The sequence below is a fragment of the Phascolarctos cinereus genome, unplaced genomic scaffold (genome assembly GCF_003287225.1).
Source record: "Phascolarctos cinereus isolate Bilbo 61053 unplaced genomic scaffold, phaCin_HiC Scaffold_5;HRSCAF=322, whole genome shotgun sequence".
In the NCBI taxonomy this organism is placed as follows: domain Eukaryota; kingdom Metazoa; phylum Chordata; class Mammalia; order Diprotodontia; family Phascolarctidae; genus Phascolarctos; species Phascolarctos cinereus.
In genome coordinates, this window is record NW_027555958.1 from 462,939,258 (window position 1) to 463,011,180 (window position 71,923).

At 45.4% G+C, this 71,923-nt stretch overlaps 1 protein-coding gene and 1 long non-coding RNA gene across 3 annotated transcripts in view; both read right to left on the reverse strand.

Annotated features, from left to right (window-relative positions):
- Positions 1-10,776: 10,776 nt before the first annotated feature.
- Positions 10,777-55,241, reverse strand: TM2D1 (TM2 domain containing 1). 2 transcript variants are annotated; one of them, XM_078156675.1, is made up of 7 exons: positions 55,049-55,241; positions 50,860-50,929; positions 39,400-39,508; positions 33,568-33,659; positions 18,071-18,144; positions 12,178-12,310; positions 10,777-11,071 (listed from the first exon to the last, which is right to left on the reverse strand). In XM_078156675.1, the coding sequence occupies exons 1-6, from the start codon at positions 55,205-55,207 to the stop codon at positions 12,200-12,202; spliced, it is 615 nt and encodes a 204-aa protein (XP_078012801.1). In that variant the 5' UTR covers positions 55,208-55,241; the 3' UTR covers positions 10,777-11,071; positions 12,178-12,199. The 2 variants fall into 2 exon arrangements, with proteins under 2 accessions (XP_078012801.1, XP_078012800.1); XM_078156674.1 differs by lacking the exon at positions 55,049-55,241 and adding an exon at positions 51,197-51,401 and having other exon boundaries at positions 50,860-50,933.
- Positions 55,242-70,464: 15,223 nt separating this feature from the next.
- Positions 70,465-71,923, reverse strand: part of LOC144457868 (uncharacterized) — a 3,927-nt gene continuing 2,468 nt past the window's right edge. The window contains exon 2 of the long non-coding RNA XR_013487454.1: positions 70,465-71,308. This is a non-coding gene — a long non-coding RNA (uncharacterized LOC144457868). The remainder of the gene's footprint in view (positions 71,309-71,923) is intronic.

Here is a 71,923-nt window from a genome sequence, read left to right on the forward strand (position 1 = left end):
GGATCTTATAGGATCCTAATGTATGCAACAAATCAAGAAACACTTATTAAGCACCTACTATGTGGCAGGTATATTTGAGATACTGAGAATACCAAGACAACAACAGACACTTAAGTCTGGCGCTTCTAGAAGCTTACATTCAAATGGGGACTCAACATGCACATATACAGGGGATGTACTCAGTAAGCACTTAATAAATGCCTGTTGGATTGAAGCACTGGCTTTTGCCAAAGGATGTGGGTTCAAATCCTACCTTTGATGCTTACTGCCTGTGCGATCTTGAAACAATCATGGAAGCACTATGGGCCTCACTCACTCTTCTCCTTCGTAAAATGAGTGTCCCTCGAACTCTAGCTCAAGGATCTCACTAATTGAATTGATGGGCATAAGAATAGGCTTATGGTACGGTGTTAAAAAAAAAAAAGAAAATTTAATTATCAATTTTCCAGAATGAAGTAGGTCTAAACTTCACTCCATTACTATATGTCAAACACGAGGGGACACGTGTTTTAACTTGGTACAGTAGAAAACACACTAACTTTGGAGTCAAAGGACCTGGGTTCAAATCCAACCCTGACATTTAGTACCTGTGTGACATCAGGTAAGTCACTTCACGTCACCTAAAAGGAAAGCATTAGGCTGGACTGGCTCATAGGCCCGCTCTAGACTTCTTAAACCTCGAAGTGCTGACTGCGTGAAAATTAACACAGCTTTATGCTATAACATCCATTGTGTTTGTTTTGACGAGAAACAAACGTTATTCACTCAATTAAAATAACGTTCAAACTTTCAGAATTCCCAAAAGTTAAGAGGGATAAAGCACCGATTTTTCAGAGCAGCCATCTCCTGTTTGAATAGAGAAATGAGCTCCTAGCTTGAAAAGTGCCAAAGCCCACATACTTTTGCAAAGTGTTCTGGTAAGACTGTGCTTTCCCTTGGCTAATGCGGCCCCAGCAGCTCCGACTTGAATCATTTTTCCACATTTTAATCTCCCCATGCTTGGCAGCCCACTGATAACCTTGACAGGTTAAAAGCAACATCTCGTCGTATGGGTGAGGACGCTCGCAATTAACCTTAATTCGGGCCCAAAGCAGACGGCTCAGCTGCCATCACAGCAACATTTCTGAAGCTGTTAAGTGATGAACTCCAGAGAAGTTTGGATTGAAGGAAACAAATGTTGGTGCCACATTTCCTGCGCGACTTGTACAAGAAGAGTCCTAAGGTGGAGGACTCAGAAAGCCGTCTGAAAGACCCAAGATGAGTACTGTCTTTGGAGAAGAGGGCACAGTTTTATTCTTTATCCTACTGTTATCAATGAAGCAATCTAGAAGCCCTACTGAGCACCTACTATGTACAAAAGGTAGCTAAATGGTGCAGCGGATAGAACACGGAGCCTGGAGTCAGGAAGACTCGTCTTCCTGACTTCAAATCCAGCCTCAGATGCTTACTAGCTGGGTGACCCCGGGCAAGTTTAAGTCAACCCTGTTGGCCTCAGCTTCTGCATCTGTAAAATGAAAAGCAAATGGCAAACCCCTCCAGTATCCTTGCCAAGAAAACCCCAAACAGGGTCACAAACACGGGACTGAAACAACTGAACAACAAACAAAACATGCACAAGGCACTGTGCTAAGTTCTAGGAATACAAAGACAAAAATAAAAATGTTCCTGCCCTCAAGGATCTTACATTCTACCAGCAGGCACAGACACAATAGCTGCCAGGCAATTTGGGGTGGGCGGCAATGAGGGCAGGCTTCATGAAATATGTGATACTTGGAGCTGAGCTTGGAAGGAAGCTGAGGAGCCTCCAGGAATGGGAAACAACTGAGGCAGAGGCAGAGAGATGGGAAATGGGGCTCTGTATGTTTCTTAATAGAGACTAGATTGACTAGAACTTCAAGGGTATGAAGGAAAGTAATATGTATGCAATAAGGCTGACAGGGCAGGTTGGGGCCAGGTTGTAAAGAGCTTTAAAGACCAAACAGAAAAGTTTATCTTTATTCCTACAGGTAATAGGGAGCCACTGATGTTTATAGAGGAGGATACCACCAAGATCAGACCTGCACTTTAAGAAAATTACTTTGCAAACTTATGAATTATGCTCCAAAGAATACTATGCATGCTTTCTTAAAATGCAAATAAGAAAGTTCACAATAGACCACACTTAAATGTTTCTTCAACTTAAGACTGATTCTCCCCAAATGGGGGTTTCACTTGCAGATTCAATATATAATAGGCAATCAAAATTATACTGACGGTGATGGCTTGATCCACCATGCGACCTCATTCTGTCCATTGAAATTTATACATCAATGAGTACTTCCTGGAATCATGAATGGGTTCCAATTGTCAAAAGAAGGTACTGGCCGACTAAATAAGGACACCCAGGACACAGACGCCAGGCCTGATGTCAGTCACTGATGCTGAAACTGTGCCTGCCCTCAAGGAGCTTTCATTCTGCTCCAAAGAACATAATGTGTCCAGAGTTGATGGTCTGTTATCTCTCCCATTAGAGGTGAGTTCCTTGAGGGCAGGGTCTGCCTCTGGCCTTTCTTTATATCTCTAGCACTTAGCACAGTGCCTGGCACAAAGAAGGTTTTAAGAAATGCTCATGGATAAGTAGAAAATAATACAACAATAGCATCTTTTTGACACTTTAAGGTTTGCAAAGCACTTCACAAATATCACCTCATTTTATCCTCACAGCAACTGTGGGAGGCAGGAGCCCTCATGTAAATTCCAAGCACGAATAAAATTATTTGAAGAGGGGCAGAGGGTTAATAACTGGGGAGTCAGGAAAGGCCTCCCCAGGAGGTAGCCCCTGAGAGGCATTTTGAAAGAATGTGAGGCGGTGGAGGTGAGAAGGCAGCCCGTTGTAGGCATGAGGAATCGTTTTTGTAGTGGGTCAGAGACAGGAGAAGGAATGGCCCTGAAGGGAATGATTAAATAAGTGCTTAGGTTACATTTTCATTTTAGAATTTTTCCAGGAAAACATCTGGAAAGTAAAAGTAGAAGCACATAATTCAATTTTTACTGACAAACAAAAGATCCCTATTGGAAACAACCTTAAGGGTATAGGCACTTTTTGGGGAATTCAATTAGAGGCCCAAGAAAGGGCCTTTTCATCAATAGCAAGGCTGCATAGAAAATGTAAGGTACTAAAAATCAAACCCATAAAAGTCCTTTAGAAGGATTTTTTTTTGAGGATAGAATATTTTATCCTAAAATTTGAATTTGCCTTTTCTCTTTCTTCCTTCCTTCCTTCCTTCCTTCCTTCCTTCCTTCCTTCCTTCCTTCCTTCCTTCCTTCCTTCCTTCCTTCCTTCCTTCCTTTCTTCTTTCTTTCTTTCTTTCTTTCTTTCTTTCTTTCTTTCTTTCTTTCTTTCTTTCTTTCTTTCTTTCTTTCTTTCTTTCTTTCTTTCCTTCTTCTTCCTCTGCTCCAGGCAGTGAAGTTACATTTCTCCCCCACAAAACAATGATTTTGCTTTGGGCTTGATTCTAATTTCAGCCCAACTTCAGCAATCATCAGCATATCCAGAGTGGAATGCTACATTCTTAAGAGTTGACAGTCCTACCCCTCAGTTTCTTGCTACTGGAAGAAGCTTCAATCTGTACCTACTTCCTATCTACTAATTAACAACATTATATTTATCACCATATGCTCTGCATCTACATTAGAAGAAGGAAGAAAAAAGCATCATGTGTTAATGGAAAGTTATAAGCAACTTGGTGTCTCGTTGGAGAAGAGAGGTAGGGGCAGAGGTCCTCAGTTCCACTGGCTCCATCTCAGGGGTAGGGAACTTGTGGCCTTCTAGGTCCTTAAGTGAGGCCTGTTGACTGCATCCAAATTTTGCCAGCAAATCGTGGCCTTAAGGCTGCAGGTTCCCCACCCTGAAGCTTGATTCACTCTTGTTCTCAAGTTCATTTGCAAGACAATCAGGAGCATCCTGGGTGCTGAAAGGAATCTCATCACCACATTTCCACCCAGCAATTTTACCAAACACAGTTTGCTAAGTGGAGTCCCTGGGATGGTTAGAAGGATCCCAGGAGTCTGGACAGAACAGAAGTTTAGAAGAATTTATGGACCATAACTCAGATAAGAGTTTAAATTAAGTCTGAGCAGCATAAGGAGGGCAAGGAGTTACAACTGAGAATCTGAATCTGAGTCTGAGTTAGCCACTGAGCTATATATAGCCGTAGTAGCCCCTGGGGCATAGAAGAAAAAACTGAATCTTCCCCTTACAAGTACAGAGACGGCACAGAGGATGAAAGCCAGGAGAGAGCAGCAGCAGACACTGGGCAGAGAAGTCAGCACACTGGAGGTATAAGTTGCTCTGACCACATTTGTGTCCCTTCCACACACCATGACCACTCTTGGTATGGGAGAGTCTAACTATGTGTGTTCAAGGAGAAATCTTTCTTCTCCCTTAGACCTGATGACTGATTGATGCCTTTCATTTTGAACTAATGTGTCCCCTGGTTACCTAGTAAAAGAAGCACATTGGTGGGGGCTCACAAGCTATTGCTTTTAAGTGGATGCTCACCCTAACAGCTTGCAGAGGAACCATGACTGAAGATAGTCCTAGGGCTAGAGTATTCTCTTCACTCATTCAAAACAAAGACTGCGTAATACTGCTAGTGTGGTACTATTCCAGGGTGTTTGGTTTAGTTTCTTGGCCCAGAATGTGATATTATTGGTGTGGGGAGCTTGCAGTGTGAAAATTCTTTCCTCTACTGCAGATCAGAAACTGATTTTGTGACTAATTTGCCTGGGGGTCCTGAGATAGAAGCAATTTGCCCAAGGCCACACAGCTGTCACACAGTATCAGAAGCAGTACTTAGATCAAGGCTTTCCAGATTCCAGGACCAGCCCTCACAAAAGGCTAGTCCTTGAACTGGCCACAATCCCTGATGTTTTACAAAGTCCAGCAGTTTAATAGATGAGCATCCTGTTTAAGTCTGGGACAGATGACTTCCAGGTGGGCCCAGAAAGTGCTTGCTTTTCATTTGGGTAACAACTGTAATGCTTCCATACCCTTCTGGATTCTATTCAATTTAATAAGACTATTAAGTGACGCCTGTATGCCTGGCATTGTGCTAGATATTGGGATTCTAAGACAAAAAAAATTGAAATAGTTCTTGCCCTCAAGAAGCTTACACTCTGTTGGGGGAATATAGCATTTCATTCCATTCAACAAGTATTTATTAAGCATCCATTATGCCCATGCTAGCCATCAGAGGGAAAAAGACAAAAATACAAACAGCCTAGCCCTGAAGAAGTTTACATTCTACTGGGGAAGTGGGGAAGGGGAGAGTAACATAGACATGGATAAGTTAAAGTAAAAAATAGACTTCCGATAATAAAAAATGCTGCTGAGCCCATCGGAACTGCCCCCTCTTTCTCTCCAGCAAGGGGCTCCTTTTAGTTCTGAAGCCAGGCACGTGGACTAGTTTAAAACCCGAGTTAGCCTGACCTCCAAAAAGGGACATGAGGCCATTTTGTCTCATTGTCTTTTGATGTCTCAATGTCAGAGCCCTAAACCTGAGATCTGAGCTCATATCTAGGGTCAAGGAGTATAAAGGTGTTCAATATGTAGTTTAGGACGTGACCCTGCAGGGCAAGGAAGGAGGGGCAGAAACATGGGCAGGAGGTGGGGGGAACTGGCCCAGGCGTGGGGGTGACCCCACTTCCTCAGCAGAGCCCCTCTTCCCCTCATTCTCCGCAGAGAACTACTGGACCCAGCTAGGTGACCATCCTGGTCCTGGGCACGATCGTGGAAGTAAAAGACTCGGAAGACAAGTTTATTATTCCCGGGAGAGGCAGATTCACTTTCACTTCTCACACTCCTGGGGAGCACCAGATCTGCCTCCACTCCAATTCCACCAGGTTTCCCTCTTTGCTGGAGGCATGCTAAGGGTTCACCTGGACGTTCGGGACATGCTAACAACTCTGCAGAGATCGCTGCCAAAGCCAAGCTGCAGCTTCAAGTTGGGCAGCTAGCAGACCAAGTAAAACAGATCCAGAAGGAGCAGAATTACCAGAGGTGCCACATCAGTGAAAGCACGAATCAGTGAGTTCTGTGGTGATCCATCATCCAGACTCATGCTTGTGGCCATTGGTGTCTGGCAGATGAGACACCTCAAGAGTGTCTTTGTAGCCAACAAGCTGGTGTGAAGGGCCCAAGACACAGGGACGAGTGAGTTTCTTTACTTTTTCTTTTTCTTTTTTTTTTTGCTTTTTTGGTGAGGCAATCAGGGTTAAGTGACTTGTCCAGGCTCACACAGCTAGTGTCATGTGTCTGATACGAATTTGAACTCACATCCTCCTGACTCCAAAGCTGGAGCTCTATCCACTGCACCACCTAGCTGCCCACCGACAAGTGATTTTCTTTCCAGGACTCGTGGAACTGTCTTTGGCTTACCCTGCCCCAACATCCAGCCCCTCTGTTGGCTCTGATGGGAAGTGGAAAGCCAGGGACATTTTCCTGCCTCCCAGAGCAGGCTCCCTTGCTCCCATACAAAGTGGAGATTGGTTTCTTTCTGTCAATGCAAGGAAGAGGACGGATTTCCAACCAAAGGGAAACCCACTCTCCTCCCCTGGCTAACTTTGCCTCTGGCTTTCAGTGACTCTTTGGAGACAGAGTCAGAAGGCAGCTGGTATCCCCCCCCCCCCATAGAGGATGCTTGCAAGTACCTTTCTTGTCTAGCTCCCCACTTGGGTTCAGTGCAACCCCCATCACATACAAATTTAAAGTCCCCTCCCCTCTGACATTACTCCCTGTTTACACTGTGTGTCTCTTGCGTGTATGTATTTCTTTACATGTTGACTCTCCCATGTTGAACTCCTTGAAGGTGGGAACCATGTGTGTGCCCTTCGTACTTAGCAGCTCCTGGAGCATAGTAAGGTCTAAATAAATGCTTGTTGACTAACATAAGGAAATGTGAAGTCCATACAAAGTCATTTTGGTGGAGGAAAATCACTGACGACACTGGGAGATCAGAAAAGGTCTCATGAGTTCGATGGAGCACTGATGTAGAGCGAGGGAGGTCCTTAGAGGCCACTCTCTCCAATTTCCTCATTTGTACAAAGCAACAGAAATACCGGTACCTCCCGATTGTGCCCAGCGTCCTGGTCAACCCCAGCACATTCTGAGCATGTGTTTCTGACCCTCTTCTTATGGGACAGTGCCCAACTTCCGCATTCTGTCACCTGCCCTTGCTCCCACCTTCTGCACATATCTGCCCGAGGCCCCTCTGCACCCGCATGGATCTCTAGTCAACTCCTCTCTTTGGTCTTATTGGCCTTCTATGCTTTAAGCTCCATGAGGGCAGGAACCCTGTCTGAGCTACACTTTTTATCTCCCGCAGTACCCAGGATGATGCTGTGTGTATAGTCGAGCATCTATTAAGCATCTACTTTGTGCCTGGTACTGCGAAGAGTTCCTGCCTTCAAGAAGCTTATGTTCTATCCCCATATCATCTATCAACAGAGGCAACATGTAAACATGTAAATATATACGACACATATAAAGCAGACCCAAGACAACTTTGGATGGGAAGGCATGAGCAGGAGCCAGCACTGAAGGGCCAGCAATGACCCTGGGGAGAAAGAGGAGTTCGAATTGAGTCTTAAAGGAAGTCATGGACTCCAAGAGGTCAAGGCGAGGAGGGGAGTGCACGTCAGGAATGGGGTTCAGCCAGCGCTAAGGTCGTGAGAGGGAGTTGGGATACCACGGATGAAGAACAGTACAAGCATTTATTAAACACTTCCTGTGTGTAAAAGGGCACCTCTAGACCAAAGGGGGGAAATGGAGATGGCATTTTGGGTTTGGTTATAAGTACGCACGGGCAGGACATCTTAATTTAGTCATATAATTAGAATGCTCTTACAAGCCTGCTGGGAACTATTAGTTAGACACACAATAGTAGCGGTGAGCATGCATTAGCTAATTCTGCGCATCCAATGAATTTTTAACCTCATGAATGCGAGCATTTCCTTCCAGGGGACCCACGGTGGGCACCCGTCATTGTCCATGCCCTTCCATGATCTGTCCCCGGGGGTTTCACCCAGACCATTGGGAGTCCTCCCGCAGCTCTCTTGCCTTGGCCTGGTTACCGCTGGTGCATGTGGGCTTTTCCATCCCTGGCCCCTTTCTCCTTCTCTTGCAAAATTCCTTATCTGCAACATGCTGAGCCATTTCACACCCACCAGACACCTCCTTATTGCCCTCGGATTGAACCTCAGTTTCAATTTTTCAGGGACAGTGGGATTCCATGACTTATCACCATATAACATCTAAAAAAAACCCCTCTTACATGTTATTATAAGGAAAAAAAGAAACTGGGAGAACAGCCACCCATACATGTACTTACCCAACTATCCACACCGATTAGTTAGGAAGACTTCCTTAAGACACTTACCAGCTGTGTGACCCTGGGCAAGTCACCTCATCTGAAAAATGGGGATAATAATAACACCCACCTCCCAGGGTTGTTGTGAGGATCAAATGAGATCATATATGGAAGGCGTCTTGCAAACCTCAATGCCTCGTAAAAATGCTAACATTATTATACAAAATGTTAAGGGAATACTTTTCACATGCTTCGAAGGCAATCCTTGATGAAGGCAGAGGACACGAAAACATTATTTCACAGTAAATTGCATCCTTACCATCACAAAAGTGAAAGGCTAGTTAAAGACCCCAAAAGCTCTCGGTGCTCATAGGCTCTAAGAAAGCGTTTGAGTGGAGAGAGGTGCTGCCTGGGAAACCCTCCTCCAACAAGACATTGCCACGTCCATCTCCAGGATCTGGCATCGCTCCTGAACCCAGTGGGCCCCGATGGCTTGGGAGGGAATGAAGGCAGAGGCGACCCTCTGTCTGGATGGGCTGGACCCATTCTCCTTGGACCCCAGGGTGCTGGAAGAGTGGAGCTGTCCAAATCTGTGATGGGCTGCCTTCAGTGGGAACTCTGCAGAGTGAGTGAGAGGTGGGAAGAACTCTACAAAGTCAAAGGAGTTCAAGCCCTCGTTTTACAGATAAGGGAAGAGAGCATCAGGTGGGTAAAGGTCACTCACCCAAGTGGCAGAACAGATTTGGGAGGTAGAGTCAGCAGTACCTGGGTTCAAGCCCTGCCTCCTCCTAGCTGTGCGACTCTGGACCTCTTTAGTGCCCCCAGGCCATTCTCTACCACCTAAGTCACCTTACACAGGATGTGCAAACCTGCAATGTTCGGGGAGTTTCCTCAATGCGAACGGGAATTCCCACTGATGAAAACAGAGGTCCAGACAAAAAACACAATATAACTCCCCTCCTTGCTTTTTTTTTTGGTGAGGCAATCAAAGTTAAGTGACTTGCCCAGGGTCACACAGCTAGTAAATGTCAAGTTGCCTAAGGCCAGATTTGAACTCAGGTCCTCCTGACTCCAAGGTTGGAGCTTACCCACTGTGCCACCTAGCTGCCCTAATGTAATTCTTATTCCTATTATTAATTTTAGAGGCACCTAGGTGGTACAGTGGATAAAAGGGCTAGAGTCAGGAGATGTGACCTGAGTTCAAATCTTACCTCAGTTAATAGCTGTATGACTCTGGGCAAATCACTAGGCCTACCTGGGCCTCAGTTTCCTGAAAAATCTGTAAAATGAGATAAAAATTGCACCAGAGGGTGGTTGTGAGGACCAAATGAGGTAAGTAGAGCACGTTAGAAATCTTAGCGCTAGCTACATACACGCTAGCTACAATGATGAGAATAATAAAAATAATAATAATAGCCACCAGCCCTTGTCTACTGTCCAGGTACCCAGACTCCTAGATCTCTTGGCCCTGAAATGCACACATGCCCTTCTTTTCCTTAGGTCATTGAAGATAACAATGACTTTTAAAGGACTTTAGTGTGCTAAGGTAAACCAGCTAGCTGTGGTCAGAACCTGTGAGGGTCAGAGGACCGATGCTCCTTATCCTCACCTCTTTGATCGGTGGGCGGCAGCCAGGGCCAGCCCCTTCCTGAAGCCACCACCACGCTCCTTCCAGAGGCGACCCTGGCCACCCCTCCAGGGCCTAGGAGAGGAACAGAATTCCTGGACCTGTTCAGGACCGAGGACGGGGAGGCTCCAGGGGCTGCCACGGCCGTGGGGGCACTCATTATCTGTTCCATGCCCCTCTCTTGCCCACCTCCAGACATCCTGCACAGGCAGGGCTGAATCGGTAGCTGGCGCCACCAGAAGCACAGAGGGCGAGGTTTCAGCCTTCACAAGCACAAATCCATGACAGACAGAGCCAGGCTGCCTCAGCCCTCCCAGGCGAGCCAAAGTACTTGAATATCCCTCCTCAGGTAGGTCCGAATGCTGCAGAAAAGGGGCTACACCCCAAACCACAGAAGTGAAATTTGGTCAAATAAGACATGAAGCAATTAGACTTAAGAGTCAGGGAGAATCCCAACTCAGAAACTTACTAGCTGAGTCATCCTGGGCAAGTCACTTAACTTTGTTCAGCCTCAGTTTCCCCATCTATTTTTAGAAAAACCTCCCTCTAGACACACCAGTTGCTTTTATTAAGAGTTGGAGGGGAACTTAGTGGTCACTTCACCCAAGCTCCTCATTATAAAGAAAACTGAGGCCCAGAGAAATGAAGTCACTTGTCCAAGGACAGAGAGAGAGTGAGGAGCAAAATAACCATCATTCGAACCCAGACCCCAGAATCAGAAGACGGCTCCATTCAGACTTCTAAGGATTTTCTTTCAAAAAGAAAGCCCAGAAATGGTGTGAATGAATTATACTCAGCAAAGAAGTTATTCTATTACTTTATTTTGAAGAAGGAAAAATGACAAGCCACAACTTGCCTATGGAAAAGGTATTTGGGGTGGGACAGGAAGGCGGGCAGGTGGGTGAGAAAGCCCTCCAAGGGAGACAAGAGGCCTCAGAGAAAGTCTCGAGTGAACCAAATCTCAGAATAAAACATCTAAAAAAATCTCCAGTAAAAATCACATGGAAGCAAATGAAGTGAGCTGTGCGGACAGGGACGATGAGAAAGCCTGGGATGCATGTTCTGGAGCGCTCTTAAAATCAACGAGGCACAAAACCTACAAGAAAAAACAGAATCAAGTTAAAACGGCTTTTTGAAGTCCACAAAGTTACTGCAGACACCTCCTTGAGCACTGATGGGCTCTGCTGCCCCCAGCCCCACCCTCCTCCTCCTCTTTCCCTGTCCTCCTCCTCCTCCCCCCCTCCTTTTCCTCTTCCCCCTCCCACTTCCCTTCCTCCCCCCCTTCCTCCTCCTCCTCCTCCCTTTCCCCCTCATCATCCTGTGGCCATTCCTCAATTCTATTCTTGCCAGTTTGATGGGAACGAGCCACCTCAAAGTTCTCACTTCTCTGACAATCAGTGAGGCTGGGCATTTTTCAAGTGATGATAAACAATCTGAGATTCCTTTTCTGAAAACTGTTTACTGTATCTTTAGACCACCTGACCATGGTGGACTGGGAATTGCCACTGGGACTTCTAAATATTTCCTTATATAGTTTAGATGTCAAGTTTCAAATGTCATAGGTGCCACAAACATTTTCTGTTTTTTTCCTTTTAATTATGTTAATTATGCAGAATGTTTTTAAATTTTTCACAAAGTCGAGGACATGTATCTTGCCCTTAATAAATCTTTCCATTTCTTGAATTTTAAAAATATCTTCCTTCCATAATTTACACACAGAACATTTCATTTTCTTCTACCTTTTTCCATCTACCATGCCAAGCTGCTTGTCATTACATTAAATACATAAATTAATATTCATTATCATTTATTGAAAATTTTACAAAATTGACAAATTTCCCACAGTGAACTTTTGGGATCTTTACCTAACCTTTCACTTTTGTGATGGTAAGGATACAATTTACTGTGAAATGTTTCCACGTCCTCTGCCTTCGTCAAGGATTGCCCACGAAGCGTGTAAAAAGTGTACCACAAATTTCAGGACTGCCATTTTTTGATGGGTTAATCCAACCCATCCATGGACACTGAATGTCAGTCATTAATCCCCTGCTGTGTGCCAGGCCCCATGCTGAGCTCTGGGAACACAAAGACAGACCCTGCTCTTCAAGAGCTGCGGCTGCTGACCCTCTCCTGTCACGGCAGGGACGGTGAAGGTAGAGTAAAACAAGGTACCAGCTACCAAGCTCTGCACGCGGCCCTCACCATCGAGCCGTCTCCTCAGTGTCTAGGGGTACTTCTGCGTTTTTCTGAACGTCTCATTGGTGATGCTCAATCTTGTGAGTCTTGTCCCATAATAATCGATAATGTAGCTGGTGCCGTCAGAAGGACCGACAATCTGAAAAAGGAAGGGAGGCGAAGTACAAAGGTCATTTCTGCAGTATTTTGAAGGCTTTTGTCCTTAGTTATCTATTCCACCACATTCTGTCTATTCCAAAACCACCACTGGGGAAAACATTTCCTATGAAGGTCAGAAGCTTTTCAACTGGCGTTTGATTAGAATTAACACCTTCCTAGGTGCGATCGTGAAGCCAAGTATGTTAAGGAGAAGCTGACAAACATGCTCCCTCCTTCCGATTGTGTCTCATTTTGAGTCAACGTGGAAAACAGCTGTGGGTATAAGAAAGGAAATCTGTAGAGGGAAGACCAAACAGGCTCAGGGCCGCAGTGCGGAATCAAGCGGCAAAGTCCAGGCAGAAGAAGTGAACCCTATCCCTTCGGCCCTGAAGACAGACGTTGCCAGGGCCCCCTCTGAACACTCTGGAGGCCAGATCCTCCCCCAAGACTCAGAGAGGATGCTTGGGCCACCTGCAATACAGACTAGGGAGTTTGGCTCGTGGCTTCCATCACGACTCCCAATTTACCCACTTGGGCCTCTTGAAATGCCAGACTGAATTCTGGAGCCTAACAAATATCCACACTCTACCTTCTGTGCCACCCTCAGGCCCCCAGGCCCTGGAATAACCCCGCCAACACCGAGCTCCATTCGTCTTCCTCCTCAAGGAACACAACCGTTATTTTCTTTGGAAAGGCAAAGTCTGGGGTACAGATTGGCGTCTCTCAAGGACAACAAAGCATTTGGTTCCAGCCACGGAATGGACACTGCCTTTGCTTTAGAAATTCCATTACCTTTGCTCCTGTGACCAAAACTCCAAGTATAATCTAAAGATTCGAATTTAGGCCTAAGAGACACCACAGACCAAAGGGGCAGGTGACTTCCTGCAATGAAGAGAGTGCTGGGGTGGAGGGCAGGAGAATGCAGGGTGCCAATTCTGCTTAGGGCCACAGGCAAGCGACAGGATCCTGAATTTACAGAGGGAAGAGACTCGAGCATTCTTCTAGTCCAACCCATTTCACAAATGGGAAAATGGAGGCCCACTAAGGTTAAATGACTTGCCCAAGGTAACACAGGGAGCAAGCAGCAGAGCCAGGAGCTAAACCCGGGTTTTCTGGCTCCTGAGTGACTTAACCCCAGCTGGGCCTCAATCTCCTCCATGTAGTGAGATAATAACGCCTGGATTGGTTGTAAGAGTTGAATGAGATCTACCAACTCCCCTGATTCTCACGGCAATGGTAAATGCCCATGGGGAATGACTAGGCGGGCCAACGAAGGTAAATGTTAGCATACCTTCCCTTCACATGTCCCTGGGCAAAGACTCCATGGCTGACCCCCTTCTGAGCCAGGTGAGAGGGCAAAGCTCACTGACCCCGGAAGAACGGGATCTCTGGCCTCGGACCCACGAGCAATCAGTTCTATTCTAACAGAGCACAGTGCTCGTCCTGGAAGTCGCTTCATTTCATGTTGCCATCCCAGTGGAAACAGGGCATCCTTGGAGAAAGCAAGTTATTAGAGCGCTCTCTTCCAGCCACCGTCAGGCACTGTTTACGAGGCTCTTCCCATGCTTTTGTAACCAGGCTTCAGAACTGACTGGCATCTCGAGACCTGGAGCTCAGAGGACCAGTCCTCGTCTCTGTCCAGAGACCCACCTGGGCCTCCCTTGAGCCCGAATCATGCCACGGCATTTTACCTAGACACTCTCAGTCACATACCTGGAGGACCTCAAAAGTGGAGCCTGAAGAATGAGCAGCACAGGGGCAGAGAGGGGGTGGCCAGCCCTCACCGGCCTCTGCGTGAGACACTTGGGCTGTTGTCACTGAGTCATTTCAGTCATGTCTGACTCTTTGTGACCCCATTTGGGGTTTTCCTGCAAAGACACTGGAGTGGTTTGCCATTGTCTTCTCCAGTTCATTTTACAGCTGAGGAAACTTAAGCAAACAGAATTAAATAATTTGCTCAGGGTCACACAGCTAGGAAGCATCTGAGGCCACATTTGAACTCAGGTCCTCCTCACTGCAGGGCGGGCGCTCTATCCACTGAGTCACCTAGCTGAACTCTTCACTGACTTGAGTTTCAGGAACAGGCCTCCGCCCCCAGGTTCCCTCACCTTCCCATCAGCAGACTCTGTAACACGCACACTTGGCTTGTTTCTTGACCCCAATGTTTCTGGTAACCTGAATTTTTGCCTTACCAATAAAGAGGCCAAGGCTTAGCTAGACACAAACATAGATTTAAATTAGGTCAGAGAGCCAAAACTCTGGCTAAATGTTAGGAATTGTCCTAATTGGGCTCTGAGCTAAAGCTCATAGTCCTAAATGTTTTGTTTTGTATCAACTCCATAGAACAGCAGAGAAGGGGACCTCAAGGACCCCAGTACTGCCACTAGTCTAAAACAAAACAAACAAACAAACAAAAAGCCAGTTAACTGCTGTAACAGGGTGTGGCTGATTAAATCAGCAGAGGCAAAGGCAGTGGGAGAACAACGAAGGGTGCTACCCATCTGATTCACTATTCCTCCAGGGAGGCGCCACATCACTTCCTAGGCTCTTCCAGCAAGGGAGTGACCAGCTGAGACATCCGTCTGGTGCCAGGTCACACTTTTCTGGGGAGTGCCACCAATATCCCAAGTCTCGGGCCCCATCGTCCGACTAGCCTGAAACCCAAGCCAGACCCACAGCTCAGGCCGAGTTACTGCCGTTGCCTGCTCCGTGATCTCTCGGCCACCCGGTCACCAAGGGGTCTCGCCCAGGTGTAGAGCACAGGCAGACCCAACCTCTCCTTGAGGATAAAGCTTGACTTCTTCGGTTTGCCCACTTCAGCCTCACTGCACGTTGTGCCCCCAACTCTGGATCTCTCAACTCCTCCAATACAACACTCCAAGCCTCATCTCGGTGCCATCTCGGGCAGTCAGTAAAGACTTGTTGGTGTCAGGAGAGAGGGGTCTGAATCCCAGGTCTTCACCTTACAATGTGAAAAGGTACAGCCTGCACAGGTGAGGCAGAGGACCAGTCCTGCAAGCTCTCTCAGGACCTCAGTTTACCCATCTGTGAAATGAGGGGACTAGAGAATCTCTTCAATCCCTTCCAGCTCTAAATCTGTGACTCTACGGACATTAGGCTCAGGGCCAAAATGAGCGGCAGAGAGGACATCTGACAGAAGTCTGTGCAATGGATGGAGGGGACACAGGCTGGCGATAACAAGGCGCTTCTGCAGCAGCGTCGACTCAGAGATGGCCAGGGCTCGCCAGACACAGGAGTGAAGCAAGCAAGGCTTCTCAGACCATCAGAACTATCTCAGGGAAGCAGAGGGACACAGAGGGGCTCCTATGGACTACCCACAGAGCCCATGTTCGCACTCGGGCCCCAGGTGCCGAGGTAATTTAATATCTTGTACCATTTCACATCCCCCGATGCCATCCCTATACTATTCCACGGATACTCCTTTAACACCGAGCATCTGAATATCCTGGCTAGGTTTGGTAATGAATAGTAGATACAGTTTCTGGAACTGCTTGAGCTTCAAGTTAAGTCTAGTTCATTTAGCAACAGATGCACACAAGTGTTCTGCCATTATTTAACATCAGAATACAAGTCTCTAGACTTATTTTTTTCCCTAGGATGGTTTTTCTGAGTTTTCATTACAAACTACGAAGTGTAAAAGAAAAATCATAACGTGTGTTTTGGGAGGTCGTGAGGCCATGCACGATGTGTTTCTGGGATCACAGCCCAACAGAAAAACACTGCTAACCACTGGGGAGGAATATTTAATAGTTTAAAAAAATGGGCAACGAGAGCAGGAGGAAAAGGGGAGCAGAAGAACTCCACACACAAAAAAGCAGGCTGGAAACATCTGTAATCAACTGGAACAAATCTATTCCTGCCATAAATATTAACGTACCCTGATAATGCTCGTAGTTAAAAGTTACTCATACTGTTTGAAAATGACGCATCATCAACACGCCTCACTTCAGACGCGGCCACACGTTAAAACTTATCGTGGGCATGTAGAATGCTGCTTGGCACACTCGGAGAAGGGACTCCTTCTTCCCCAGGTGACAGCGCTTCAGGGCTGGTCTTCCATTCTTATAACTACTGCAGGGTCCATGGGCGATTCTATCCCCAAACAACTTCCCTGGAGGTCTGGAGGAGGGGAATCTAGGCATTCAGCCACCTCAAGGCAGAGGCTGAATCAGCTGATGATTTCTTGAGGTCCTTTCCAAGTTTGTGATTTTATGTAAATCAGAGCTGTAAGGAAATGCTACAACCAAAGACCGAAAGATAAAACTCCTTCTAACGCTGTCAGACAGATGGTGGGACCGTGGAGCTATGGAGTTTTGGAAGTCTTAACTCTAAGAATCCCAATGATACATTAAATTTCTTTGAATGTCATTTAACATGAGACACCACTTTCCTAACATATGTAAAATGTTACCTTAGCCTCTTCATGCCTACTTGCCTGTCCCACAGTCAGAGGAGGAAGGGCATATGCTGGTGGGTGAATATAGTAGAATTTCAAATTCAAAACTAAATATTTTCTTTGTTTAATGCTGCTGGTCTTATTCTTTCCCCAGATGCTGCCTCCTCCTCACAATATGGCAGCCTGCATATTTTCCTCCTAGCTCTATGCTTTTATCTACAGACTAAAGACTGACTGCAAGAAACAGCAGGCAGGCAAGGCCTGGAGACGCTGTATTTCGGGGCAGGAGCACAGAATGAGGGTCGTAACCTGCAAATTTGCTGTGAGTTCGAGGACAGGCTTGTTCCAAGGTCAGGCACTTAACAAACGTCTGATGAACAAAGGAAGAAATGTATTTTGCAAGTTCAAATGCTAACTATGGGCACTTATCGTTTAAACTCCATGAACCCTACATCTGGGACACAATACTTTGCAAAGTAAATAGCCGGTGGTATCTGTGAGTGCTCAGAAACATAAACACGGCAGTCATCTGGTAGGCCCATTTTACGAAGCAGATTTGGAAAACATAAATAACTGTCAACCTCTTAGTGTGATATGTGATAGAAATCTGAAATGTATTATTAGTTCAGACAATGTGCAAAAGACTTTTTAATACTTATGCTGAACGCCATCTTTTTTACCCCCCTAATTCTACTACATTTTAGTCTGTGAATGGGTATATCCAGAGGCGCACGATTTAATAAATTACTTCAAGGCTCAGAGACAGGCCATCTACAACGAAACGATGTGTCATAAAAGCTTATGGAAACATCTATCACTGGAACAAAGGTGTCCGGTCTACCCAAAAGACAACACCAAGAAGGGGCAGTTAGGTGGCACAGTGGATAAAGCTCTGGCCTTGGAATCAGGAGGATCCGAGTTCAAATCTGACCTCAGACACTTGACACTTAACTGGCTGTGTGACCCTGGGCAAGTCATTTAGCCCCGATTGCCTCCAAAAACAGAAAAAGAAAAAAAAAGCACCAGGAAACAAAACCAAATGAGACCAGTTCACATTCTACACGGATTCATAGTGCATGGACCTACGTGGCTAAGCCAAAAAGAAATAAGAAATGAAGTCTAAGTACCAGAGCCTTTAAAAGAGGAGGGTGAAGGAAGGCTGTTCCTCCTTTCCAGTCTTAGAGAGTGCATGAAGGAGAGGAGCCTTGTCAGAGACAATGTGGAAAATCAATTATCACAAGACTGAAGTCCTTGGATTTATATACGTTTTCTCTTCTTGGGTGAACACACACACCCACACACCCTTACAACTCAAGCGCGTATACCTGGAAGTCAGCAGCTTACCTGCATTGAAATGAGAATGAAGTCAATCAGACTGCCGATTCCACAAAATCCCACCGTGCAAAACTTTAGCAAACCTAAAAATGAAACAAAACAAAACAAGCGATTAGCCAGCACTCTCCGAGGCGTTCCACAACACGAACAGCAATTCTGGATTCTGCAGGGGATGTGGCAAGATACTCCACGAGGATCCTTTTATTCCAAGAATTTGAAACTGGCAGAAGAATTCATTTCTTTAACAAAAGTTCATGTCATCAACATGAAATATACTTAAAGAAAGAGTAAAAGTCTAGGGTTTCTTAACTGAATTAGCAGACCAGCATCAGGAAATGAAGAGAAAATGTAATAAAATTTGCAAAAGTTCTTCTGTGCTAAAAGTCTAAAGAAATAAATCTTTAAATCTCAGTGTATTAGAGTTACAGGATATTTGTAAAACTGAAAACATTTCTCTATGACATCTCTATTTGATCTAGAATCAATATGATCTGTTCCCTAGTTTTGATGTACATAAATTCATCAGAAAGACTTCAAACAAAAAAATGTGGAACACCTACAAAAATGTAGCCAACTGGAGAATAAATATGGATATCACTCTGAAATACCAAAACTATAATAGGACAATTGCAGTCATGGCACACAGCGGCCAACTAATAAATGCTTACTGATTCAATTAATAAACCTTTATCAAGCACCTACTGTGTGCCAGGCACTGTACTAAGTTCTGGTTAACAGACTGGTTGCTTGAACCTTAGAGTTAGAAGGGGCTTAAGAAGTCATCTAGTCCAGGGGGCAGCTAGATGGCTCAGAGAATAGAGGTACCGGCCCTGAAGTCAGGAGGACCTGAGTTCAAATCCAGCCTCCGACCAAACATTTGACACTTACTAGCTGTGTGACCCTGGGAAAGTCATTTAACTCCAACTGCCTAAAAAAAAAAAAAAGAATTCATGTAGTCCAACCTGGATCTGAACAAAAAAGAGCAATGTCTTTAGGAGTCAGAGAACATAAGTTCAAATCCTGCCTCAGTCATTTAATACTTACATGAACACTCTGGGCCTCAGTTTTCTCATCTGTAAAATGGAAGGGTTAGACCTGATGGCCTCTATGGTCCCTTCCGGCTATAAATCTATGACTCTATGAAGGCTTCCGGGGGGGAAAACCCATATCATCCCAGGCTATTTCTTTCTTTTTTTTTTTTTTGGTGAGGCAAGGGGGGGTAAGTGACTTGCCCAGAGTCACACAACTAGTAAGTGTTAAGTGTCTAAGGCTGGATTTGAACTCAGGTCCTCCTGACTCCTGGGCCTGTGCTCTATCCACTGCACCACCTAGCTGCTCCCATTTTTTGTTTTTCAATCAACAAGAATATGCCTTCTTCCTGCATCCCCTCACCCCAAAATGAGAAAGGAAAAAAAAAAAGCCTCTGTTACAAACACATACAAGCAAAACAAATTGCCATACTGGTTACATTAAAAAAAAAAAGTCTCCGTGTGCACTCAGAACCCACGGCCTCTTTACCTGGAGGCAGGTGGCATGTCTCATCACGAGCTGGTCTTTGCTGAGTCTTTCAGAGCTGTCTGTTTTCACAACGTTGCTGTCACTGTATAGACCTTTTTCCGGGCTCAGCTCACCTCACCCTGTGTAGCTCATAAAAATCTTCCCGCCGATCCTGCCATCACTTCTTAGGGCACCACAGCATTCCCTCACATTTCTATACCATAACCTCTTCAGCCTTTCACCCTTTAGTAGTCAAACCCCTCAGTTTCAAATTCTTTACCTTGGCTAAAAGAGCTGCTGTAAATATTTTTGCAATCCTTAGTTGGAGCCTGGTTTGCCTAGGACTAATCCCTCCCTCAATCTGCCTTCCATCTTATTTTCTCTGTTCCCTGTCAAATGAAATGGAGGTTGGATAACCAATTGTCAGTGATGCTGTGTAGAAAATTACTGCTCAAGAATGGGTCAACAGCCTCTCTGAGGTCCCTTCCAACAGAGAAATTCTATGATTCACTATTAGATTCTATTATTTCATCTCTACTGCTGATAGATTAAGATCACAGATTTGGAATTAGAAGGGTTTTTGGAGGTCACCGAATCCAACCCCCTCATTTTAGAGACAGAGGAAGTGAGGCCCACAGAGTTAAGTCGTTTGTCCAAGGTCAGACAGGTCACAAGTGGCACACCCAGGTCTTCTGAGTCCAAACCTAGCTCTCTCTCCAGGGCGCCATGATACCTCCTAATTTACATCAAGCAGAGGGTTTGGGGCCATAGAAGTCTAGTTGTAAGTAGTACACAAGAACGGGGGATTAGGATGCAGAACCTCCTCCTTTGAAAATCTTTCCACATGATAGATGGGCATCCACCTAGGACGGCTGAAGGGCAGATGTGCCTTAAACTGGGAGTGATGGCCTGCACCCAGGACCAAAGACTCTATCAAGGACAGAAATAAATAAAAGACAAAGGGCTAAGAAACCAAAAGGGGGGACCACAGTCAAATAACCGAAGAAGGAAAAGAACAGAAACCTTCTTGCTGTCAGTATCCTTGACCATGGAGACAAATGGAAATGACTCACAGAAATGACAATTAGAAGACTAACAAAACCTCAGATTTAAGTGGCACTTAAAAGGCTTGCAAAGCGCTTTCTCAGAACAGCCTGTGAGAGAGGGGATGCAAACACTGTTCCCATTTTGCAGGTGAGGAAACTGAGGCTGACTCAGAGTGCCATGGTCAGTAAGAAGCAGAGCTCAGCCTGGACAAGCCACCTGCATGGACCAGGGGTCTTCCCTTTACACACGCTGCTTCTGAAGGAGGAGGTTAATTTGTACGTGATGCCTTTCAGGAAGGTGGAATTGCCTTAAAAATGTACTGAGGCAAGCTACCATCTTAAGGGCTGCAAAGAAAGGTGTTAATGCCACTGGTCGAACTGTGAGCTGGCCCAACCTTTCTGCAAATCGGTTTGGAATTATGGGGGGAAAATGAACTACACTATTTGAATCCTCTGACCTGGTGATCTCGCTCCTGGGCATACTTAGGAAGGGCAGTGCTAGGTATAAAAAAATATTCACAGAAGCACCTGTTTGTGGTAACAAAAAACTGGAAACAAAGTGGGTGCCCACAGTTAAACAAGGTGCGGTATGTGAATGGAATGGAGTAGCACAGTGCAGTTAAGAAGGACGAGTGAGAAATCCGTCTGTGTTAACTGATGCAGAGGAAATGCATGGGGCCCAAACAACAAAAAACAAAACGACTACACCCTGTAAACTAAAAGGATGCCAACTTCTAAGTAACTGAAAAAAAAAATTTGCCCTAAAAAGAGGGCAATGAAAGTCTGGCCCACTTCTCGTCAAGAGGCGGGAGATGCCAGGGCGCGGTGACTTTCCCATCCGATGTGGTCCTCAACAGGGCTGCTTTGCTCACAGGAGAGGGGCAGAGAACAGGTGAAATCATATCCAAAATCAGCGATGTAAAAAGTAAAGCACATCAATGAAACTTTTAAAAATGTATAGAAGTGGGAGTAACAAGTAGGAACACATTCAGATTAATTATCGCATGTTTCTCTTCAAAAACAAATCTCTGAAGGCCTGCTAGGATACGCAGAACCCCACAGATGCTGGGCTATTAAAACAGGATGTCCTTTCCTTTCTACCAGAGGCTCTGTGCACCCTCCCATCTCCTTTCCGAGGGCGTTTCAGAAGCCTCAGGTGACCTTAGCTCAACAGATCCCTCTGCTGCTAATCTAAAACACTGACGTGGAAGGACACGTCCATGCTTGCAGCTTGGCAAATGTCAGTATCAATCCATTTACAGAAGCTACAGAGTAGCCATAGTGCAGTATGGCACAATGGTTAGCACACTGGGCTTGGAGTCAGGAAGACCTGGGTGTGAATCCTGCCACACACTCATTAGCCACCTGACTCAGGGTGAGTCACCTTCCTAATCTGCTACCTGTAAAACCAGGGACTGAACTCAATGACCTCTTTCCACTCTAAATGGATGATCCTATGAACCAGGAAGCCTGGTCCCACTCCAAGTCACCGACGTTAATTAGCTGTGTGATGCCTCTCAGGCAACTCCAGGAGCCATCTTCTCAGACCAGGTGAGAGCTCCCAGTAAAAAGATGAAACCGGCCTTTCCACACCTTCTATTCGGGGTTGAGGGGGCCAAGCCCAACAGCCCTAACGGTGCCTCTGACCCCAGGCAGGACCCGCTCACAAGTCACAGGTCGCTCAGCTACCCTGGCGGGGGCATCTCTTGGCCAAATCACATCCTTGGGGATAGGGGTACGTCCAAGGTGATACGTCGGCCACGGGAGTAACGGGACTACAAAGAATGGAGCGGCTGAAGCCACAGGTCCTTTGTTTCCCTCTGCGCTGTTTCTCTCCCTCGAAGGCAGAGGTCACCTCTACTGACAAAAAAGAATGGCAGGAGGAAGGCACCCTCATCGGGTGGGCCCTGCCTGGGGTCAGGATCCCGGGGTGTCCTTTCCTGACCTCACACATTCGATGCATCTGCCGCTTGGCTTTTGACTTTCTGTTCTAAATTTTTCAGTGACATCGTCCCCAGCACACAGACGCTGCAGACCGTGGGGCAGTCCCTCTGTGGGCGGGGGCCTCAGCTTCCCTTAAACAGACATAATATCAATCAGTCAAGGAGCACTTGGTGAATGCACTGTGCTAAGGGCTAACGATCCAGGAGCTCCACGACAGGGCGGCACGGGCAACAGCCGGGGGTGTGCGCGCGATCCGGGCAAGCGGGGGGAGGACAGCCATCTCTGAAGGCCAATGCGGGGGGAGGGGCGGGTGTCACTGCGCTGAGCTGCGACGCCGCGAGGGAAATCTCTGTTACAGCTGTTGCCGTGCATGACTGAAGTCTCACCTGTATCAAAATGAGCACCATCTCGGGGAAGGAGAGATGAAGGAAGGAGAAAAAAAATCTGGAACTCAAAATTTTTAAAAAATGAATGTTAAAAATTATCTTTACATGTAACTAGGAAAAAAATGTTTTTAAAAATAGTTGTGGTTCAGTTGTTTCAGCCAAGTTTTGACTCTTCGTTTTGGGTTTTCTGGGCAAAGTTACTGGAGTGGCTTGCCATTTCCTTCTCACTTTACAGCTGAGGAAACTGAAGCAAACTGGGTGAAGTGACTTGCCCAGGGTGTCACAGCTAGTAAATGTCTGAGGCTAGATTTGAACTCATCTTTCCGACTCTTGCTGGGGTTTCCCACCAAAGTACACGCCCAGGGGAGCCGCGCTTAGGTTCCACTCACAAGGCTGCTCTGCACATCACATGAACTGGACTCCCTGGCACGCTAATCTGCAGAAGCTCGCTGGGAATTCCAAACCTAGAGAGGACGACGGAACACCACTGAAAAGCCTGCAGGAAGCACCCACCACAAGCCAGGCGCTCTGGGCATTCTCATTTCAACTCCCAGCCTCAGGAAGGCAGCTGGCAGCATAGCAGACAGTGTTGGGGTTGGAGTCAGTAAGACCCGAGTTCAAATCCAGCCTCAGACGCATACTAGCAGCGTGGCTTTAGCCAAGTCGCTTCACCTGTCTGCCTCGGTCTCCTCAACAGCGAAATGAGGACAATAATGGCAACGACCCTTCAGAGATGAGGATGGAATAAGATGTTTGTAAAGGGCACAGATGAAGCACTCGACAAATGGTGGCCATTACGCTGTCCCAGCAGAACTTCCACCTTCTCCAGGAACGCCTCCGGTGTGTCCGGGGTGTGTGACTGGGGCGGGCACAGTGGCTGGCATGCTCTCTCTGCCACTAGACTGTGAGCTCTTGGAGGACGGAGGCGCCCGGTGTCCTTCCACATACCCCCATAGGCCTGCACATAGCAAGTGCCTAATAAAGGCTCATTCACTATGCCCCAATTGCCCGTTCAAAGCCAACATTCTACCAGGGCAAACAACATGGATGTAAATTCCAAGTATGTACAAAATAATCCAAGCCAAGGTCAGTGCTGGTTGATGAGCTGGGGGTGCCTGGGTGCAGGAGGTGGTGTTCAAAGGAAACCATGGCCTCTAGGAGGTGGCGGCGAGGAGGGAGGGCAAAGGCGCTAACAGGTGGGAAATGGACAATGGATTGGTATTGCTGCCAAGTTCACAACAGGAATTTGTGTTTATACAAAATCTTCAATGACTGTGCATAGAAATGATGATAGAAACTCATCTGTGAAGCACTGTCATCCCAACAATTCGGTATGTAATGCAAACAATTCCACATCCCCTTTCTTTTTTGTTTTTTTTTGGCTAGGCAATGGGATTAAGTGACTTGCCCAGGGTCACACAGCTAGTAAGTGTCAAGTGTCTGAGGCCAGATTTGAACTCTGGTCCTCCTGAATTCAGGGCCAGTACTCTATCCACTGCAACATCTAGCATCCCCATTCACATCCCCTTTCTGCAGATGAGGAAACTGGGGCTTTCAGTGCTGAGCTGCCCCACTAGGAAGCGTCTGAGGCAGGAGGTGGACCCACAATTCCTGCTCCAAGCTCAACGTTCCGTCCACTACTTCTTGTCCTTTTTAGTACACAATACATAATTAAGCACATTAATAATGGAATGGAGAGTGACAGCAGCCTTCAGGAGAGGAACCCAGCAGGAGAGAGAAGCAAGCCTCTGGTTCCCACGTTCTCCATACACACACACACACACACATACATGCACACACACACACATGTACATGCACACGCACACACGCGCACACACACACACACACACACACACACTCTCAGAAGCTTCCACTAACTTCAGTAAACAGAACTTTTCCAGGTAACAGTAATGCACTGGTCACAGGGACCCTTGTGGGACAGTTCACAGGGACCTCCTTCCTCTCCCAGCGTCCCTCAGTTCTCTGCCGAGCGGTTCAGACAAGGAGGGGCGCGGGCAGAGAACAGAGAGCAGATCCGGGGGCTGCCTATGTGGGATTACCGAGTTTCTCATTCAAGCTTCGGCTCTGGCAGCTGCAGCTGCACCAGCTCGCTGCTTCCATCTGCCTGTTCCCGTCTCCCCACAGAACTGAAGATGTGTGAGGAGGCAGATGGCCCTGAACCCCAGATCCTAGGACGGCAGAGGGACAGGAAGAAGGAAGGAGGTAGGGAATGATCACAAGCAGCCGGCCAGTGTAGAAGAAGGAGCACTGGCTAATAGTCCCCAGGCCCCAAACCGAGCCAGTGGCAAACATCTGGCTGGGCCTGCAATTGAGTCCAAGCAGAAGCCTGAGATCTGGGGCAATTCCTCCCGAACTTGAGGAAGGTTTCTTTGGCAAAAGGATGCCTTGGGGAGTTTTCACTGTATACTGGTATAACAACATGGAGAATCCTTTATTAATCTAGCACTGTGATTTTTCACCACATTCTTGAGCAGTGTGCTTACTCAGATTAATTTTTTTTTTCACTTTTTTGGGGAAAAAAAGAAGCTTCCACCTCATCGTGATCTGCTATCTTGTGACATTTGAGTCTTCTGGTTCTGAAAACTAAGTGTCAGAGAAGAGGTCTGGCCCCTGGTTCTGTAAAGGCACCACTGGATAGCAAAAACACTTCAGAGCTCCTGTGCTCCTGAGAGTCCGGCGAGGAGGCCTCAGCTTCCTTCTGAACCGTGACTCCACCGCCCAATGCCAGGCTGATCCAGAACAATGCTGCCGCCTGACTAGTAACAAAGCAAAGCCCAAACACCAGCTTTACCGATGGATTAGTTAAATAATCAGACTTCACATCTTAAAAATAGGAATTCAATAACAGGATTTAATCAGCTGCAAAATAAGATGGCGAACACAGATTAATTTTTTAAAGTACCCTGCTTTGTTACAGGTTAGTTCTTGCATCCACACCCTCAGTCTAAAGAGTCTCTTTTCAGACTAGAGATCCTTTCTTACTTAAGGCAGCCTCCTTGCCAAAACCCTGGAGAGTTAGATAATAAATCTGGACATTAGTCACCAGGATTCCTTTTGCTCATACACCTACACAGAGCAGCTTTCAATCCTGGGAGAAGCTTAACTTGCAAATCTTTTTTATTTGGGTTTGAGAGCTCTCCATTATATGCCAGGCCAGATGGATAACTTCAAACTTACTTAATAATCATATTTTTAAACCATCAGAATACTATGGACAAACCTAAGACTTCAAACTCCAGGACTAAGACTACAACACATTGTTATTCTCATAATAAGAAAATATTTACACTTGAAAACGAAGAGCATTAGGAAATAGGAGGCTCTGCAGTCAGCGCCTCCAAAGGAGGCTTTCTTGTCAAGAGCCATAATCTCTTAATGCAACAGATGGGCAAAATAAAATGTGCTAGTTATAGCATATCAGAAAAAAATGTCACAGATGTTAACACAGAATTACACATAAAGACAGAATATTATTAGAAGAACGAGACTTCATATTGAGCAGACAAATGAAAGGGTTCCAGATGAAACAGCCTTGATGTATTCTGTATTAAACACAGAACAGACTGAAGGGGATGACGGGAGGCCTAGAAAGGAAAATTTCCTAAGATTGAGCAAAGCAAATTTTCTAAATCTCCTGAGACTTTATTGGGAAAAAGGGCTGACTTCCCTCACTCTCTGCTGCTGGACAAGAGTGAACCAAAGCAAAGCCCCTAACATTGAAAACATGTTCTTTCTTTTTTTAAATTGCTTTCCTTCGTAATTCTCTATTTTATTTTATCCATTTAAAAACATTATTCTAAGGAGGAATCCATAGGATTCTCCAGACTGTCAAAGGGTCCTATGACACATATAAGGTTAACAACAAAGGCAGGGAGAAGTATTTCTTTAACTGCGTACTATGTACCAGGTGCTTTACTAATGTCTCATGTGACCCTCACAACAACCCTGCTATCATTATTCCCGTTTTATTTTTTTTAAGCACATTTCCCATCAGTCATGATGTAAAGAATTACAACTAGTGGAAGGAACCACGAGAATGAAGTAATAAAACAAAACAACCAAAGAGAAGGAGAGCCAAGAGTCTGCTTCGATCTGCACTCAGACTCCACAGCTCTTTCTCCGGGTGTGGATGGCATTTTCCATCATGAGTCTTTTGGAGATGTCTTAGATTCCTACATTGTTGAAAAGAGCTAAGTCTATCAAAGCGGGTCACCGCACAACGTTACTGTTGCTGCATATAATGTTCTCCTGGTTTTGCTCACTTCACTCAGCATCAGTTCATATAAGTCTTTCCAGGTTTTTCTAAAGTCTGCCTGCTCATCATATCTTACATCTTCTTTCTTTTTTTTAATTTTCTTTCTCTCAAATAGCAGCCGTAGTACCCCACTCTGGGGCTAACCCTTCAACTCACACCAGAAGGCTGGCTGCTCCTGCGGATAAGCACCCCAGGGTCCAGGGTGACCCAGTGACTCTGGGGGCTGTACTGGCCTCCACCTATTTGTTCACCTTCAAAAGTCATTCAGAGGCTACGATGAGTTCATATCACAGGTATTTACTGCAATGGTGCATGGCAAGAACAGGACCTCAGAACACCTCTCCCTTAAACACACACATCATCAGTGGGAAGAAGGAACACAGACAGTGAGTGCACAAGCAGATACACCGGCAGCATGTGAACGCTGCACATGGCGGGGCCTGGCCAGCCACAATGCTCTTCTTTCCTTTTGATGACCTCACGCTCCTCGCCCTCACAGCTGCATGGCTGTGCTTTCTGTAGGCCATGAGTCTCCTGTAAGACGCCACTGCCAGTGGGAAAGAGAAGAGAGAGGCCATTTTCCTCCTCCCAAACCCTGCTGCTCCACTAGGATAGGGGGATTTCTATTGGGAACTGGGTGACTTCTCTGTAGCTGGCTCTCTTCTCAACTGCCAGGGCAGGCTGGCTCCTCCATCAGAGGCAGGTTGGCTGAGGCTTCTTTCTGCCGTTAGTTTGCCTGAGGAACCCTGCTCACACCTCCTAAAGGACTGTAAAGAAGCACCCACATCTCTTCCCACTTCCCTTATCCTGGCCAACTAAACTCTGTAAGGGGTAGCCCTTTACCAGACAGTCTGAAACGGGTGAACTTTATCTCTATTACCTACCCCTTAACATTCTACAGTTTCACCACTGTCTACTATAACATTCAATATATAACCGTGAAACACCTTAACAGGGCACACCTGAGGAAAAATACCAATTAACTTACAGAGATTTCCCTCCTTAAAACATACAATGTCATAAGAAATTCATGAAGACTGATTGTTTTTACAATGTGAAAGGCAGTGTGGCCCAGCAGCCAGACACATTCTGACCCAGGAAGCCCTGGCGCAGGCCCGCTCCTCCTTCCCCCTCACCTGCTACCGACGTTGGCCGCCACTCCCATCCAGGGCAGCACCTGGCCCCTTCTCTGCCCCACATCCACCAGCCTGGGTCAGGCCATTATTTTCTAGAAAAAGCCTCCAAAAGCTCTCTGTACAGCTTCCTCAAACACATGCTGAGGCCCTGCCTCCCAGAGAACCAGGCCTGGAGTCAGGATGATCCTCAGCCACTTCCTGGTGGGCAGCTGTGGGCCAGTCACTTTGCCTCTATCTGCCTCAGTTTCTCCATCTATAAGATGGGGAGAATAAGGGCACCTCCCTCCCAGGATGGTGGGCTTTGCCATCCCTTACAACGCCATATGATGCTAACTGCTGTTGTTTTTCTTTTAGGATAATTATTCCTCTGGCCTTAAGGTCTGGCTCCAAGCTATCTTTCCCCAATGAGTCCACACAGTATGTACATAACTCCCCCCATCAAAACATTCCTCCTTGGTACCACTAGCAAAAGTCATTTTTGCCTTTCTGAGGACTATTCTGTCCTCTGAATCTGTCTCCACAGGGCTTGGCAGAGTGCCTCTCACATGGTGAAGCCACAACCAATTCCATTTTCATTCATCCACTGGCTGAAAAAATTTCAAGACTGGTAGGTAGATGATGGAGAAGAAACTGTAGGTCCAGTAAGCCCAAAATTCAGAAAAGCATTTGACAAATTTTCTCAAAGAAGATAAAGAGGTATGGGCTAGATAACTACAGCTAGGTAAGACAGTGCTTAGAACGTTAGGCCTGGAGTTGAGAAGATCTGAGGCCAAATCCGGCCTCTGACACTTGCCAGCTGTATGACCCTGGGTACGTCACTTCACCTTGTTTGCCTGAGATTCCTTATCTGTAAGAGGCAGATAATAATAGCATCTACCTTCCAAGATCATTATTGATCAAATGAGATAATAATAGTAAAGCGCTTCGTCCTGGGCCTGGCACACAGTAAGCGCTATATAAATGTTGGCTATTATTGGTCAAAGCCAATTGAATAACTAAAACCACAGAGCAGACGTTAATGGTTCAGTGTCGGTGGGGCAGGGGAAGTCTCTACAATGGCCCTGTGCCACGTAACTAGAATGAAGCCAAAGAAGAAGCCCTCCTCAGGCTCACTTATACAGCAAAGACACTAAAGTTGGAACAACACAGAGAAGGTGAGCACGGATGTGCTGAGCCTTGTGCCAGGATTCCACTCAAAGCCATGAATTATTCTGCATTTTTCTGTTACATTTCAGCAATCAAGATCTCAGACAAATCAAAAGAAAAAACAGACCTAACTAAAACAGATAATCAGAGAAACTACACTTTGCTAAAAGTTACCAAAGACAACAAATTAATATCACTACTAAACAAACATGTACCAAATGTATCTAAATTCCTAAAGGAAAAGTCATATATGAGTTCCAGGAAAGAATAAACAGTGGCACTAGAATAGTGGGGGAATCCAATTTACCTCTCTCAGACCTAGATAAACTGAACCAAAAAAAAATAAACAAGGAAGAAGGACCTCAATGGAATTTCTGAAAAGTTAGACAGGCTAAACCTCTGGAGATTACTGAACAGGAACAGAAAGAAGTACACCTAATTATCAGCTGTATGTGGCACAGTTACAAAAACAGACCACATACTAGAACATAAAAACCTCACAAACGCAGAAAAGAAGAAATACTAAATGCCTTGTTATCAGCCATAATGCAATAAAAATAACATTCAATAAAGGGCCTTTGAAGCACAGATTAAAAATTATTGGAAACTAATTAACTCAATCCTAAAGAATGGGTGGGTCAAAGAACAAATTACAGAAACCATCAATAATTTTATTAAGGATAATGACAACAATGAGTCAACATACCAAAATTTGTGGGATGTAGCCAAAGCGGTAATTAAGGAAAAATTTATATCTCTAAAAGGAATGCTTCCCATATTTGCTGATGACTTAAAAGTTGAAGCTAATCGGACTAAATAACATGCTGAATGACAAGTTCCAAAAAGATCTCAAAAGGCAAGAATGGATCAGATTTAATAATATGAAAATTTTAAAATAAATGTAAAATTCTAGATTTGGCTTAAAAAAAAGAGACATTGTATTGCAGTGTTTTAGAAAAGGGCATTGCATTTCTTGTCTGTAAATTGATGGGTGTATGTGCACTAGTCAAAGTTGTAATCTCTTGACTGACTTCCCTCACCCTCACCTGGCATATCTAATCAACTATCCGATGCTGTTGGGTCTATCTGAACTTCTTATCTTGCTTTCTTCACTGGCTCCTTTCACTTTAGGATCTTATCTCTTCTAATCTAGAGGACCAGAAAAACCACCTAACTGTTCTTCCTTCTCGTCTGTCTCCAATCCATCTTTCAAACTGATGTCCAAGTGAGCCTCCCTGCCAAAAACCCTTCAGTCCTTTCCTACTGCCTACAGAAAAATGTATAAATGCCTAATCCTTGAATTCAAAGACTTTCACAATCTGGCTCCAGTCTGTATTTCCACACTTATCTCATGTAGTCTAGGTTCCAGCCAAGGCGACTTGTTCCATTTTTACAAAGTTTTCCATTAGGAAATTTTTCCATACCACAAATCTAAGTCTGCAGCTCTACAAAATTCTCCATTCACAGATCTACCCTCTGGGGCCAAACAGGACAACACAACAGCTCTTCAGCTGTGTCGGTGGAATGAATGAATGAATGAATGAATGAATGAATGAATGAATGAAGACTTATTAAGCACTAGCTACGGACAAAGCACTGTTCTAAGGGCTGTGGAGAAGAAAGTCGGATGGTCTCTGCTCTCCAAGATCTCACATGATCTAACGGTGGAGAGAACACAGATGGGGGTTCCAACTGTAAGTCAGATGGAAAAGTCCCATAGTCCTTAGGGCTGGGCAGCAAAGCAGATGGTAATGAGGCCTCTTCTTTCATGTCATTTCCACTGATACAATCCTATCAGTTTCTGATGATGAATCATGTTTCAGGGTCAAGCACTTCCTTCTCTGGGTCTTCAGTAGCTGTGGCTGCAGCCCCTGCTGTAGAGGACAGGACAGGGGCACTGGAAGGGGTGGGGGGGGGTTTCTGACCTGCCTGGTACAAGCCACCTTCTGCCCTTCCCTCAGACTGCCCTACTGCTTCAGCGAGGCTGCCCTGGCTGCCCTGTGGGGACAGCTGACCTGTTCTTTCCCTGGATAATGGTTGTGAGGGCTAGGCTAGAAGCAGAACCACTGGAATGGGGGGAGCCACCACACCCAGGACCTCTGTGATTTTCTATGTCTGTTGATGGAAAGTGGGCAGCAATTGCTGCTGGAGGTAATGGGGAAGGCAGGCCCCCTTCTCTACAATGATGGTTCCCAGGATTGGGTTGGTAGCAGGTCTGGTGGTCTGGGGGCGCTGCTATTCCCAAGGCTCGTGGGTTCAGGGTCTAGTCCTAGGCTGCCTCCACTGGTGGTCTAAGGGGAGATGATGGTGGTGGTTGTGGTAGTCTGACTGCCTGGCCCGAGATCTCCCCCTCAGGATGCTCCGCTATCTGTTGAATTCAAAGATTTAAGGCTGGAAGGCCCGAGAGGCATCTCATCCAATCCCCTCCTCTTCTATATGAGCAAACAGGATCTGAGGGGTGCCTGGTGGCACAGCCCAGGACTCAACCACAGGCCCTTCAGCTCCAAATCCTACAGTCTTTCCTCTGTACCTCGGTGCCTCTAGGGCTCAATTCATCTTTTTCTTATTTTAAGATATATATCAGCCACCACCTTGGTTCAGGCTCTCATTCCCTCCTACCTGAATTAATGCAATGGCCTACCTCAAGTCTCTCCCCACAGAGATTCCAAGTCTGACCATGTCACTCCCCTCTCCTCCATAACCTGCAATGGCTCCCTATTGCCCCCAAGATAACATATAAGCTCCACAGCTTGGTTCTAGAAGCCTGCCACGAGTCCTGAGTGGGCCATTCTGCATTACTCCCCTTCCAGCAGTCGACAATCCCTCCTTTCTGTCTATTCAGCATTCTGCTCTATAACTCCTCACCTCCCTGCCCAGAATGGCTTCCCTCCCTCTCAGCTCTGCCTCACAGAATCCTACACTTCTTTCAAGACACTCTGGAGCACCTTCCCTATGAATTCCTGCCTGATCCCCCAAGGGCTTGTGCCCTCCCCACAACTACCACACATTCAGCGTTCCGCACTTATCTTATGTCCATTCTGTGTAGATTGATCCTCTGAGGTGATGAGAGGTAGCCTGGCTTAGCGGTTAGGGAGGCGGCCTCAGAGCCAGGAAGACCTGGATGTGAGCTGCACCTCGGACCCAGAATGGCTGTGTGACCCTCTCAGTGCTTTGGGAAAATCACTGATACTCTAGTTTGCAGAGAAGGTGCCAACCTGGGTGAGAAGTTTCCTCCCTCAGGAATTATCAGGACATGGGAGCTGAAAGAGTACAGACAGAGTCTGGGCGTCCCCCAACATTAGTGGGCACAGCCTGGATGAAGATCCAGCAAAGGAGGTTGAAAAAGAGGAGTCAGACAGGTCCAAGGGGAACCAAGAGAGAACAGTAACAGGAAATCCTAGGGAGAAGAGAATCTCCAGGAAAAGATAACAGGGCCAAAGACTACACAGAGGTCGACAGAAGAGGACTAAGAAAAGTCCCTCGGATCTGGCAAGCACGAGATCATCGGTAACTGTAGAGATCACGGGTTCTGTGGAAGGATGAGGTCTGGAGACAGACTGCTAAGACTCCTACAGCTCCAGGTATTCCCCTGAAACCAGCCTGGCTCCCAGAGTCAGAGGTCCCAGGATTCTGGGAGCCAGAGCTAGGGACCCCCAAAGAGCCAAAGGGCAGGGACTGTTGAGCTGTCAGCTCCCACAGACAGTAGAAGATGCCACGGGCAGCAACCCTGAGCTCCACAGCCCAGGGCAGGAGGAGGAAGGCAGGGGATAGCGGCAGTGGCCATCTGGTGAGAAGGCTGTCTCCAAATCAGCCCTTCTAAGCAGAGAACTTCCTGCGTTCCACCTATCCCTACATGCTTTCTACGAAAGTGTAAACACGGCTCTGCAAGGAAACAGACGGGCCGTGCAGACGCGGAATGGCCAAGCAAATGCAGGCTCTGTTCTTGCTGCAGATGTCTCCCCGCTCGATCCAAAGCAGCATATGGAGACTGAACGTTCAGAAGAGTTGAGGGTCCGTCTAAGAGAAAATCTTACATACATACAAATGCAAGTTCCAAATCGTTGCGTTCACTCACCTAAAGCGGGGTATCCCAGGTAAAACCTGTCTGCTCCCAACCAGCCAAGGAAGAGAGAGAGCGCCACTGCCACGCGGTAGGAATAGCCGTTTCTGCCAGAAAACAAAAACCAAGAGTCAAAGACTAATATTTCCGAGAAGCAAATGGCATTTTGAAATCATATTGTTAAATAGTATAATTAAAATGGTCTGTGAATCAAAATAAACTGGGCTCTAGTTAAATATAAGTATTTAAACTACTTGGCCCATTTCTAAAAGTAGATTCTTATTGGTCAGCTAGAAATACATGCTTTTCAAAGCTACTCAGCCAAAACAGAACATAGTATGCCATGCACACAGTAGGTCATTAATAGAAAAAATTCTGATAAAACTTAGTATAGTTATAATTTAATAATAATTAACAATGGCAGGTAAAGATAAAATCCCAATACAATGTCTGGTTGAAAAAGCTTTGGCATAACAAAGATCATAGAACGAGCCCATGCCACCACTGGATTCCCTCCTCTCCCTCCCAGCCCCCGCCATAATTCTTCCCATTGAACACTCAAGTTTCCTTCTGCCATTTTCCAAAGCTCCCCTGCTTCATCTCCCTTTGCCCTCTGGTCCATCCACCTGTGTCCTGTGTCCAGTTCCTTCCCCTTCCTCCAGGCCCTGCTCCAGCAGTTGTCCTTCCTCTCCCCTTCCTCTTCGATCTCTCCCTCTTGATGGGTACCTTCCATCACCCCACAACTGTGCTCAGAGCATCCAAAAGCTTTAAAAAAAAACTTCTATCTCATCTGTCTCTTCCCTTTCCCTGATAAACTTGACAATCTGACCTACATCCAATCTCCACTCTTCTCAACCCCTTACAATAAAGCTCTGACCCTCAATCTCCACCATATTGAGACTGCACTCTCCAATAACGTCAAGAAACCCAATGGCCTTTCTTCAGTGTCCACCTTCCTCGATCTTCCCCCAGTGCCGGACACTCAGCTGACAGTGCCCCATCTATTTGTATGCATCCTTTATTTACTTACTTGTGAACATCCTGATTGGCCCAAGGGACGTAATATCCCTGAGGTCCAGGGCCAGAATCTCACTTTTGTTTCTGTATCTCTAATACCCAGTACAGTACCTGACATACGGCAGACCATTTAAAAACACTTATTGAATATTCTCTATTGCAATGGTTTCTGAGACACCACCCACCCGTATTCTCTTTCTGCTCCGCTGACTCCATTCCCCCCCTCCTTAGGAATGTGCCCCCAAGGCTCTATCTTCGTCCTTTTTCCCCCCTCCCTTAAATTAACCACAAGCATGCTTCTGCTCTCTCTTCCTAACCCTGCTCTCTTCTGACTCCACAGTCTGTGGAATCTATCACAGATTGCCAGTGATGATGAAGTCCTGAGCAAGAAACAAGATCACAGAGGCACAGGCCATGGTTCCCCCGCTGTTGCCCACTGAAGGCAAGGGATGCAGAAGAGAAAAAGTAATTTGGGAAGTGAACAGCTGGCTGAGAAGGTGGGGTCTGAGAACTGGAGGTGGATTTTCTGAATCACAGATCCAGAATTCCTGGCCAGAATGGAGCACACATAACAAAGGCTGATCAGAACACATCTAGGGGTCTGGAAAACCTAGTCAACAGGACCTTAAACTACAAAGACTTGGGGAGGGAGAGGAATGCCTACCTCTATCCACAAAGAAGGAAGAAAGCAGCTGGGACACCCACAAATTCACAGAAGAAAAAAATCCAAAAAAAGGAGCAGTACCAAAACTCACAAGCCTTGACGTTTACATACAAATGTTCAAAGTATAGGCAATAAGCAAGAGGAAATAGAAGTCTGAACGCAATGGGATAATTCTGACCTTGTAGCCTTCCCTGGGGCAGCTAGGTAGCGCCATAGTGCACAGAGCACGGCTCTGGAGTCAGAGCATCCAAAAGACTCCTCTTCCTGAGTTCAAATCCAGCCTCAGACACTTCCTAGTTGTGTGACCTTGGGCAAGTCACTTCACCTCATTTGCCTCAGTTCATCTTCTGTAAAATGAGCTGGAGAAGGAAAGGGAAAACCACGCCAGTATCTCTGCCTAGAAAATACCCAATGGGGTCAGAGAGAGTCAGACGTGACTGAAAAACTATTCAACGTCTTTTGGTTTCAAGTCCGGCTCAAGGTTGAACAAGAGTCCTCTCTCTGATGCTCCTAGTCCAGCTGGTGTCTGGAGACCTCCCTTAAGTGGCTGCTCATTCACAAGTCTTATTGCAATGTGGTCGGTTTTATGGGGGCATGGAGTTTTATCTCAAAAACCACCGGAAGCAATTTTTAGACAGAAATTGCCATTCTGACTAGCATACGCAAAGAATCTTTAGTACTGCAAAGACTCAAATGACGATCTTGAACGCCCGTTCTTGGGAAGACAGGAAGATGAAACGACCCCAAAAGCCACTTCACTTAGGGAGCTACATGGGTAACGAGCATGGACCCCAAGGTGCTTCGATCACTTTGCTTACGTTCCTCTCCAACGGGGTCAAATGTATTCGATGAAAGTGCTTCTGATGCACGTGCATCTGTGTGCGCTGCTACGTCACAGTTACAGGCATATAAAAAGCAGGTGAGGTGGAGGGAGCTCAAAAACCCAGGGACACCAATCAAGTGTGTGCACTTGTACCCGAGGGCTCGCAGGCACTCGATCCTCAAGCCCTGTCAGGTTTTCTAAGCTCTTCACAGTAACCGTCACATCCTCGTAGTTCTGCAGGGATGCATAGGATGGCATCTGTGCTGGCTAGCACGTGATGTGAAGGCAGTCATGACGATCACTGGAGGCTGTTTACATGAACCTTGGGTCTGGTGTTTTGGAACATCTCCGACAGACGGAACAGCTGGCACTCAGCATCACTTCGTAGACCTTCCTTTAGAACGTCTACATTGACTCCCAACTTCTCTCCAATGCCGAACTTTCCTTAATATCATCCAAACCATTCATTTGCCACACTTATTTAACACCTGTAAACTTCCTTTCAAACTAGCATAAATCACCTTGCATTTCACGATTTCCGAGTACCAATACGAGGTAGAATGTGGCATCATACAAATCCTACCAGCCACCATTCAGGGGCAGCAACTTCACAAAAGACAGGCAGGGGTCGTCTCCAGTATCACCAATGTGAAGTCACCCACTGAGATCTGCTTTCCTTCCTCCGCCATCACTCAAACAGAAGAGAAGGCTCTTTCTCTTTTTGCATCTCCTCTTGTGTTGATGTCCTTCCTTTGATGTCATTAGATGCCTGGACTTCATTCTCAGTTACTCCGGAACCACAGCGCCCAAGACAGTGGAGGCTGGCTGCCCACTCACTGACTCATCAAGGTCTTTGTCCTGTCAGCGTCCTATGAACTGGTAGTGCGCTGAGCTTCCTCCATGTCTATCCAATCCAATGAAGGCATCTACCCTTTCTCTTTAATACGTCATCTCGGTGGCCTCAGGTCAGGGTTCAAGCTTCCCAAGGCTTCTGTCATTTCTGGGATTAGTCATCCTTCCTACCCCTGTGACCCCTGAAAATGGGATGAGGAGCCCAGTAAGAAATGTTGTGTGACTCCACGTGACATCTGAAAGCTGGAAGTTCCCCAGCATTTTTCCCATAACCACCACAGCATTACAAAATGAGGGTCAGAAGCTGGGACCACCTAGTCCGGCCCAGAAGTGTTCGAGAACCACACAACAAGCCAAAGACTGTCTAACTTCTCCTTAAAGATCCAATGACTATAATACGTCACCTGCCAGCTCAGCTGCTCCTTGCACCCACATGACCCAGAAAGAGCCACACCAGCGCCTGGGCCTCCCTTTCCCCATCTGTGTCAAAGGAGGGAGTTGGAATGGGTGACCCCAGAGGTCCCCTACAGCTGATGATCCCATGGCCTTACCCAAGAAGATGCAGCTAAAGAGTGAATCCAAAGCGGATGAGGAAACCTCAGAAACCAGGGGGCGAGTCCTCAGTGGAAGTCTTCCCCATGGGCGGGATGGCCACTCACTGGGATGTGCAGTGGAGAGGACTTTTTTGAGGATGTGGCTGGCTCCATAAATCCTTCCAACCCTGGAAATGCATGTGCGTGCATGCGTGTGACCGTACATGCCGTGTATGGAGCAAAAGCTAATGTTTCCTCCTTATAAAACTAACACACTTCTCATTATGTCATGCTAGACATATCCTCATGACATCTTGGGTCTGATTTTCAGGGCAGCAGTTTAATTAAAGTCAACCAGAAAAGAGGATAAAGGCCTTGGTTTTTGCAGAGCAGGAGAGGGGAGGATCCTGCAGGTATGCTGAAGAGTTGACTTCAGCCCCCCACTGAGGCCGTGAAGCTAGAAAGGCCACCAGGCGAATGAAAGCATCTATGATCTAGTACTCACTACTCTCACTACTAACGAGAAACACCAAGCAGAACCCAATATAAAATGTTTCCTAAGTCCCATTAGTTCTACATGTCTTCAATGTCACTAACATGCTTTTGTCCTGAAAAGCACATGGTGCCAGGTCCCTGAACCAGAGCCTTATGAGGCAGTCATCCTGGGAGTGGGGCTAGATTCATATTATTCTCCATCAATGACACTTACTTTAGGAAACTTTTTCCATGGACAGGTGTCCAAAGGAACATTCAGCAATGAACTCAATGCGCAAACAATTATTAAACTGACCATTTCCACTTTGGTTCATTCATACAATTTATAGGATAGTTTGCATTTCAAACACTGAAGTTATTTTGTACAAAGGAATATGGTAAAGTCCTTCAGTGCGGTTGTATCCCAAAGAGATCATACAAATGGGAAAAGAACCCCCATGTACAACAATGTTCGTAGCAGCTCTTTTTGTGGTGGCAAAGAATTGGAAATTGAGAGGATGCCCATCCATTGGGGAATGGCTGAGCAAGTTGTGGTATATGAATGTAATGGAATACTATTGTGCTGTAAGAAATGATGAACAGGCTGACTTCAGAAAAACCTGGAAGGACTTGTATGGTCTGATGCTGAGTGAAGTGAGCAGAACCAAGAGAACATTGTACACAATAACAGCCACGTTGTGTGATGACAAATATTGATAAACTTAATCCTTGTTAGCGATACAAGGATCTAAGACATCTCCAAAGGCCTCATGATGGAAAATGCGATCCACATCCAAAGAAAGAACTGTGGAATTTGAATGCAGATCGAAGCAGACTATTTGCTATTTTTTTTTCTGTTGTATTTTGTTTCCTCTTTCTGGTGGTTCCTCCTATTGGTTCTAATTCTTCCTTACAACATGACTCATGTGAAAATAGGTTTAACAGGAATGTGTACATATAGCCTATATCAGACTGCACACCATCTTGGGGAGGGAGGTGGGAAAGGAGGGGGAGAAAAATTTAAAAATTTAAAATTCAAAAGCTTATGGAAGAGATTGTTGATAAGTAAAAATAAATTAATTTTTTTAAAAAGTCCCTCAGTGCAAAGAGAAGAGCAAGCATCACATGTGGACCCCAAAGAACTGAGTTCAAATCCTGGTTCTGCCCTTATAACCACATGGCTGTGGCTGGGTCCCTTCCCTCCGCTGGGCCCCACTTCCCTCATCTATAAAATGACAAGGTCCCTCCCAGCTCTCCATCCAGGATTCCATGACTTGAAATCACCTTGCCTCCTTGACCTTTGAGTTAGATGAGGGGTTTGGACCAAATGACTTTTAACGGAACTTCCAGGGCTGAATTTATGATCCTAAGTCCCATTAGTTCTACATGTCTCCCCTAAGTTAATTCTTCTTCCTCACACAATCAAGATGTAATTATTAGTCAAATAATTTTGAGATGAAAACTCAGGTAAATGTTTTACTTACACATTACGGCAAGGTATGGTCTTGAAAAAACCAACTTCATTTCCAGTAAAATGGGTTTCGTTGCCGCTAAAATCCTTACAAGTTATGTTGGGTGCTGGGTAACATGATGCTAAAGGAAGAAAAAGCCAAGAAACAATTATCTTTTCTACAAGCAAACAGGCTTTGTAATGACACAACACTCTTGCTCAACAGTCTGGAGAAGGGCAAGTACTTCCCTCAAACTAGTGAAGATGTTCTTTCTGTAGACCACTGGGCATATGGTGATGGTTTAGTTATGAAATAGACACTCAAAGGTATCCGAATTAGCAAACGTTTATCTAATATCTACTGTGTACAAGGCACCATGCTACCAAAGTGAGAATAAGGAGTCCCCTGAAGTGGTCCCATGTACTTGGATTCACACTATTTGAAATGATGATTATACAAAATATGGTCACTGGTTCCAGCTCAGTGGAAATATGCAGTGCAACCCTTCATGGGATTCACTGTTTGATCTAATCTGCACCTTGGACCTCCCTGTACCCCTTTCTTTAAGTTTACATTCTACCAGAACAGAGGTTCTTAACCTGGGGTCTGTGAATTTGGCAGGTGAAAAAGTTACATCTTCATTTCACTCTAACTGGATTCCCTTGTAATCCTCTATCTTTTATCTAATGCATTTAAAATTAGGATTCTAAGAAGGCACCATCACGTTCATGTGATGCCAAGAATGCTAAGAATCCCAGTATTAGGAGGACACAGCATAAACACAAATTAGTAAATACATGGCCATTTGAGGTGGGAGGAGGCATTAACAGATGGAAGGACTCAAACATATCTTGTATTGATCTGACTGTAGCCAGGTTCATCCCCACTCAGAAGTCATACTGCTAGAATGAGATCTTTTTGAAAGGACAAAATTATACACAGGACCATCTATTACAATTCTATTTCACGTAAACTGGGTCTACGATGAATCGTAACGCTGATCATAAGCCACATCTGGGGGTGAGGCAGAATAGGGGCCCACAGGGATGCCAGTATGTCACAGTGACATCCAAGCTTATGCAAGTTTAGTCGTTAACACATCTCTTTGTCCCCATACCTATCACTCTGCTACTATCACTGCAAGAACAGATGGAAGTCACACAGGACTGTAGCGCATTCTGTCTCTTTCTTTGCCAGCTCACTGGTGATAAGCCTCTCCCTGCTCAGAGTCTGGTCCTTAGAAAGCAAACAGCCTATTGGGATAACAGAATCACAGAAGGGATCTCGGAGGCCAGCAAGTTGAACCTTATTTTACGGACAATGGGACATACAAGGGACTTGCTGAAGGTCACAGAACCACAGATCTAGAGCTGCAGAAGCCCTGGAGGCCATTTAACCCAATCCCCTCATTCTACCGTTGGGATCACGAAGCTGTGACAACGTGACGAGCCTGGCAGGGCTCAAAAGTGATAAGGGTCACTCCCATGCTTTGACACCATTTATTAAGCTCCTACTATGTACCAAGCACTGAACCAGGCACTGGAGATACAAGGACAAAGGCAAAACAGTCCATGTTCTCCAGGCGCTTAATTCTATACCATGAAGAGGCATCAGAGGATTCTATGTTTTTTCCTAAACACAGTTTAAGTCTCCTCATATTTTCAGCCCCTAAAACTTCTAAGGAGGTTTTTTTTTAAAAAATCATTCCCACCTACACGAAATACTTTTTGTATGTTTTTAATTTACCACTTCAATATTTCAGGAATCGATAAACAAATCCGGGTTTTCTCCTTAATGATACTCTTCATGATATTCCAGGCTCTGGTGATTGCCCTTCATCATTCTAGTATTTTTACTATTGTCATACAGCAACCCCTTCCCTACCCCTTTTCCCCAACTCCTTTGATCATTTTATTTGAGCTATCTAGCTCTCACATTGCGTAATGGCAAGGGAAAGGAAGGAAAGCCCCCAGCACACAATGGCCCCCTCATGTGAGACTGACAGGAGATGGACAACAGAAGGAGCAACCACTTACGACTCGCCACTGAAGGGAATACTATGGAGGCGAGATCCCAGACCCACCTGACTAGTCGAGCATCCAGGTCTATTACATCATTCTTCGGGGGGGGGGGCGCAATCTGAACGTGCTCTACACGGTAATGACCAACCTTGGCCCCAGAGAAGACAGAAGAAACTGGCCCTCCTCTGTTCTTTGCAGAGATGGAAGACTACGGATAGGGAATCCTATCGGCACTGTCAGAATGTGCTGCTAAGTTTCCTCAAACTGCTTCTTTCCTCTTTTTTGGATGGCTCACAGGGTAGGAGAGCAGGAGGGCTAGATTCACAAATGAAAGTGATATAAAAAAATATACAGTAACAACATTCTTTAAAACTGTGCTCTAGATGTGACAGCGTAGTACAGAATGGGAGGAGGGGAAACCTCGGTTGTGTTTCCATTTCTCTCCTGAGGGATTTCCTGATACACACTGTAGTTGCACCGTAGGAGTACGTGGCAACGTCGTCTCACTGTAGTCTATGACAACCTGCAAGTCCCCTTTCTGGGTCATAACTGAAAGCTCAGAGTCCTTCAGTCAACAAACATTAGCTGAATACCTACTATGTGCCAGGCACTATGCTAAGCACTGGGGATACAAAGGTAAAGGACAGCACTTGTTCTAAAGGAGCTCACAACCCAGAGGGGACAACATACAAATAACTACGTATATGTACGAGTCATAGACAGGATAAATAGGAACTAATCAGCTAACGTCCCATCAACCTAAAATATGTAATTGCTTTTCTCCAAAAGCATCCCCACAAAGTCATCTGCCACACCACTCTGCAATCTCTTCCTAGAGTCTTTTGCAAGCCAATTACAAGAAGGTGATGCTACAATACAAATACTCAAATGATTTGTTCCATTTGGGGCTAGGATCCAGTAGACCCTGAAGAACAGAAATTCATTCTCTCTGTATTTCCAACAGAGAAAGTTCCACCATATTTATAAGTTGGGAGAAGGGATGGCTCTAGCCTGTGAGTCACTGGTAGAGGCAATCCCTCCCAAGGAAACTGTCTCTCCCAACGCAGAGTCAGCTGCTCGGGATTCAGAGCGGACAAGTAATAGTCATATGGTGTCAGAGATTGTCCTAACTCAGAGGCTGGGTCTCCATCTACTACCAAGCTGCTACATTTTCCAACTCTAAGATCCATCAACTAGCAGAAGAGCCCACACATTGACAATTTAGATTTTATTTAAATCAATATTTGTCAAGTTCCTGCTTTCTGCTCTGCGTGCTTTACTGATTAGAAAGTAGGTGACAGAGCCCTGCCCTCTAGGAACTTAGGAGCTCTGGAAAGGTAAGACAAATACAGCAAGTGAGATGCTAGACTGGCTAATGATACAGGGTTAGGGGTATAACGGGTACCCAGAAGAATTTCTGCTCTGAGTGTGCCAAGGGACTACTTACTAAGAGTAGGCAAGAGAGACAGACAGGCAGTGGTCAATCACTAGCAGCACCACTGCTAAAAAATTCATGTGACTTGCTTTATTGCAATAGTCTGGAACTGAACCCACAATATCTCTGCAGTATAACTGTAAGGTGAAAGGTTTAAGTGTATTTGTATCCAAGGTGAAGTAAGTGAAAAGGCCTAAACAGAAGGATATTTTATGTTTTTCTCTTAGACCTCTAAGCTTACACTAAGAAAGGAGCTTGAGCTCGGAGTCAGCAGTCCTGGATTTAAGCCCTCTCTAATCTAGTATTCAGTTGTGTGCTATCAGGTAAAGGCATGTAACTTTCATCTCCCTCAATTTTCGCCACCTCTAAAAGGGAACTAGCTAATGCTACCCAAGGCCTGACAAAGATGAGGAAGATTGAAAGTTATCATCTCCTTCCAGACTCTCTTTCCTCTCTGGTCTTTATGACTCTTTTCTCTCCAGGGTCTCCTATCTTTCTAACCATTTTCTCAGTGTTCTTTAGTGCCCCTTCTTCCCTGTCACATCCACTAAACCTGGGTGTCCCCCCAGACCCTACCCTGGGCTGCCCTCTTCTCTCTTCCCCCTCAACACTTGGTGACTTCATCAACTCCCATGGGCTCTGTCATCTCTATACAGATGACGCCGCCTAGATCTATACAGCCACCCCCAGCCTCTCTCCTGAGCTCCAGTCCCACATCACCAACTCTCTTGGACATCTCAAACTCAACATGTACAAAACAGAATGTATTATCTTCCCCCAAAAAAACCCTCCTTCTCTCTTCCAAAATGTCCTATGGCTACTGAGGCCACTTCCATCCTCCAGGTATCTGAATTTAAAACCTTAGTGTCAGCCTCAACTCCTTCCTCTCACTCATCCTACAGATGCAACCCATTGCCAAATCTTTTCAAGTAATAATGCTTAATTATTGAATTGATACAAAAATAAAAACAAAAAAGAAATGAGAGTCATTGTAGCATTTGTTTAAAATGAACAGAAAGAGGTAAAAGAGATAAGTATAGGCAGGAAAGGATATAGAAGGTATAATTTTGAAAAAAAAACACAAGCTGTATTTTATAGAGAAGCTAGGTTTCATATGTATTCCTTCGTTTCTGTTTTTCTACATATGTAGAAATATTTGTGTCTACTGCTGCTTGCCAAGTTAATAAAATTTTATTTTAAAAAGTAATACCATTGGAGCAGCTAGGTGGAGCAGTGAATAGAGCTCTGGCCTTGGAGTCAGGAGGACCTGAGTTCAGATCCAGACTCAGACACTTAACATTTACTAGCTGTGCGACCCTGGGCAAGTCACTTAACCCCAATCACCTTACCAAAAAGAAAAAAAAAAGATTAAAAAAAAGTAATAAGCCCACATTGATGAGACTATAGGATAAAACACAACAGATACAAGAGCTACAAAAAGCTTTAAAAATAACACCACATTCAAGATCTCCCTTTTGTCTACAATGGAATGTCACTACCCTTCCATAAGGTCAGGCAATTATTCACCTGATGGGAATCATAAACAAACGGCCATGGGCTCCAAGATGCCAGTTCACATGTTGGGGACCCTCCCTCGTACAGAGGAAGAGTGGTGAGACAACCCTCAGGACGAGCTTGCTGCAGCTCGAGCCTGGTCTCGATCACTAAAGAGGCAGAGGCTGGACCCCTCGTTCAGGAATTTTTTATTGTGTTTTGTTTTTTCAACATTGAAAATCTCTAGCACAAACAAACACTGGAGACAAATCAAGTCCAAGAACCCGAGCCTATGCTTTAAAGCAGCCCCTGACTAAGGGGGCTTCTTCACCTGTCATACAAGAAGGGTGCACAAGACTGTCTTCCGGTCCCTGCTGGCCCTGAAATATCTATGGTTCTCTGGCTTCCTCACGGAGGAGAGCCCGCTCTACAAGCTGGCCCCCAGAACCCAAAGGGCTTTAGGGGCAGCCCCAGAAGTTTACCAGCAGTCTTTATTTACAGGTCTGGGGCAGTTCTTAGACTGCCAGTGTTGTGCATTTGTACAGTTTACACAATGGCCACTGCAACACATCAGGGCTTGATTTGCTTTTATCTAGACCTTAAAGTGTTCACGAACTGCGCAGCACAGATCCGCAAGGTGTGCTGCTCCCCAGTGTCCGAGCTCGGCAGGGGGGAGGAGGTGGCTCGGGGGAGGAAGCAGCTCCCAGACTGGTGACCTGGTGACTGTGGGCCAATAGTGACGAGAAGAACCACAGCAGTAACAAGGACTGGCATTTTGATAGTGCGCTAAGGTCTGCAAACAGCTTTGCCTCCCTTCTCTTTTGAGCATCAAGACACCGCTGCGTGGGTCTGAACACAAACCACAGGCCTCTCCCCATCACCTCAGCCTTCAAGTGGCTTGCACAAGTTGTTACTGTAGCTCACGGCCTCATCCTTACAATTCTCAACTGGCTTTTTCTCACAGCTAGAGACAGCTATGTACACACCGCTGGGGAGACAGGAGAGGAGAAGGAAGGGAGCAGGGTCCATCAATGGATCTTTTGTAAACCTGAATTTTAATGCCGTGGGGCAGAACTCTCTAAATCTATCATCCAGAACTTCCAAAAAAAATCTAATTCAATGGATAGTAACGAAGATGACAATGTGGGATCTGGAAGAGTGTCAAAGACAGCGAATAAAACATCTTTATTTGAACTGAAAGAAATGGAGGGAAACATTCACAGCCAATTTTTTATAACTAAAATATAATAATAAGCAACTAACTTTTTCAGTGTATGCCTTCACATTATTCATTTTTTGAAAGGGGTCTCATTTCAGGGGCTGAGTCTGTATTCATCTGGACTGTGAGCTCCTCTGGTGTGGGGCCTACGTACACTCTAGACCACTTCACAGAGTGCTAAGAACACAGCAGTAACTCAAGAAATACTTGCAGAATAAACGGATCTGACAGGGAGAAGAAAATCACTTGCATTTATTAAGAACCTACAGGGTGCCTCAGGATAATACAAGCACTAGCACAGGTACTGACGATGCAAATACAAAGAACGACACTACCAAACACATCTACGTTGTGAGTGATACCAGCTGCTTCTAACTTCACCATTTTTTATTTGCTTTTACAACATTTCCCTACCCAAAAAGCCCATGCCTTTAAACTTGCTATTTTTCCTTGGATCCTTTGGAGTCATTCTAGTTCGAAACAAAGATGAAAGTTAACTCTGCCCCAAATCAGTAACAAAAGAAATCTCAATTGCTTCACACGCAATTTCTAGAAGTTGCAATCATGCCCTTTGGGCTGTGCGCTCTACTCTCACTCACTGCCCAGGCACATCCTTCACCTCCCCTTCACTTAGGGTTCACCTTGGGCAATCTCTATACACCAAAAATGACCATTCCCCAAGTGGAAAAATCCACTTCCTTTCTTGCAGAGTCTCTCTTTTAGAGCACAAATTGGTAAACCCTCTCCTCTGAGAATATTTTCCTAATTAGCCCGAAAAGCTTCATCCTCCCTAATTTCCTGATTATCTGCATGTATTCAGTCAAGTATTAATTGTTCTTGAAAAGATTACCCATGGTGCTCAATTTGTAGGCAGAGCCCCTACACCTGTTCAGCTCCTATCGAGCTAACCCCAAGCCACAGCCACCGCACAGGGCTGACGAGGCTGAACTCCCCTGCACTTCCTGGCCTTCCCCAACCCCCTCCAGCCCTTGGATGGGCCTTGTGGCCCTCTCTCATCTCCTCCAAGCTGCAGGCTCTCACCTCTCACTCAGCAGAATTCTACCACAGGTTCGAGCCAGCAAGGCTGACTGTTCAGTGTCCTTGGGGACCTGAACAAGGGTTTCACTGGCCCAGGGTACAACAAGCAAGGGGACTGTTGCCATCAACCCCACAGCTGGCAGTCTGGGAGGGCTGCAGTGTTCCTTACAGATGTGAATTCACAGCCTCACAAACCGAGAGCCAGAAGGGGCTCTAGGAAGGCCAGCACTTCACAGAAGAGGAGATTGGCCCAGACAGATCAATTCAATCAGTCTGTAGACATTTGTTGTTGGCCTCCAACATGGCAGGGACTGTGCTAAGCTGGAAAGGCAGAAGCGATTTGCCCTGAGTCACACAATTGACTGGTGCTGGGATTCCAACCTGGGCCCTCCGCCTCCAGACCAGGCGCACTCAGGACAATGGAGGTGCTCCCAGCTCTTTAACCCCAATCCTGTCCTTCTCCTCCTCAGGACACAAATGCAGGGACGCAACAGTCTAGACGGAATCTACGTGTAAAGGACCCCAAGAAATGGCAAGAGCCAAGGCAGCGTGAGCTTGCGGCACCAGAGCATCGAGGAGGACCAGAAAAGGGGGCGGTCACTTAGCAGCAGGAGACCAGCAGTTGACAGGAGAGCCAAGCATGGGGTGGGCATCAATGACATGATAAAAGAGCTTCCAGGGCGCTGGACCTGGCCCCAGCCCCTTCTGGCCTCCATCTACAGCCAAACGGCTCTGCCTCTTCTCAGACCTCGGGATGTCATCTCCAGCCTCCACGCCTTTGGGAAGGCGGTCCTCCAGACCTGCCATATGCTCCCCCTCCCTCCTCAACATCTGTCACAATCCTCTTCCTCCTTCTGGGCTCAGCTCAAGAGCCAACCTCCCCTTCCTCCTTCAGGTTTTCCCTCATCCCCCAACTCGAAGCATTCTTCCACCCACACACGTTTGTTTCCTGCACACTCAGACCATCTCCTCTGCCTCAATGACACTAATGAATTTTATTTGGTCACGTGAGCCCCAAAGGGGAAGGGTGTGTGCCACACTTCAGTTCTATATCCCCAGCACCTACAGTAGTAGAGGCAAGAACGCTTATCGAATCTAATCAAATTTAGGGAAAGAAGGGCCATAATTGCGCAGATTGAGCAGGCCTCCACGGGCTGCACTCTGCACTGTCGGAAGCCAGACCGATGAGAACCCTGATGTCCCTGAGGATTAATGCCCATGGGGGTAGTGGCACCACTGGAGGGGAGCGATGGAGAAGAGATGACCGCCATGGAGGCAAGTTAGAGCATGCTGAGTGTGCTTCTTTGGCTAATAAACGATTTGCAGAGTTCTTTTCTATGGCCAGCTCCCACAGGGCACAGAACACGTGACTCACTCGGCATACATTTCTAGTCCTCTAACATACAGATGCAGCAAATGTGCTTGCTCTGTCATTTCTGCTTCTATAGCAGAATGTCACTCATTTTGGAGGCCCCCCCCCTAACAACCTCTTTCCCAAACAGTGAGTGGATTCTAACTCAGGTCCTTCTGTCTTCAGGACCAGCACTCTACTGATTTCAGCACCCAACTGCCTGTTAAATTTAAGACTTTCAAAGACAAATCACAATTTCTGCAAGCAACCAGGAGAAATACAAAGAAGGAGATTCAAGTCACACGACTATTCTGCACCCACCAAAAACTGCGGGAAGGAGTGGAATCACGTGCTAAAGAACAAAGGAGCTCCAGCTGCAAACCAAGGTGGCAGACACGCCCAGGGGAGCCTTCTAACCTGCCCCCCCAAACACAAGAAACAAAAATGACATGAGTTTTACAAATGCCCCGGCCAAAAGAAAAAGAACTGCAACCAAAGAGAGTAGGATGGGAGAAATCATCATCCCACCACGAAGGGGGGAAGCTAGCAAGACAGAGACACACCTAAGTAGCACTAAAGGAGAGAAAGGCGAAAGCAGAGTGTAAGCGACAGACCCAGCGGTGCAGAAGAGAGCTGAGACACCTGAGGCTGACCCTCCCAACACCCAAGAGCTTCTTGTTTAGTTCTGGGGGACAACACCATACAATGAGAGAGGACACAAAAGGGGAGAGGGGAGGAAGATAAACGGGAATGTGTGACTGCACACGTGTCAAGTCAATGGTAAACAATGAAGGAAAAATAACTCTGCTAACACCTCAAGAAAAAGACAGCCTCCAGGAGAATAGATGAGGTGACAAAGGTAGGGGGGAGTGGGGGCGGAGGTTAAAATGGGGGGAAGTAGGTGAGGGGAAAATCTCAATTCCATGATGGAAAGGGAGCCTGCTGAAGGACACTCCTACAGGCCAGAGAGATGTTATGGGAGGAGAAATGGAGGGATTTAGTGCTTAGAGAGACCACCCTGAGAAAGTGTGGTGCCTCAGCAGACAGCATTCTGCCTAAAAACAAACAAACCGAGAACTCCTAACGGCAACTGACATCCACAAGGACGGGAGGCATACATTCAGAGAGATTTCATGGCAAATGGGCAAAGAAAATATCATGACAGCAGGGGACAGTACTTCACTACACAATCAGATCTACCACGGGGCAATACTTCTGTCCTCTCTATCTCCTATAGCAATTGATACTCCTAAGAGTGAGGCACAAGTTAAAAAAAGAAAAGGGAGAGGGGACAAGATGTACAAGGTAATAACAAAGAAATTGTTCATAAGGGGTAACTCAAAGTATGAGAGAAGCTTTAATTCCAAGAGGAACAGAGATTAAAGAAGAAATAAATATAAGGAGTATGAATCAAAGAATAAAAGTCCAGAAGAGAAAGGGAAGAGAACAAGGGAAGTCTTTTTAGGAAAAGCTGCTGAAAATGAAAAAAAAAAAAAACTAAAAAGCAAAAGGGGTTGAAGGGGCCAACACCAGGATTATACTTAACTGAGATGGAAAAAAGAGGGAAAGAATTAGGTAACTAGATAAAAGAAAAAGCTGGATGTGAAATAAGGGAATCTGGGTTCAAATCCATGCTCTGCTCCACACAACCAGCCTGACCTAGAAAAAGTCACTCCTGCAGGGCCCAGTTTGTTCGTCTATCAAAAGGAGCTGAACCGGCCCCTTCTGGCCCAATACCATCTCCTCCTGGAAGCCTTCCCCAATCCCCTCAGGCAGACACGAGCTTCCCTTCCTCAGATCCTGCACTGGCTTGGACTTCTCATGCATGTAACACAGCCCACATTATACCAGCAGTTACTCTATTAGGTTTTAAATTCAATGACAGACCTATTTCTAATAGGATACAAGCATACCCATCTTCAGAAAATGAAAGAAAACAAGCCAAAAAAGGGCACACAGGTACAAACATCACTGTTAGGATCCTTAAATACCTCATCCTTAACTTAATGCAAGATAAAATACAGGTAATAATGAACAAGACAGTGTATAAATCGAATAGCCTTACACAATTTTAATTTTAAAGTGTCTCCCCAGCTATATACTATCAGTGATCTGCACAAAGAAGGACCTTAATGTTTGCCAAACTGAACCAACATGTGCAAAGGTAAATATGGACCTAACCTTGACACAATTAATAAAATGCATAATTACGACTTTATTTTAAATTTTATTGGTCATTCGCATCCACCAGTGTTTAGTGAATTAGATTAACCATGTGTGGGTACTTCTGTACTAAACCTAACAGTTTAACTACATTAAGGACACATCAAAAAGGGTGTTTCTTTCATTATTCTACCCAGACCCAAAATAAATAAGCTTCAGAAAAGAGAATTAACATAGGCACAATCTATTTTATTAGTCAAGAAAAATCATTTTGATGTAACTTGCCAACAATGGACCACACGTCTACACTGTTGGATAACTTCAGTGATCATCTAGCCTGAAACAAAAATCCTGTCCTCCCCCTTTCACAGGAGTGATCACCCAGCCTCTCACCTCTGCTGAAGAAGACTCCTAACGGGCAGCCTCCCAGGGTAATCCACTCCACTCGGGGACAGTCTAAAAATTTGTGGTTTTACCTTATATTGAACTGACTCTGTTTCCTTGTAACTTCCACCCAGTGGTCCAAACTCTGACATCCAGTTAAGAACCAGCCCAGCTTCTCCTCCATATGACAATACCTCAAATACTTGAACACAGTGATCAGCTCCCCATTAAGACTTCTCTTGCCCAGGCTAAATTTGCCTGGATCTCTGAACCAAACCTCATAAGGCCTGGCTTATTATTCCCTCTTCATCCTGGTGAGCCCTTTGAATGGGCTGGGTTTTTTTTTTTAAATTCTTCATTTCCTTGATATGTTTTCTGGGCATCTTACCATGAGCTGTGTAATTTGTACAGTTAACAGGTTCCTGAGTGGCCTCATTTATTTCAGGATCTTTACAAAAATATGTTAGAAGAGTTAAGGAAAGCTTTGAATTGCATTTTAACACAAAGTATTGTCACATTAATAATAAACTTCTAATACAATACAAGCATACACATATGGAGAAAATGAAAAGAAAACAAACCAAAAAAAAAGAGCACACAGGCACAAACATCACTGTTAGGATCCCTAAATACCTAACTCTTAACTTAATGAAGATAAAATAAGGGTAATGATGAATGAGACAGTATATAAATCTAACAGCAAAAACCTGAGTTTCAGGATACAGAATATTAAATTTCTGAGTTTTTTCTTCTTTATTATTATTTTCTTCTTGATTCTTTTTGGGGGGGGCTGAGGGAGAAGAGGAAAACTTGGTCTGGCAGGACTCCTGGCTGTGAAAGGCATGACATCCAGGCCCACCGTCAGAAGTTTCTGAATCTCTCGGAGTTCATTCATCTCCTTTGGCAGCAATACCAGAGGCCTGCTAGGTCCTTTCCCCACATGGAAACAAAGACTCTCAACCTTTGCTATCCAGACTTCAGAAAGCACCCCTCCCTGCCTTCCGCCCTGTTTTCTGTAGCAGCTTCCCAAACAGACATCCCCTGGCCAGCTGGAAGGCCTGATTCCTCGCCTGGACAAATGACAGAATGGGACTCTCTCCAGTGGTGATCTGTGTATGCGCCTTGGCTCCCTACTAGAATACAAGACTCTTGAGTGCAACACCATTTCTTATTTATTCTTTCATCTCTCCATGTGTTACTCTGTAATCAAGTGCCAGATTACTTGCTGATGGGAGAGCCTAAATAAAATTCAACTTAAACAGAATTTGTACAGATCTAAGATGTGGAAAGACAGAGGTACAAACTTTGGTTAAGACAACCCCTGGGGAGTTCATAGCTGAGCAGGGGCAAAGGACGCATACACATGGAGAATCTCGTCCTTCACTCATCAAGGCCCTCCCTCCAAAGTCCCTCTCCACCACTCCTCAGACAACGGCCCGGTCCTCACATGACAGACCTAATAAACAGGGCAGTTCTCTAGCCAGGCCTTTTCCTTCGAAATCCCAGCATCGCCTCCGCACAGCAGCGAGGCTTAAAGGGAAAAGGGCACAGACAGACTCTAAGAATTCTGTCACTCGACAGCTCTGGCGGCATGAAGACACAAGCTTAAGGCACACGGATTTTGGCAGCGCGGGCTTTGGAAATGTTTGTGGAATTTAGCTGAATGAGAGGGAACACTGGAGGGAAGCTAAAGCGCTGAGAACTAGAAAGAGCAAAAGAGACACTGAACTACTGCAGGGCCACAGAATGGAGCTGAAAGGGGCCGTGGAGACACCGCAGCACAAACGTGGCGGAGGAAGAGAGCCTGGCCTGACGGCACATGGCGGGGAGGCCGTGAGCGGACCGGGTCTCGGTGGCCTGTGGGAACTGGAGCCTCCCGAAGGGTGCTGTGAGAACAGGTCACTCGTCCTCCACCACAGATGACCCCCCAGAAACAGAGGATTTAGCTGCAGAATCTCCAGGGTCCATTTCCACTCTAAAGCTGAGGCTGTTAGAAGCTCCCTCCCAGCTTGGACATTCTATGACCTAAGATTCTTCCCCACTCTAACTCTCTGTGTTCTAAGCTCCCTCCCAGCTCGGACATTCTGTGTTCTAAGGTCCCCCCTAGCTCAGACATTCTATATCCCAGGGTCCCTCCCAGCTCAGACGTTCTGTGTTCTAAAGTCTCTCCTAGCTCAGACATTCTGTGTTCTAAAGTCGATTCCAACTCTGACATTCTGCATCCTAAGATCGCTTCCAGCTCTGTTATTCTATGTCCTAAGGACGCTCCTAGCTCAGCCATTCTATGTCCTAAGGTCCCTCCCAGCTCAGATATTCTATATCCCAGGGTCACTCCCAGTTCTGACATTCTATGTCCTAAAGTCCTTCCCAGCTCAGACATTCTATGTCCTAAGGTCCCTCCCAGCCCCAACATCCTGTGTCCTAAGATCGCCCCTAAATGGGACATTCTAAGTCCAAAAGTCACTCCCAACTCTGACATCCTATGTCCTAAGGTCACTCCCAGCTGTAACATTCTATGTTCTAAGGTTGCTCCCAGCTGGGACATTCTACGTCCTAAGCTCCCCTCCAGCTCTGGCATCCTGAATCCCAAGGTCCCTGCCATCTCCGACATTCTTTGTCCCAAGACTGCTTCCAGCTCTGACATTCTGTGTCCAAAGGTGGCTCCCAGCTCGGACATCCTGTGTCCTAAGGTCGCTCCCAGCTCGGACATTCTGTGTGCTAAGGTCACTTCCAGCTCCGACATTCTATGCTCTAAGGTCACTTCCAGCTCGGACATTCTATGACCCAAGGTCACTTCCAGCTCGGACATTCTATGTCCCAAGGCCCCTCCCAGTTCTGACATTCTGTGTTCTAAAGACCTTCCCAGTTCGGACATTCTATGTCCTAAGGCTGATCCTAACTCAGACATTCTGTGTTCTAAGGTTGCTCCCAGCTCTGACATTCTATGCTCTAGGGTCCCTCCTAGCTCTGACATTCTATGTTCTAAGGCCCCTCCTCCCAGCTCCGACATTCTCTGTTCTAAAGTCCCTCCCAGCTCTGACAGTCTATGTCCTAAGGTTGTTCCCAGGTCTAACATTCTACGTTCTAAGGTCGCTCCAAGCTGTGCCGTTCTACGTCCCAGGGCTCCTCCCAATCCTGACACTCTATGCCCTAAGGCCCTCTGCAGCTCCGACACTCTGTGTTCTAAGACACCCTCCAGCTCTGACATTCTGTGTTCTAAGGTGCCTCCTAGCTCAGATATTCTGTGTTCTAAGGTTTCTTCCAGCTCTAATATCCTGTGTTCTAAGGTCTCTTCCAACTCTGACATTCTGTGTTCTAAGGTCCCTCCCAGCTCAGACATTCTGTGTCCCAAGGACCCCCCCCAGCTCAGACATTCTGTGTCTTAAGGTCCCTCCTAGCTCCGACATTCTGTGCTCTAAGGTCCCTTCCAGCTCTGACATTTTATGTTCCAAGGTCCCTTCGAGTTCTGACGTTCTGTGCCCTAAGGTGTCCCCCAGCTCTGACATGATGGTTTCCAGGGTCCCTCCCAGCTCCGACATTACTGTATGTCCTAAGGTCCCTCCCAGCTCCGACACCCTGTGTCCTAAGGTGCCTCTGAGCTCCGACATCCGGCATTCTAAGGTCCCTTCCACCTCTAAATTTCTATACTGTAAGGTGACTCCCAGCTCTGACATCCTGTATTCTAGGTTTCCGACCAACTCTGAAGTCCTGTGCAGTGCTAGCCTGTGTTCTAGGTTCCCTCCCAGCTGGGACACTCTATGTTTTAAGGTCCACCCCAGCTCTGACATTCGGTGTTCTAGGGTCCCTTCCAGCTCAGAAGTCCTGTGTCCCACAGTTCCTCCCAGCTCTGACATTCTATGTTCCAAGGTCCCTACTAACTCTGACATCCTATGTTCTAAGATCCCTTTCAACTCTGAAATCCTATGTTCTAAGGTGTCTCCCAGCTCTGACATTGTGCTCTGGATTCCCTAACGACTCTGAAGATCCGCGCGCTTTTATATTTTCTGGGTTCCCCCCCTAGCACTGATGTTATGTTCTATGTTCGGGGGGGGGGTCCCTTACGGCTGTGATCTAGATTCCCCTTCCCACCCTGACGTTCTAGGGTCCAGAAAGGTTCCACATTTTAGGGTCCCCCTCCTAGCTTTGGGGTGATGTTCTAGGCTCCCTCCCAGCACTAATGCGCTGTGTACTAGAAGCCCTGTCCCAGCATAAACGTTCTAGGTTTCCCACCAAAGCTCAATACTCTAGGTTTCCCTCCCGGTGTTTGACTCGCTGTGTTCTAGATTCCCCAAGGGGTGCGGATGCTACCCCTCCCACCACCCAAGCTCTATGTCTCCGGCTCCTCTTCCCCAGGGCGGGCAGGCCTAGGTTCTAAGCTCCCCCTCCCAGGGCTGGTGGGCCTAGGTTCTAGATCCTCTCCAACCCCGACGGGTGGCGCTAGGTGTGGCGGAGGTCCCCCCGCCCCACCGGTAGGCCTGGGCTCTAAGGCTCCCTCCCCCGGCGGGCCCAGGTTCTAAGCGCCGGGTGCTAAGGTTCTAGGTGCGGGCCCCTCCACCGCGCCCCCGCCTCTACAGAGGATATTGTCCCACTCTCAGGTCCTCGCACTTGTCCGTCTCGTCGCCCCCCGCGGCGGCGGCCTCTGCCCCCCACGGCCCCGCGCTCACGGTCACGGACACGAGCCACAGGACGCCCAGCAGCCCGGGGGCGGCGGCGGCCGCGGCCTCCGGGGCCGCCATGATGGAGCTGCCGCGTCACCCGTGACGCACTTCCGCTTCCGCTTCTCCTTCCGGCAGCGGGACCTCCGAGGGGCGGGGGAGCGCAGAGATCCTTAAAGGGACCTCGGCGGGAGGAAGAGGGGCGGGGCCGGGGCCGGCCGGGGGCGGGGCCATCTCCCCCTCCACCCCCGCCCTCCTAATCTTACTGAGAGGACAGGGAGGGAAGTGCGGGGAACGGCCCAACGTCATGTGGTTACTCAGTGGGAGAGACCGGGCAGGATTGGCACCCAGGTCCTCTCACTTCAGGGCCAGTGCTTTTTGCCCCCCTCGCGGCCGCCCCCTGGATGGCGATGGCGATGATTACAACAGTAACTGTTCGGGGCCATTCATCCCTTTGCTTCCCAACCTTTGTGGCCCAAGAGGCAAGGCATTCCCTGGCTGTAGGGAAACTGAGGCACACAGTCCGAGTTAGTGATGAAGAGGAAAGGCCCCCGGACTGACCTCAGCTCCAGCCCTGCCTCCCCAGCCTGACGCCCAAGAGCGAGGACTCACTGACCCACTTTGGTGCAGGACCCTTCACACCCGGAGTGCCTTCCAAGGATGACGTCACAAGCCCAAACTCAGCCCAACCCCCCCCCCCCAATGTGCAGGGCACTATTTAGGGTGCTGGAGATCAAAGACAGAAAAGCAAGTCCTGCCAGAGCTGGTTTTGTCTACCCTGTTCTTACAGATGAGAAGACTGAGGCCCAAAGGAGCCTGACGTCCCGGGTTACTAAGGGGACGCTTGAGCGCTAGGACTGCAAATCCCGATTCATTCCTTTGTCTGTCGCACCGTGATCCCTCTCCCAGCGAACTAATGGAAAAGCAAAACACAAAAGAGGTAGAGACATCACCGTGCAAGAGGTGTTGGTGCGCGGAGAGGAAACCCCGTTTGCCCTATGCTTGTGATGGCTTCAGGTGGCACAGCGGATAGAGCGCCAGGCCTGGAGTCAGGTAGACTCATGTTCCTGAGTCCAGATCCAGCTTTAGACACTTACTAGCTGAGTAACCTTGGACAAGTCATTTCACCCTGTTTGCCTCAGTTTCTGATCTATAAAGTGAGCCAGAGAAGGAAATGTTGAACCACTCCAGTATCTCTGCCGAGAAAACCACAAATGGGATCACGGAGCCTCGGACAGGACTGAAACAATAGGAAGGGATGGCTCAGTTTCAGGGAGCCGGTCTGTGTTCACTGAGTGGAAGCGTAAACGCTGCAGCACAAGGACCGTCTGGACCTCGAGAGCAGGCGTTTCTTACGCAGGCCAAGTTCTAATTACTGGAGAGACGGAGTTACCAGGTTAGTTCCTAGATGTTGAGAGAAATCTTGGGACGGTGGCTTTGTTTTAAAATTGCATTAAGCTCCTTTAGTCCCAAAATCTAGATCTAGAAGGCCCAGAGAACTGAAGTGACCCGCCATGGGAGCATAGGTCTAGAGCTGCAAGTGGCCTTAGAGGCCGTCAAGTTCACCCCACTCATTTTACAGGTGTGGAAACTGAGGACAAGTGAAGCAATTTGCCCAAGCCACGCAGACCCCAAAAGTTTGTAGTTCTTGTCCAAAAGATTCTGAAAACCCTGGTGTGTTCCTGCCTCTTAAATCTAATCAAAAATGGAAAAAGAAAAATTTCTTTTCAGAGGAGCGTACAAAGAAAATCGAAAGAAAGAAAGGAAATTTCCTTGACTCAATCATAATAAAAGCTATTATTAAACTTGCTGGTTTCCCAATTATTTTTCAAAAATAAGTGTTATGGGTGCCTTCTGTTTTTACATCATAATCATTCCCACTGCACCATGATAACTCCTTCATGTGTGTACTCCCTCTTCCTGGTACAGTCGCTAACCCCATCAGGCCTTCTGTTCAGTCCATATCCTTCCTACATGGGGGGACCATTCCTCCAGATGTCTTGACTTTGCACAGAGACCAATGAAGCATGCTTCTTATCCAACAGTTTTCCTTCAGTCTCACTACATGACCGCCATGATTCATTTTCACATGTGTCTCCCTAATGATCCCAGTCACAACACCTCTGTGAAACCCTGTGTAAGTAACACTTGCTGCTTCTTCACTTAATTAGACTGTGACTGGGAACCCTGTGAGGGCAGGGACGGGTTTTTGCCTTGCTTTGCATCCGCAGCGCTTAGTTCTACCTGGAACATAGTAGGTACTTAATAAATCCTAGTTGACTGACTCAAGCTATGTGCCTCTCCATTACCCTTTGGGTGATCTAAAGATGACTCATTCTTTGTCAACTGTGATATTGAATGACTTGCTGCCCTGTAACTTGAGGTCATTAAAAGCACAACTTAATTTCCCAAAGGCATCTAGTCCACTTTCCTTCTCTTGTACATCTCTGAGCCCAACACATTGTTTGTTGATCTACAAGCATCTGTTAAGTGTTTGCAAAATGTCAGGCACTATGCTAAGCACTAGGGGTACAAAGAAAGGTAAAAGACAATCCCTGCCTTCAAGAAGCTTACCCTCTAATGGGAGAGACAATATGCCCATGAAATTGTTTCACGTGAGCTACATACAGAGTGGATAGAAGCCTATCTTAGAAGGGGCTAGGAAAGGTCTACTGCAGAAAGTGGTGTTTGAGCAGATTCTTGAAGGAAGCCAGAGATTCTAAGAGGCACAGGTGAGGAAGGAGAGCGTTCTAGGCTTAGGAAATAAAGGTGCAGAGACAGGAGATGGACCATCCTCTGCAAGGAAGAGTAAATGGGCCAGTAAGGCTGGGTCACAGAGGGAAAGGTGGAAAGGGGCCAGGTTGTGAAGAGCTTCAAACAAAGGCAGTGTTCAATGTTTCATTCTAGAGGTACTAGGGAATCAGAGGGGGTTACTGAATGGGAGAGAGAGATGACTATGGTCAGACCTATGCTCTGAGAAAATCACTTTGACAGCTGAGCGGAGGAGGATGGATTGGCGGGGAGATAGAAGACCAATTAGGAGGCTATTTGCAGGGTTTGCCCATGGCATATGTACTGTTAGACCAACTCCCTGGGGTGTCCATCTGTGTGCCATAGTCTAGACAGTAATTGTTCACCCCCTTGGTTTTCCATCTGTTGATAGGTAGGCTGAAATCCTTTTAGGGACTAAGAAATGATGACTTGTATAGCATTCCTCTCCAGGCTACACTCTTGACTCTCAGGACTTGTTTGATCAAGCCTTCTCCCCCTGGAAATTCACTCCGCACCTCTGAACTTCTCCCATTGGGAGTACAGGCTAGCCCTGCAGTCCCTTCCTCTGATTGGCCAGTTCACAGGCCTAGATCAACTGTGTCTTCTTTCCTCTACAGGCTCTACTGCTGACTCTCTGGAGTGTCTTTCCCACAGCTCTGTATGGTACCTTCTCCCTCCCAAACCCCCTGCCTTTCAGCATCTGTTTCTATGTTCTCTTCCCCCATTAGAATGTAAGTTCCTCGAAGTCAGGGACTATCTTTCTACTTGCATTTTTATTCCCAGCACATAGCATAGTATCTGACTTGACTTGCTAGAAGACCACTTGATCCCTTCTTAAACTTACCAAGGATGCTCTCAATGTGTGCATAGATTATTCTGTTAAAGATTTTGTTGTGATGCCCAAATGGGCTACTTCCCCATGTGTAAGTAATTATCAATATTTTCTCAGTGACTTTTTTTTCAGACTAAGATACATGATTTTTCCCAAGCATAGCATATTTACCTCTTCCAGAGAGCTTAAAAATTGACTTCTCAGTGCCCTCAAAATTGTGTTGCTTCCAGCACAAACATCCCCTCCCTTTTCGTGTACTGGGACCTAGTTCAGGGGTTCTTCCCATCTTGATTTTACTTCTTACCATTTCTTCTTACTTGTGTGGAACGTCAAAGACCGATATTAAAGCCTGGCTATGGTGATTCATTCTCATTGATGGACAAAAGAGTTTCTGATAGGAACTTGACAAGTTAGAGCATTAGGCTGAATCTAATGAGATCACATTATTTTTAAAAATTCAATTTTATTTTTAATTCTGAATTTTCTCTCTCCCATATCCATTGAGAAGGAAAGAAAAATCAAAACTCATTACAAATATATATGTAGTCAAGCAAAACAAATTTCTGCAGTAACCATATCCAAAAAAAAAGAAGAGAAAAAGAAAATAAATTTTTAAAAAAAGAAGAGAAAAGAAAGGAAAATATATTTCCATCTATCCTCTCTATGTAGAAGTGGGTCGCATGTTTCATCATGAGTCCTTTGCAATTGTGATTGTTCACTGTATTATTCAAAGTTGCTAAGTTTTTCAAAGTTGTTTAATAAGATGGCCTTTAATAGTGTTAAATGCAAAGTCTTGCACAGGTTCAAAAAAAATCTAGTTTGGTATTGACTTTGATCTTTGTTCTAACAAATTGATACTTTGAATGTAAACAGACATCTAATTTGGAAATGTTTCCCATAGGGGCAGCTAGGTAATGTAGTGGGTGGAGCATTGGCCCCGACATTAGGAAGACCTGAGTTCAAATCCGGCTTCAAACACTTAGTAGCAGTGTGACCCTGGGCAAGCCACTTAACCCCATTTGCCTCAAAGGAAAAACATGCTCCCCATAGAAGTAACCCATCACTTCATATCTGTGAAAACAGACTCCATTTCATTTTTTGGGATATGTGATGCTCTCACTGTTCTGTGTCTCCCAATTGTCTCACTGAAATCTTTATTATATGGAGGCATGAGGCATATGGGTAGTCTACACAAAAGCTTTTGCCCTCATTTATTTCTTACTCCAAAACATGTTTTCCAACACATTCATTTCCTACCCCTATGCAGTCCTTGTGCTGAAGTCACCAAGAATGAAGTCAGTTACATGTCCCTCATTTGGAGGGTCTTCTTGAGGTCTTCATCAAATTTCCTCTTAATTCGCCCTCCATGATGGTTATTGTAACCAAAGTGGCAGTTATCTTCATAATTCTTTTCAAAATGAGCACTTCAGTGTGAGATGAGAAAGTGGCCTAAGAAATGATGTTTCTTGTTGCCTTGGGACAAAAAGACAAGCCAGCTAAGCCAACTCCCTTATTTGCCTTTCTAAGAAAAACCTGTGTGCCATCCTTCCACTTGACTACAATGTCCTTTTGTCTTCTGGTTTCATTTGCAGGGAGAATTTCGAGATTAACCTAACACAGTTCCAGCAGGAGTGTGTCTGTGTGTCAGTGACTCCAGTCCCATGTTTGAGAAGCCAATGTTTATTGAAGACTTAAAAACAACATAATTCTAGCACACTCTGCTCCCTTTTCTCTCTTGTCATGGCCAGGGCTAAGGTCCATTTAGTACTACTCTTTTTTTTCCCCCTGGGGTCACTATAACCAAGAACGTATCACCAAAGTACCGGTAGTGAACCCCACTGTAGTTAGCTAAATTGCGTCTCAGAAAGCAGAAACTGGCTGTTGCTGGGACAATTCTTGAATCCTTTAAAGTGCGGAAGAAGAGTTTGCAGCCCCCTGGCCCAGCCTTTGAGACCCTAGGGTAACTTGCATGTCATAAGGAGGCATCAGTGCAAATTGGGCCTTATGGAGGAATAAGCCTACACATGTGTATATGTATATGTGTGTGTGTGTGTGTGTGTGTGTGTGTATGTATATATATGTATATGTATAAGTGTCTGTATATGTATATGTATATGTGTATATGTAGGCTCATTCATATGTATATGTGCTTACTCCCCTATAAGGCCCAACCTGCAATGAGATATACATGTATATGTATATATAGACATATAATTATATATCGATATATATATATATAAAATTATATATATACTATATATATACATATACACATATGCAAATTCCAGTGAAAAAAAACTCACAGTCATTTTTTACTATCAGATTTATTACCAAGTATTGAGTATTTCATGTGAGCTTCCTTACTGCCTTTTAATCAATCTTCTGTGTGGGTGAAAGGATGAAATAAATATATTGTCAAAGTTTGGGTCCTACAATAGTTTGTAGTCCAGAAGGTAGATAGAGGTATCGTGATCAAACAGTTGCTAAATCATCTAGTCCCAGTCATCTTCCTGAATAATATCCCCTGCATTTTCAAAGAGTCTTTTCCAATCTCAGTTTTATTTCTACTATTTAGAAAGTAAAGGGCTAAAAGTGTATGCATATAAAACACTGGATACTATAAAAATCATGTTTATCCGTCTTATACAGAAAGTCATTTTTCAGTTGTGTCCCCGTTGGTCACCCCATTTGGGATTTTTTTTTTTGGCAAAGATACTGGAGTGGTTTGCTACTTCCTTCTCCAGCTCATTTTACAGATGAGGAAACTGAGGTACCCAGAGTGAAGTGACTTGCCTGGGGTCACTCAGCTAGTAAGTGTCTGAGGCTAGATTTGAGGTCAGGAAGATGAGTCTTCCTGACTCCAGGCCTGGCTCTCTATCCACTGTGCCACCTAGTTGCTTCTACGAAAACATGCCTTAACTAATAAATTATACTAATGACGTATCCACTTGAGGTTGATGTGGATGGTGAGGTGAGGTGTGGATGGTTAGATCAAACTCTTTTGACTTATGCATCTCATCCAGAAAACCCTACGATGATGTGAATTTAATAAATCCAACAGGCTATGATACCCACATAGGCTCATCTAGAAAAAAAATTTCTTGCTACCTTTGCACTGTCAAATGGTTCAACATCAGAAACTGATATGATTTTATCAGTGGAAGAGGCTTTGCAGTCTGCTTTGCTGCCATGCCTCAATGGAGAAGGGCACATTTTCATTTGACTTGGAGCCATGAGTATGTGAACTCGCAGAGAGCAGAGACTGTCTGATTTATCTAATTGTATCCCTAGTGCTTTGCACACAGCAAGCACTTAATAAGTGCTTTACCCCTTTATTCATTCGCCATCCTTAGCAAGAAGTTCTGAATCTTTTTGGTGACATTGATTGCCTTATTCATCTCCTGAAGCCTATGGACCCCTTGTTAAAATCATGTTCTTCAATGCATCGAATTTGTAAAGAAAACCTTGAAAGAGTTATCAAAATTTCTTTTAAAAAAATAAGTTCATGACTCCTGGACAGGAACTCTTGATCGTGGGAACTGAGTGTGATTTATAGGGAATCTGTCTTAAGCTGGCCCTCAGCATTTGATTTTCTCCATTACAGAGGCAAATACCTCTGGTAAGCACACATCTCCCTGTTTTATGCCTTGCTTGGTATTAATGATCAGAGGGTCACGCAACAAAGCTATCTCCATCATTTTATCTTTCAAGGAACATTGCATGAATTTGATGGAAGAGCACATTTAAGGCAGCATTTTTCTCTCAAAAGTTTTTTCATAGCCAACAAAAAAGAATGCTTATTATGACATGCAGTTGGATGGATAATCTATAAAATTCATCCATCAGTACGGATATTGGAGACAGACCCTGCAAATGGATAAGGATGTGGACCCAGAATTAAATAGGAGGAGGAAAGACTGGATTGCCTTTGGGAAACTGAAAAGTTTCAATAATGACTCCTAACCTTCCTCAGAAACAAGAGGCCTACCTTTTAAATGTCAATATTCCACTGATGTTATTGCATGGTTATGAAATATGGAACAAGAGTCTAAAAAAATAAAAATGAGTATAACATAGCTAGGTGGGGTATAGAATAGAGTGCAGGGTGTACAATCAAGAAGACCTGCATTCACACTATCACTTATTTTTACCTTCTGCTGAGTTTTGTTTCATCTTTCTGATGGTTCCTCCTATTGGTTTTCATTTTTACTTACAACTTCACTAATGTGAAAATATGTTTAATAGGAATGTAAATGTAAAGCCTATATCAGATTGTGCGCCATCTTGGGGAGGGTGGGGGAGAAGAAGGGGGAGAAAAATTTCCAACTCAAAAGCATATGGAAATGATTGTTGATAAATCAAAATAAATTAATAAAATTTAAAAAAAAAAGAAGACCTGCATTCAAATCTCCCTTTACTTAGCTACTAGTCTGGTGACTCTGGGCAAGTCCCTTAATTTCTCGGTGCCTCAGTTTCCTCATCTATAAAAAGAGGATAATGATAATAGCCCCTGCCTCCCAGGATTGTTGTAAAGATCAAATGAGATGACATATGTAAGGAGCTTTGCAAATCTTAAAGAAATGTGTGTGTGTGTGTGTGTGTGTGTGTGTGTGTGTGTGTGTGTGTGTGTGTGTAATGTATATTCTGTTAATAGTAGTAGCATCTAGATCTACAGCTGGAAAGAACCTAAGCATGAAGAAGAGCAAAAGATGTCATGAAAGAAATTCATGACAGAAAAATAAAACAGAGCCAGTCCTGCAGTAGAAACAAGAGCCAGTGGACCTACTGTGTGCTTCAGTATTATCCTTAGAATGTTCAAGAAAATGAGGAAGGCTTCCTAGCACATTGAATGTACTGCTGCTTGGGGAACTTATGGGAGAACTGGACATGAATTGCAAAGGCTGAGAAAGCTGGGCAGATGGACAGATGGATGGATTGGTTGGGGTCTGCCTCATCAGAGAGGAACGTCTATGTTGATGGGAAGCCAGGTCCCTTGGAGTGTTGGAGTGTTAGTAATGTATGCCCCGGCTCTCTCATTTAAGAGACAAATCCTGGCTTCAGGCTTTGATGATGGAGTATGTGGTATTTCTGGTTGAGGAGAAGGGGGAGAGGCTGGAAAAGATTTCCTTTCCCTTGCAAAGCATTGGCTTTGCCATCTTTGGGGGCCGAGGAAAGGAACCTGACCACAAGGTAGTAGGCTGGAGGGAACCATTAAAAATATTTTTTAGCAAAATTTTGTGGGTTGGATGTCTGTGGGGTGGGGGTAGAGGAGTTTGGAATTTAGATTCATGCTTGGTCTGAAAATGTACATAATGCACGCCCATCCCGATATGATACCATAACAGCAAATTCATGGTTACCCTTTAGGGGACAGGTTTTTCTTTTTTTTTGTATTTGCATTTTCCCAGGGTGTTCCCATCCTAAGGGTACCAAAGAGACCATCTTGGGGTTAAAATACCTGTGGGCAAAGCTTCCCATCATTTTGGTGCTTTCAGATTTGAAAGAATGTAGAAGAATGCAAAGGAAGAGAAAAAAAAAACCCAGCTAGCAGGCATTCCATTGGGCTGATGCTGGCAGATCCTTATCCCAACCCCTTCTGGAGGGAGAGAGCAAAAAATCCTAGGGAAGGAGGAGGAAGGAGGGGGAGGGAAACTGACCAGCAGGGTGTGGAAGCTGACTCTTGTGCTCAAGGACTCTGCAGATGGCATGTTTTTCATTCTATAACCTAGAGTCTTCAAGCAGTCAATCATATGGAGAGCCAGAGTGGCAGCACATCTTTCTCAGTAAGGCCCTATGTCCCCTCCTGCCTCAGTGAAAGAAAGCAGAACTGAAGTGACATTGAAGGCTACCTGATCCTGTGGAAAGAATCCTCTATTTGGAGTTGGGTGACCTGGGTTCAAATTCTATCCCTGCTCCTTACTACCTGTGTGACAATAAGAAAATAACAACCTCTCTGCGTCTCCATTTCCTCATCTGTAAAACGAGAGCTTCTGAGGACCCTACAACTCCAGAGCTATGATCTTAGCACCCGATGACTAAATATTGGTTCGAATCCCAGCTCTGCCCCTTACTACTTCTGTGTCCACGTGCAAGTCAATGAACCTCTCTGGGACTCAGTTTCTGCATCTGTAAGATAAGAAGGTTGGCCTAGATTTTCTCCAAAATCCCTTCTAGCTCTAAATCTGTGGTCTTTTGGTCTTGTTCTCAGGGCCTTCGTGGCAGGATTCAAACAATCATTTATGAAGCTCTAGGTGCTATGCTAGGATGTAGGCATACTATGACAAAACCAAAACCCTACTTGCCTCCAAGAATCTTGCATTCTACTAGAGTTAGGTTATACAACCTACACACAGATAGTATATAAAAATATAAACAGAGTATAGACAAAGGAATTTTTTTTGGTTGGGAGAAAAGAGCACCTATAACCGTGGAGATCAAGAAAGACTTCCATTTAAACCAAATGAGCATTTTAATTATACACACTGATCCTTTTATTTTTTCTTCTTAGGTGGTTAAGAAAGACAGAGCCTCTTTTGTAGCCTTATAAGACCTTGAGACTGAGACTCTTCCCAAACTATATCACAGCCATCTCTCCGACATCCAACATCAGTACATGCTGAAGCCTCCATGCTGATTATTCCCAAATCCAAATGTATAGTCTAATGCTCTAAGCTCTAGTTATTTCGATTTAGATATCTCATGGTCACTGTCAAATTACTTTGATACATCAGTATGTCTGGTATCTCCTGAATAAGCACATTTCCTCCAGAGGTGCTGATCATAATCCATCTATGCCTTCTCATGCCATGGAACTTCATTACACATTCTCCAAAAATCTGCCACCAAGACTCTGTTCAAAATGCTTTCCTTCCTTCCAGGTCTTCTAAGCCTGGGGCCTATAAACTTTTCTTTCTTTCTTTATTTTTATTTTGATAATTGTACTTTACTAAAATTGGCTTCTTTTATAAGCCTAGCTATTTTATTTTTTACATTTACAAACATGATTCTGAGAAGAGATTCATACCCTTCACCACATTGACTGCCCATGGGGTCCAGGACACAACAAAAATGAAGAACCCCAGAAGTAGATCTCTTGACAATGAATGGGTGCCAAAGGAGCACACAGGTTTTCCATAGGATATCTGTCCCCACATCACATGCCTGGGCCCAGCCCTATTTGGAACATAGGTTTCCTCAATGGTATTCCTTATACTTCTGCTGTGGATTTTTTTTAAAAATAGACTGGTACAATCAACTGAGAGGTGAAAAGCTCGAGGTGCAGAATAAGACATGGCCTATGTGAGATTTGTTTGACTACTCTTATCTAAAGGCAGCTAGGTAACGCAGTGGATTGAATTCAGGACATGGAGTCAGGAAGACCTGATTTCAAATCAGCAAATGCTACAAATCAGGGCTTGATTTATTGTTTTATTAATTTGTCTAGACTTAAGAAAGTGATGGAGAAAATGTTATAATCCAGATTAATCTTTCAGGAGAGCTGGTTGTAAAATATTTACCAGCACATCGCTGAGCGTAACCATCAATTACAGAATGACTGAACCAGTTGCAGAAGATAAATGAAGTGAAATTTTGTAGTAGCCTGAGAAAGGATGATTATGATGGATTCAGAGAAACCTGGGAAGATTCCTGTGAACTCATATGGAGTAAAGAGAGCAGAAGTAGGAAAATTATTTATATGATAACCACAATAATAATGTGAGCTCTAAGGGTATCAGAACTCTGACCAAAGCAATGACCAATCATGACTTTAAAGGAGTGATAATGAAATATACTTCCCACCTGTTGGCGAGAGATGACGGCCTACAGGTTCAGAATAATTCTCGGACGTGGTCCAGGTGCCAATCTGACTTCTTTGCTTATATATGTTGCCTAAAAAGGAAAGGCTTCTCCTTGATTGAGGGGGGAAGGAGAGGTGGGTTATTGGGTAGTGCTAGATGTAAAGAAAAGAGTATCAAGAAAACTTTTTTTTAAATGCACAGGAAAAAAAAGTGAAGAAGGGGACACAAATAGAGTATAATAATGTGTTTTCTTGAACCATTCACTTGGCAATCATCAACTTGCTCTCTCAAAATACACCTACTTCTGCACGTTTTATCTTCTCTGATATGGAAACCTGGCCTTGTAGACCAAAATCTGAAGGCAGAAAGACCTGGGGTTGAGGCTCATCTTTGATACTTACTCACCAGAGGGCTGCGGCCATCTCACCTCCCAGAGCCTCAGTTTCCTGATCTGTAAAATTGAAATAATGCCTTAACAAGGTTGTCATCTTGAGTGAGGATCAAATGAAATTGCTTTGCAAACTTTAAAGCACTAATTGTCAATTATTAAGATTACCACTCCACTAAATTCCTTGGGGTCAAGGATTATGTTTTCTCCATTTTCCCATTCTACCCTACCCAACTCCTACCCCCTTCCGACTTCCAAACCAGCGTATCACATGTTTTTCCTTGGTCTGGCTCTATGACTTCATCACTGTAAGGAACTTCCAGGGCAGAAACTCCATCCACAGATGTAGAACAACGCGTCTTCCTTAACTTACAGTCTTAGGTTATTGTCCAAGAGCTGAGGCGACCTGCTCATGTTCATTTGACTAGAATGTGTCAAGTGAGACACCACATATACAATGCACTGCAAACCTTACTGCCTTATGTCAAGGTCAGCATTTATGATTATGATTATGATGATGCATCAGAGACTCTAACAGAGGCCTTTTTGCCTCCAAGACCAACCATCCATGAACCACGGCAAACTACCTCTCTATATAGGGGTGTTCCAAAAGTTTTAGTGCAGTTTTCAATTTACTAAGACTTTGGGAAAACCCTGTGTATCTCATACATAATGTACCTTAAGAGGCATTAGATAACTTGTTGCAGAATCAGTGAAAATACTTGATTTTGTCCCTGTTTGAAGTATGATTATAATAATGGAGAAGTATTAGACTCTTCGCCAGAAACCTAGGATTGATAATGGTGTTAATAAAGTAGAATCAGTAGCATTGTGAGGTTTTGCACACAATTCCTTGATGAGAAATTATGTTGCCGAAGGAACAGGACCAACAGCTCAAACATTAGGTCAATGATTTGAAGCTGGATGGGACCTTTGAGGACAGCTGACCCAACCTCCTCACTTTACAGGGGGATAAACTGAGGCCTGGGGGCGGGAAGAGGCTTGCCCAAGGGTACACAGGCAGTAAGTATAAGCATCAGAATTTGAACCCGGATCTTCTGAATTCCCAATCTTGTTTTGTTTCTGTTATACCATGCTTCAGGGCGAAGGTGTCAGTGAAATGAAAAGAAAAAATCTGAGAACATAAAATTGTAGTGTTTTTAGTCTCCGTGTTGGCATTGGTCTGAGTGTTTAGATCAAAGGAGATACAAGGCATGGGCTCCATTGGGACAGGGCAGTGCAGCAGGAACATCATCTCCACCCCAAGACGTGTGGCAATGAGAAGCAGAGGAACAAAGGCAGATGGGCAAGTCCTTCCCCGCCTTGAACGAGACTTCCCCAGGGGAGAAACCAGGGGGCCACAAAGGGCCCCCAGAGCTTTGCTGGGGCTCTAGGGGACTCCATTTTGACACACACAGTCAGGTGTGGAGTAATGGCTGGTGACCATCATTCCCTGACAGCTACATGCAGAGGAGAGAGAGGGGCTATCCACACACAAATGAGACTTGGGTGGGCTGGGAGCAGCCAGACGCCCTAAGAGATCAGGGCAAAATGGCCTACCATGAGACCCCCGCTGCCATCCGTAGCTCCTTTGATTCATTCCTTTCTCTCTGGATCATTTCCTAATGAAGCCATACCATTTTTCCTATATGATCTCACTTCCTGTTTTGCTTCCAACTGGTAGGAGGAGGGGTGGGGGGGGAGCACAGTAAAGACATTCATCCCCACTAAGTGACAGTCATTGCGGCTGGCATTTGGGAGCCTTTTTCCTTTTATAGCTCATTTTTGTTATGATGTACATGAAACTGCTGTTAAACTATATGACCATTCTCCGTGAATCTGTCTCTGACTACACTGTTCAAAATTGAGAGAGAGGAAGTTAACCCAAAGAGAGAATGGATTTTTTCCTCCAGCAAACTGGGGTGGGGCATAACGAGCCAATTAGAGTGTCTGAAAGCATAGTAATAGTCAGATGGATTATCACCTAAACTGCTTTAAAAACAACAACAATAACTCAGAGAGAGACTTGGCAAAGAAATGAGCCTGTATGAGGAGGGGTGGAGCAGGTGCGTCCACTTGGCCACAGCTGAAGCCGGCCAACTCTCCTTGTCTGGTGCTAGAAGACCTTGGCACCCTCGGCTACACCTCCCCAGCCAGCCCCTCAGTCAAATGGTGGAATAAACAAAGAGGCAGCTAGGGGCTACAGGCGACTGAGTGCTGGGCTTGAACGCACAAAGATCTGGGTCTAAATCCTGCCTCAGACACTTGTTAGCTATGGGAATCAGCTATAGTAATGTGAACGCTTGCTGTTTTTATTATCTGGAGGCAGAGGATTTGGGTTCCGATCTATACCCGGGTTGACATGAGGAAATCCATTCCTCTTCCCTGGGCCTCAGTGTCCTCATCTATAAAGTGAGGGCATTGGACTAGATGACCTTTAAAGTCCCACCCAGGCCTAAATGTATTTTCCTACAAATTCAACTGTTACTACACTGGGAAAAATGGAAACGTGATGGAGAAATGGAGTCACAGGAAAGGTCTGAGGAACAATGAAGCCTGCTCCCAGCCGAGAGGGGATGGAGAAGGAGACACAGACTTCTGGGCATGGCCAGTTTGGGGATTTGTTTTGCTTCACTGTGCATATTTGTTACATGGATTTTTGTTTTCGTTTTTAGTGAGGAGGCAGGTGGAAATAAATGCTTATTAATTAGAAAAATTAGAAAAGGACATGTAGCAGGAAATAGCTAACAAAAGGGAGAGCTGTGGAGGATGGGACGCAATTAAAATTCATGTTTGACCAAGTCCATTCATTTGTTCATTCAGTAAGCATTTATGCCTGCTGTGTGCCAGGAACTGGGTTAACTACAAGTCTCTGTCTTCAAAGAGCTTTTGTTCTATCTGGGGAAAGAACACACAGACAGATAAGTAAATATAAAGTAATATGGGGGTAGGGAAGCATTACTAGGTGTGAGGAATCAGGACAGATATCTTAGTCAGGAAGCACTTAGTTAACATCTACTGTGTCCCAGGCATTTTGTTGTGCCAGGTAGCTAGGTAGCTAAAAGATTGGGGCAAAATGGCCTACCATGAGACCCCCACTGCCATCCGTAGCTCCTTTGATTCATTCCTTTCTCTCTGGATCATTTCCTAATGAAGCCATACCATTTTTCCTATATGATCTCATTTCCTGGGCCCAGAGTCAGGAAGACCTGAGTTCAAATGTGGCCTCAGACACTAGCTGTGAGACCCTGAGTGAGTCACTTAACCCTGTTTGCCTCAACCGAGCTAGAAAAGGAAATGGCAAACCACATGCCAAGAAATCCCAAAATGGGGTCACGAACAGTTGGTCATGACTGAACAACAACAAATGTGCCAGGCACCTTGCTAAGCTACATAGGTGCCTCCTGTAGAAAGTGACACTTGAGCTGAGCCTTCAAGGGAGCTTAGGAGCCTTGAGAACCAGGAGTGAGACAAGAGGCAGGATCTCCTGAACAGCGATGGGGGACATGCAAGGTGAGGGTTATCAGACCAGAAAAAATGGCCAATGCAAAGACCATGAAGGGTTTTATTTTTAATCAAGGTCAGGCTCTTGCTGTTCTGCCCAGGCTATGACAGTGAAAAATTGTCCGTTAAAGTAGAAGGTCGACTAGTTTGTTGTATTCCAAAATCGCTGAAGGCAAAAGAGCAAATTTAAAGATTTAAACGTGAAAAAAAGATGAGAATACGAGACTTCTTCAGTGATTGCCGCAGGTGTGATCAATTCTGCTGGATTTCAATTGGTTGTTTTCAAGTTAATTTCTGTTTTCCTGCCGTCACCACTGGCTTCCATATTGTCTCTTTCGCCCTTGATTATGTTCCCATCTGCCCCTTTCCTGTTTCTTCTTTGCTCTCTTATTCCCTAATGCACAATGGATTTGAAATCTGAGAATCTGGGTTCAAATCCCAGCTCTGCCACTTATACTGTGTGTGACTTTGGGAAATTTCTGTGGCTTTTCTGGGCTTCAGTTCCTTACCTGTAAAATGAGAGGGTTAAATGAGATGGCCTCTGAGATCTCTTCTAGCTAGAAATCTATGGTCATAATAATCTACTTGCCTTGTAGGATGGGCAATTTGTTTCCCTTGTCTGGGTCACCGTTTCCTCACATGTTAAAAGAAGGCTTGGATTAGATTATTTTCCACTTCTCAATCCTATGATCTGCTCATCTTTCCCATTCCAGCTTTCTTCCCTCCCTCTAGAGAGTCTGGCGATCCATCAGTCTGTCTGCTTCTTTCCTCTTCCATAGGGCCATCTGCCTTGCTTCTCAGCCACTAGGCCATCTGTCTCTTCTTCTGTTTGTCTGACTGTCTCTTCCTATACCTCCCATCTTTCCAGGCTTTCAGTCTACTTCCGTCTGCTTCCCAAAAAAGGAGACTGTGTTTAGAGGAGGGGAAGGCACTTACGCATCGGACCTGAGATCAGAATGAGTTTCTTCTATTTCTATCTAATATGTTGAGCATCCTTCTCTGAGCCTCAGTTTCCCGATTTGTAGAACAAATGGATTCATAGAATGTTAGTGCTGAAGAAGCTTACTTAGAAGTACCCTAGACCAGCATCCTCATTTTACAGAGGAGTTAGATTAGACCAGAGGTTCCCAAACTTGTTTGGCCTGTACCCTGCTTTTATAAAAAATTACTCAATGCCCCCGCAGGAAATCTACTTTCTTTAACCCTTTAATGTTTTTTTTTTTGTAAATTTGCATAATTTTGAAAAAATATAAAACATTTTTCTAAAAAATGACTCATCTTAAATTTAATAACTTATTGTGAATTTGTGGGTTTTTTCCTGAATTGAAATTTTGATGATGTAATATTACATCATGTGATCATATAGTATCATATTGTAAACAGGTCATTACATGCACTTATTCCTGATGATGCATGCTGGACTTCCCAACAATGAGCAATGTGCTCACCAGCCAACACTTGCTTGTTAAGACCTGTCAGTGGACTAGACCACCAATAGGTTA

Coding starts and splice junctions, on each gene's coding strand:
- TM2D1 (XM_078156674.1), bottom strand. CDS start 51,366: ATGAATGAACTCCGAGAGATTCAGAAACTTCTGACGGTGGGCCTGGAT. Junction 50,934..51,196: donor AAACTCAGAAATTTAATATT/CTGTATCCTGAA, acceptor AACTCTTCTAAC/ATATTTTTGTAAAGATCCTG. Junction 33,660..39,399: donor ACCATACCTTGCCGTAATGT/GTAAGTAAAACA, acceptor GTTTTCTGGCAG/AAACGGCTATTCCTACCGCG.